The sequence below is a fragment of the Amblyomma maculatum genome, unplaced genomic scaffold (assembly GCF_055883805.1).
Source record: "Amblyomma maculatum isolate TAMU_Amacu unplaced genomic scaffold, ASM5588380v1 scaffold_13, whole genome shotgun sequence".
In the NCBI taxonomy this organism is placed as follows: domain Eukaryota; kingdom Metazoa; phylum Arthropoda; class Arachnida; order Ixodida; family Ixodidae; genus Amblyomma; species Amblyomma maculatum.
In genome coordinates, this window is record NW_028146738.1 from 23,646,327 (window position 1) to 23,707,274 (window position 60,948).

Here is a 60,948-nt window from a genome sequence, read left to right on the forward strand (position 1 = left end):
AGCAGGAACCTGCAGATGAATGAATGGCAGCACTTCAGTCACTTGCTCTCAAATCAGCCTGAAGGGTCATGGCCAGGCTAGGTGGAGATCCCCAAATGTCCTCAATTAGGAGTAGCTGTTATATCACCTCCCCAATCGCAGTCTTTAAACTGGTCCAGCAGCAAGCTGCTGACGGAACTACGCTGGAAAGTGATTCAAAGTGCACAGAAGGTGGCTGAACCAGAATGCGCTGCTTTGCTCCTGCCAAAGCATGAATATATTGGCAACAGTGATAGGGTTTAGGACAACTGCGTCAGCCTCAATGTTTTTGAGAATGTGCTTTATCTGATCCATCTCTGGCTGGAGACTTCTAGATGTGTACACAGGTTCACAATGTCTTCAGTATAACTGGTGAAGGATCCTTGCAGCTGGGTTTAGGCTCACAAGTACTGTTTGGAACACAGCTTTTGTATGCAAGGGCAGCCAAAGATCTAAGAAAAGGCGCGTTTAAAAGCAGACTAGGTGGTGAAGTTTGCTTTGCGGTTTCTGCTCTACAAACTGGCAATGCCTGTCACGTAAAACACCATGTCGTTCAGCTTCACAGCGTCGTCTCCCTGGTTGTGGACGCTTAACCGCTTGTAAGAGGTAAGCCAATCCTATGTATCTTGGTCATTGAACCCAGTGAAAATGGCCAGGTCCCACTATCGACATCAAGGTCCCTACATACCTATCTTAATGTTTAGCCAGCTGTGGCGACCTAATCCTTGAAAACTTTCGCACACTTCATTTTCTGCTGCCCCTTGCTACACGAAAAAGAACACATAAGGCGATTGACTAGCGCTGGTCAATCATTTTATATGTCCTTCTTCGTCCGCTCTTTATTTTTGCGCTAAATTCTTGACTTCATGAATGATCAACTAGCCCGGCAGCAAGCTACACTTGGGAGGGAACGAATAAGGTTTGCCACATGAGGGACGGTGCACGAATTCAGGATCTCTGAACAGAACAGATATTCAGCTTAAGCGAAAGAAGGCGATCTTAGTCTAGAAGCAATGAGCGATAATTTCAGAGCTATTGATAATGAGTGCATGGCAGAGGTAGGCAGTAGGACAATTAGACAGGCTACCAGTAAACTATCTAAGCAGACGAAATATCTGATTATGAAATGGCAAGGCGCGAAAACCTCCATTACAGCGGTCAGGATAGAACTGGCAGAGATGTTAAAGGTACTCAGTGAACGCAATTTGTTCGACGCAAGGGAGTATATTACGGAGAGAATCGAGCATGCTCTAAAATACAATGCTAGCCTGAAAGAGGTGAAGGGGAAATTAAGTAGGTGAAAATCCGATGTATGCATACCAAGGTAGCCGAGGAGTTCTACACTTAACCAGGCTGATAATGAGATTAGCAATAGTGAAGAGCAATCAGACGTTCCGTCAGTGACAAAGGAAGAGGTTAAGAAAGCTTTAGAAGCTATGAAAAAGGGGAAAGCAGCTGGGGAGGCTCAGGTAACTGCAGATTTGTTGAAGGACGGTGGGGATATTGTGCTTGAAAAATGGCCACCCTGCACATGCAATGTCTGGACATCGTCACCGGAGTTTTGGAAGAATGCTGACATTATTTTAATCCTTAAGAAAGGGGATGCTAAGGACTTGAAAAATTAGACCAATCAACATACTACCTGTTGCGTATACGGAATTTACTAAGTCATTGCTACTACAGTTATATACATATATTGAACTCGAAGTGGATCACGGAATAGTTAGATACATAGGCAATTTCATATATAAGGCAAACCAACAGATGAGGCTCTCTATAACCCAGAAGCATGAATATGGTACATGTATGGCAGTGGTGCGTTGCCTGCCGGCAACACACTGCTCACCAAGGGTGCGGCGATGACCTGCAAGGTGTACACATGCACTGAATGTCACCTGCCACCTAGTGTCGAAAAGGAGAGTACATTGGGAACACTTCCAAATGCCACTTCGCAGGCGCCAGAAATCTTGGCAGGCAGCAGCTGCCATGACTGCACAACCCGGCTCTATGCATGAAAAATGATTGCCGGTGAGCTGTTAAAACAATCCTTTGCAGGGCACGACGCGCAATTCGATGGACATGAACAACGCTGCTAAACTTTAATGTGGGATTTTCAGGGGGATATTTTGAGAGTTAGATATAGGAAAATGATATATGTGCATTTGATATATCCGGGATCAAATACAGAATCAGGACAACCTTAGACTTTAATCAACCAAATGATCAGGCAGGTTTTCGGAAAGGGTACTCTACCATCGATCATATTCATCATGCTATCAACGAGGTGATAGAAGGATGTTCGGGATATAACCAGCCTTTATAAATAGCATTCGTTGATTAGAATAAGCATTTGACTCAGTCGAAACGTCAGCAGTCATTGCCTAAGGGTGTATATGAGCCGTATGTGAAAGTATTGGAGGATATCAACAGTGGCCGCATAGCAACTATAGTCCTCCATAAAGAAAGTAATAAAATTCCCATAAGGAAAGGCACTAGGCAAGCAGACACGATCTCCCCAGTACTATTTGCCACTTGCTTAGAGGAAGTATTCAGAAACCTGGAGTGGGAACAATTATGAATAAGGGCTGATTTAATACATTGCCTTGTTAATTAACTCAGTGGACAAATTACAAAGAATGCTTAATGACCTAGGCAAGCAAAGCAAAAACATAGGCCTAAAAATTAATATGTGGAAGCCTACGGTAATGGTCAATAGCCTCGGATAAGAGCAGCAGTTTACAAAAATTCCGAGAGCACTGTGGAATCTACACTGCAGAAATGCGACAGCCTGAGTGTTGTTGATGCACAAGGTGCATCACATTTGCTCTCATTATCATTACCAACTAATTGCATCGTCATTGTTGATTCCATCACTGTCATTATCACTAATTGCAGCATTATTGTTATCGCTACTATCATCCTCACTGTAGACAAGAAGAATTATGATGTGTTTCACAATTCCGGGCATGGCTTCAGTTTGGTAGAACTGAAAAAGTTTTAACCCGCCGTGTCATGCGAAAGTATGCTGGCACGTTTTATTGTTCATCGTCTTGTTTTGAATGTCCAGGTCGGCAATAAAGAAAAAAAAAAAAAAAAAAAAGGGGCATGGCGCAGTAGGTTAAAGCGCTCGGCAGGGGATCCGAGGTATGGAGGTTCGATTCCCGGTGGAGATCGGACTTTCATTTTTCTAGATTTAAGGACAAAGCTTTCAGCGCAAAGGCACGCGGCCAAAGGAAAGAAGAAGAAGGAAGACTATAGGGACGATCACAGCGCAGTGTTTGTCCCTATAGTCTTTTTTTTTTTTTCTTTGGCCACGTGCCTTTGTGCTGAAAACTATGTCCTTAAATATAGAATACCAACTAGCCCAACAACTTACTCTACTGAAGTTCATTTTCCTGATGACGTCATAGGATTGATAGATATGTCTGACCAGACGAACAAACAGCAACAGTATGAGCCATTGAAGGCTTTCGCCTTAATAGGTACAGAGGTGGAAGCAGGCTCGAGCATTTTGGAACAGCTCAGGGAGCAGTGGTAATGCCAGTTTGGAGCACTCAAATTATGCTTTGGAACATGTTTCTAGGGTCAAGCACTTTTAATAATTGCAATTTGTTTCCTGATATACAAAAAAATCCAATTTGATTACTTTTTATTCAAGATTCAATGCTGTACTACCTATGCACGCATATCTCAACATGTAAAGATGTTTAAAGTAACACAGCTGACTAAAAGCTTTTGCCTATTCTGACTTGACAGCTTTAGACATGTCCACGCTCAAGCACCACCACTACCTTGGAATTAAAATAAACAAGCTGCACATCGCCACTTTTTGATTCCGCAGCTGTGCTGATAAATTCCTGGGCACTGCTCAGTAGTACCTTCAGGAAGGATAGATGGCACTGAAGGGTAGCCTTTTCTTCCTTAAGCTTCTTTACTTCATGGTTGTCTCCCAGTGACTCATGTTTTCTTTTAAATAACACTGGGGCTACACGTCAGCAACAGGCTTTCTATTATGCCTTTCCAACACTCTTGAAAGCATTTCTTGCAATGAACACCGTCCTGGCATCACCCCCATAATGCTTCAAGTATGCTTTTGTCTGATGTAGACTGGACAGGTTTGTTGTTAACAACGATTCTATAGTGAAGTACACACTCATTTTCACAGCAGAACTGTTGGAACAACTCGTGTAGTTCTTTGTAACCAGAAAAGTTTCCTCAACAGCTAGTGATAGTCTGTGGCAATTGCTTCGCTCCTTGCCCTCACTTCTCTCACCACCGGCGATTCAAAAGGCTGGGAGAAGTTGCTGTCATGCGCACAAAACATTTTTCTCGCAATTAATTCCTCCCAGTCGTTTGTGACTCGTTTTAGAATAACTTGAGATCAAAATATTTCTTATGCTCGCTTTTCTAGTTTATTAAAATTTTATATGTGTTAGCTAGGCCCAGCCAAGGTGCATTGTACCTCCACCACTAGTGTGCTGCCATCGTTTAAACTATGACGACCCTTATAGACCAGAATACGGAGGGTAAATTGATCGCTGCCATATTGAGGGCGCTATAAGGCTACCTAGAGGTGCTGCAGCGAAATGACTGCTCTGCACTACCAAACAAGGTGGCCATGGCTATTCATAGCGCTTACGCCTTTACGTTTCTTTGAAGTTTTCACAACTTGCTGCTCACAAAATCGTCAAAATTGCATTTCTGCCTCATGGCAAGGCTGTTCTGCACATCTCGCAATGGCAGAGGCAAGCACAGCGTCCACAAGTGGAGCGAGTGGTTCGGTTAAGTGCATGGTACCTTTCTATGCGAAAAATACTACGGTTGCGACATTTCTTACCCTCGCGTGGTGTCTGCAAAAATTTGTTGCAGTCCGCCAGGCACAAACAGGTGGCATGCCACAAGTGCGAGTAAACCTGATGTCTCCGTTTGCATTTCAGCAAGGAAGTGCCTTTTTTTTTTTTTTTAACAGCCATGATAAGCAACGCCAACCAGTCACAAAAATAAGACCTTGATATCTCCTGTTTGGTTGATGTGCTGCTGATTCATTCTTCAACCCTGCTGGAAAGGAAAAAAAACAAAAGAGACACCGGGGAATCATCGCCAATGAGAAGCATTCGCTCGCAGTAGCGGCATGCGGTCTGTTTTGCGGCAGATTTTATGCAGTCACCACGCAAAGGTAAAACATATAGCAGACTGCAAAGGTTTTGCTGGTACATGGGACATTACTTGGGGGTGCAAATCAAATCAGAAAAGTCACAGCCATAGCAAGCCTGCATGCAATGGTACCATGCGCTTATAGGAACCACTCACTTCACTTGTGGACACTGTACTTGCCTCTGCCCTCGCAAGATGTAAAGAATAGTCTTGCTGTGAGGCAGAAATTAACTTTTGACAATTTTATCAGCAACCAGTTGTGAAAACTTCAAAAAGAAACATAAAAGCGCAAGAGCTAGACACCCACGGCTGCCTCGTTTGACAATCCAGAGGCATAGTTTCACTGCGGCAACTACAGATGGTGCTAGAACGCTCTCCAAATGGCAGTGTTCAATTTACCCTCCTTGTTCTGGTCTATAGACCTTTTCGAAAAGTGGTCGTGGGCGCTGCCATATTGAATACTGGGCTGTGCTGCTAGCATAAGAAAAGTTGAGAATTATCTCTCCCAAAGCCGCCCCACAGCCCAGTCAAACCGGTTTCGCCGAGGCTCGTGAAAAGGTCTATAGCACAACATGCCACTGCCCTGCTGCACTTCTCACAGTCACCTAACCAAATTGCATCGAACCGCATTTCTTGTACCTGGCGCAATTAATGGCCCAATACAATTAATGTTAAGCAAAAATCATGTTTCGCTAAATTTTATGGCAAAATACCAAGGCATCAAAACATCATGGCAAAACATCAAGTTTTGGAGTTTTGGAACAATATTGTGTTTTGGGGCAGGATGGCGCAGGCAAAGCAGTTTGGAGGAGAATAAAGCAAACGGAGTGAATGGAGCAGTACTTCCACCCTGCAGGTAACAAAGCTCTGGATGTTGTTGGCAAATGTGTCTGCTTAGGACAGGTAGCAACCGCAGATCCGGACCATGAAAGAGCGATAACTACAGGTTTTCCCCCCGAATTTAATCCTAGTGCTAGTGCAAATAATCTGAGCGCTGACTGATATAATCTGCGTGCCATGTAATTTAATTCGAGTGCCAAGCATTTAATTAAAGCGCCAGCATATCTATTTCGAGCGCGAGCTCAAATAATGCCAGCGCCAACTAATTTAATTTGAGTGCCAAAGCAATTAATACAAGCGCCGGCAAATTTAATCCGTGTGCCAACCAATTTAATCCATATGTGGAAAATGAATGCAATACAGGGCTCCAAAGCACGAAACATGAATTCCAGAAATAAATCAAAATTGAGATCATCTTTCAGACAATGCGCCGAATCAGCAAAGTGTCAACGTATAGGATAGCCTTCATCAGTATTATGACAAACATTGCCTTGATGCAAGTGTTTTAAACCTAATGTCTCCCAGAAAATAAAACTGCATTTTAAAGACGGCCGCTTCTGTGCTTTTACAAGCCTGTAGTTTCCTACGCCGCTACAATTACAGCCCAGGCAAATTAAGCACTGCTGTTTGGGTTAAAAGCTCTGCTGTACATAGTTTCAGCCACTTTGCCATGTCAGAGCCAGACTAAATGCAACGGCACGCGCTCTCTCTTTCCGTGGTAGTGGCCGTGTAAAATTGAGAAAGCGGTAAAATGAGATATGTTTCTCTGGCTCCATGTCTTCGCGCCTGAACCAACTCTGCTTTACACTAATCCTTCTTTTCTGCTAGTAGTGTTGAATCATTATTAGAAACACAAATACATTTCTGCACCGGTTGCCATTTCACAAAAACAGCAGGCTGTTGTGTGAAGGCCGAAATGCCATCAGCATGCAGATTCAGTGCATATGACAACCCATAATAAGCAGTGCTTAACCAGCCAATTAGAAGATGACAGTCATATTTATTCACTTGTCATGCGTCTAAACTAAAAGCTGCAAGAGGCGTGTCATAAACTGCCGTTTTTCAGCTGCGCGTGGTCCTTGGTTTTTGCAAGATACAAGAACAAAGCAAAATAGTGCATGCAGATGTGACGCTTAAGCGTCGCATGGTCTGCAAAGTGATCTCAATTTCGATTTATTTCTGGAATTCATGCTTCGTGCTTTAGAGCCCTCTACCGCATTTATTTTCCACATATGAATTAAATCCGCTGGCGCTTGTAGTAATTGCGTTGGCAGTCTGATTCAATTGTTTGGCGCTGTCATCATTCGAGTTGGTGTTCGGATTAAATACACTGCCGCTTTTATTAAATGCTTGGCACTAAAATTAAATTACACGGTGCGCAGATTGTATCAGTTGGCGCTCACATTATTTCCGCTGGCACTAGGATTAAATTCAGAAGGAAAACCTGTAGAACAAGTCTAGCATGGAGCGCATTTGGCAAGTTCTTGCAGGCCATGACTAGCAGCTTACCGGTATACCTCAAGAAAACGGTAAACAACAGTTGCATCTTACGAGTACTCATCTATGGGGCTCAAATGTGAAGGCTAATTAAAGGGGTTATACTTAAGTTGAAGTAGATGCATAGAGCTGAGGAATGGAAAATGGTAAGTGTAGTCTAGAGATAGGAAGTATGCAGAGTGGGTCCAAGAAATCAACTCTAAATAATGGCATTCTAGTAGAAATCAAGAAGAAATGGTCACAAGCAGGACATGTATTGCAAAGAGAGGATAACCGATGGTCGCTAAGAGCAACAAATTGAATTCCAAGTGAAGGAAAGCGTGGCAGGGGGCGGCAGAAAGTCAGGTGGGTGGACAAGGTTAGTAAGTTTTCAGGGGTCAAGTGGGTGCAGCTAGCACAAGACCGGGTTAACTGAAGGATTACGAGAGAAGCCTTCGTTCTGCAGTGGGTATAGTCCAGCTAACGATGATGATGATGATGAGCTATGGACAAAGAAAAACCGTATGGCAACAAAGGGCTCCTTCATCACATAAAAAACTGAATTAAAAAAAAATCTTCCCACCAGTTGAACCAGACTTGCAATGACCTCATTAAAATGGCCAGTTTGCCGCCACTCTGAAATTAATGGCCGAGCAGCATAACTTTTGGGATCTGCACTCGCAAAATCAATACTGACATATACATTTCACTTGAGAAATCTGTCGCCAACGGTGACACCAGCATTTCATCTCTCCTCTTGAGTATACTCGTAACTCCCTGCCACTAAAAAGAAATATTGCTGACAAGTCGTATTGTCTACGAAGAGGCTTCACAAATTCATAAAACATTTAGCGTAAATATATGTGCGGCTCCAACGCCTCAATTCGTCTTTTAATTAAACTGGACATGCTCTTTTCTCTCTGTCTGAGCACGTGGAGGGGCAGCTGAACTGTGCATGTGCAAAGGTTATCGCGGCACGAGACTTGTGCTTGACGCGGCAGAAAGTGTAGATAAAGGGACAGAATGGAAGAATCGGGGGAGTGTGGCGGGAGCCCTGCTTGGGGAGCGATCACGTTGTTAGCTGTTGGCGAGCAGCCCGAAGCATCCTGATGTAATGGACTGTGGAGCAGAGCAATACCAGGATGAAGACGGAAGCGATGCCTCCTGAGCTGGTTTTTTGCTTGAGTTGCAGCCAGACGAGGAGCAATGTATTTTGTACTGCTCGGAGCCCCTTTTGCCATGTCACATAGGCCATCTTTACACCCCACTATGTTTCGTCTTGCCATGTAAAAGCACTGGCCCCTTACTTTTGTAGCAAAGCATTGTCCTGTCACGAGTCTCAACCACATGCTTCGCATTGCAGCAGCGTGCAGTGTTGTATCTTTGCAAAGTGCTTCTCTGCTGACCCGGAAATAAACTGGCATTTTTATCATCATCATCAGCCAGACTATACCCACTGCAGGGTGAAAGCCTCTCTCATATTTCACCAATTGGTATTTTGGAGCAGAATAGAATTCATGTGAATTTGTGACTAGTAGTCGGGCGAGGCCCTGACTCGCGGACCCATTCTTTAGAAGGCGGGGCCTACAAATAGATTAGGTATTTTTAGACCTGCATCATTATCATCACCACGTCGCTTTGTTGCTTCAGCAGCGAGTCATGGCGAGTCAGTGTGCCAGGTTCATCCATGCTATGAAAATGTTGATGAATTCTGAATCAACAGTTCCTGAATTCCTGACCAAACCAAACCGAATTCTGAATCAGGTGAAAGTAACACAGATGAAAAAAGAACCTGGAAGGAAGTGAGGAGCAGTCACAAAAAAAAAAAAAAAACTTGGCAGTGAAAGGGTTAATAACAGTGCGCTCTTTGTGATTAGGGTCATCGGCTCTACCTCGTCCATCCATCCCAGAGGTCTTTCATCCTGCCATTTTCCATTCACTTCACGACATCTGCCATCTCAGCATCAGAGCCACATAGTGCCTCATTACCCAGCGGTGCGTCTGGCCAAACATTAGACGTTCGCCAGTGGGCCCGCTCGTGTTTTGCTTGCCAGTCCGTCAAAATGACTCACTATACAAAGACTCCTCCCCAGTCTTTCCTGCCATCTGGTTGTTGCTTTGACCACGTTCACCTTGACTTGGTTGGACCACCACCTCCATCTAATGGCTGCCGGCACATTCTGATGATGACTGACCGCTTCACTCGTTAGCTCGAAGCAGTGCCCACTCTGGACATTACTGCGCAAACAGTTGCCAAAGCCTTCGTTTCAGCATGGATTTCCCACTTTGGCTGTTACCACGGATCGTGGCCGCCAGTTTGAATGCATCCTCTTCACTTCCCTTACCAGTCTGCTCGGCACTAAACAATGCCGCACCACAGCATACCATCCTTATGCTAACGGCATGGTTGAGAAGCTCCATCGTCAGCTCAAGACTGCCCTCATTGCTCGCCTAGATCGCGAGCACTGGGCTGGTCACCTTCCTATGGTGTTTCTTGGCCTACGCACCGTTTTTCGTCGCGACCTTGGCTGTTTGGTGGCCGAAGTCATCTCGGAGACTTGTTCGTTCCTTCGGCTTCCTCGTCCCAGCCCCTGCAGTACTTTTAACGCCTTTGGGACTGCATTCAACACCTAAACCCAGTCCCACCTCTATCATCTGACCGTCAGATCTTTGTGCACCCAGATCTTGCGTCCTCGAGGCATGTTTTTCTAAGGCGAGACACTGTAAAGACGCCTCTTAGCCCCCCCTATGATGGCCCGTACCATGTCCTCAACAAGACTACAAAGTCTGCGACTATCCTGCTGGATGGTCGTGAGAGGTAGTCTCCCTGGATCGCCTTAAACCCAAATATATGGAGACACCTCCCCAGGAGCTCCCCTCGGATGTTGCTGGCTTATCTGTCGACATGCCTGCCGCTGAGGCACCCTCATCCCTGCCCCGTTGGCGCGTACATTTCGCCGCTCCGTTTGGTCGGGGGGCCCTGTAGCGCACAGCGCCGCTGTAAAGCGGAGGCGCTAAGATGGCGTTCACAGCCTAGCAAGCACGGCACAGGCTGCTCGGTTCGAGAGGCCTGCCACGCTGGTCCTCTTGTTCTGGTGCTCCGCTGCAACGCCGTAAATTCCTTACATGCTCTTCACTGCAGGACACTTCCTGCCGGCTGCAAATATACACAGAACCAGCACTCCACTGCTTCAATACAATGCTGCTTTAGGCTTGGGCACTGCCAGCTTCGACAATAAAGGAATCTGCTGAAGGCCACGGACACAAAGAAAAATTTAAATGAAGCTGTAGTACAGCAGAAGGATCAGAATTCCCGCAAAGTAATTTGAGATGCGGATCAAAAAGCTGCAAAGAAGACTGTTCTTTGCCCGCAGCTGCGAGGAGGGCTATCAAATGCAGGTGCCATATTCGGTTTGAGGTCGAGCACAGAGACTGGCATTCAACAAAAACAGTATGGAGCTCCTATCGGGATGGAGTCTGATGCCGATTTACGACCTACGGGAAGTCGGCGCAGCCGTGGGCGAGCAGTGCACCACGGGCGTACTGGCGGCCCATGACCGGTAAGCGAGCCATGATAATTCGCCCCCTTGTGTTTCCTCGTGACTGCGGCGACGAGGATTTCAACAGAACGAGTCGGATGTACGGCCTGCATGCGGGGCCCGTTCGGCATAGAGGGTGGCCTGCCTCACTTTGGCAGCGGCACCAGGAGCAGAGCCCAACAACCCAAGTCCCGACCCCTGCCCTGATTCCTGTATTACATGGGCCTGCTGAAGGACCAGCCGTGCGACTCCCAAGGGGAAAACGGCACCCAGGTGGAGGTCATGATTAAGGGAGGAGGGTGTGGGAATTTAAGATTACCCACGCTTGCACGACACGGCTCTGTCTGCCTCACGGGGATACCTCATCTCTCTCCTTCCCCTGAAGCAGTGGCGGAGAGGGCAGGGGCGAGAGACCTGGCGTAGCGTGCCGGGCGGCCCCTCCTTCCCCCTACCCTCTAATATCGATGTACAGCATCTCATCGGGGGGAGGCGACGCCAGAGCCCACGGATGCTGCTATGACCAAGGATAAAAATTGGGCACTCCCAATAAACAGCCCGGCCCGGTGGCTGTGCCTCAGTGTTTCGTTCTTACCTGCCACGGATGTGGTCAGAGCTAGCGGCGGGGCGTTCCGTTCTGAGCACAGAGCCCGAGTCCCGTGAGAACCCCCACAAGGTGTTGTTACATGTCTCCTTGACGTCAGCTCCAGCATCCATTGCAGTGAAGAGCAAGCACAGAGCAACGCCAGGGTTCAAAGCGATCGCTGAATGGAAATGTTTTTTTTTTTTTCATCTAAAGCACAAATTAGATTAAGCTCTAAAAAATCATTGAATGGTACTGTGTCATGCAATATATATATATATATATATATATATATATATATATTACCCCGCACCTCCACCAAGTGTTAAGTGGGGATCCAGGCACTGGTAGCGGGCACTGGTAGCGAGAAGAACCGGAGCGGTGGTGGCTTAACTTTTGAGTCAGGTGGTCCGCAAAAGCACTTCCTCTTCCTCCTTCTCGGCTATCTGTCCGCTTAATCAGAACTTCTTCTTTACAATACACATATATAACTGCAAAAAATTTGCACATTTAAAGCTGACAGTGCCCAGGCCTAAAGCACCATTGCACTCAAGCAGTGGACTGCTTGTTCGCAGCCAGCAGAAAGTGGGCTGCTGCGATGAGCAGGCACAGAGCAACACCGTGGTTGCCTGCAAAGGCTCAACTTGAGAAATTATTTTCTCACTTAAAAGCACCCTGATTAAACTTTCAGTATTAAATGGCAATGAATGGCTCTGTGCAAACTAGTATTTTTCATATCTTTAATAGGGCCACTTCATTACATAACTGACGGAGGAATAAACCTCAAACCTCAATAAGGTAATTTTCTCTGATTTAGAATACTTTTGCAGGTGCACCTTACATTGTTTGATCTCTTTTATAATGTTTTTGCAGGTGCAGCTTAAGTTATTTGATCTCTTTTATAGGCTTTTTGTCTTCTAAAAAAGTTGGAGAAATAGATTGAGTACTATAATAGTAATAATTGGTTTACAGGAAAGGAAAAGTTTTCCCGTGGACACCTGAATCACGCTACAAGGGAAGGAAGATGGGAGCGAAAGCGGAAAGAGAGGCCCCATAGTGGAGGGCTACGGAGTAATTTTGACCACCTGGCCCCTGGGGACCTTTAACATGCATTGACATCGCACAGCACACAGATGCCTCTCCGCTTTGCATCCATCGAAACGCAGCTGCCGGCAGTCAGATTCGAACCCAGGCACTCTAGTCTAGTGCCTAGACCATAAGAATATAAAATTTGACAAACATTTCAAAATTTCAGCTTTTTGTACCATATTTTATGATGTATATTTGAACAAATATAAGGCAGAGTTTGTTTATTTCCTGCACATCAAAAGAACAATGCATTTTATTAATATGAAAATTTTTGTTTATAGTGATGCATCCAAAAGTTAATTTTTTTACAAATTTATCTGTGTGACTAGGTTTTGCTATTACTTGCAAGCTTAAAGGAGTATAGACCACCTTCACTCTGGCTACGTCATGAAGATGCGGTGGCGCTGTCGTAATTACAGACTTTCGCGTGGTAAGAAAAACAATGCTTCAGTTGCTTTCGCCTATTGTGATTGTGCGATGGTTTGCTGCAGCCGAAAAAATAAAAAACAAAGCACCATGCTGACTAGTTGCATCACCGTGGCATGTGCTGGAAGGCAAAGAACGCAAAGTTTAGTAAGCTTGCACAGGTTTCTTATGGGCGAAGGTCGCCGTAAACAGTGGGCCATCGCAGTGTGGCGCGAAGGCTGGATACCGACACCTTTACGCCAGAGCGGTTATGGGCTCAAAGGCCATGAATAACTCGAGTTTGGCCTTCTTTATGACGCGTAATGGTATTTTGTGAGTGCACGTAAAATGTTGACGAGGCAGCCAGTATATTAATGCGTAGACCTGTTTATAATGTAAGCAATTCCTGAAGCAATTTTTTTTTTCACTTTCTAGTTGTATGTATTATGTGCATAGTGAGCTGCTGCGCATGCGATCAGTATTGCACTCCTCCGTGGTTATATTGTATGGCTAACATTAGCTTTGTTCACCTCAAATTATTTTAAATTTTGTGATGAAATGTGCGTGTGCTGACAGCCACTGATTTGCTCAATTGGAGATGAATTTTATTATACCGAGGGGTTTGAGTGGTATTCACTGCAGCTAATTTTGAATGCGAGTTGTGGGGTTGAGCGTCCCGAGTGACATATGGGCCCCTGTTTCAGATTTTGAAGATCTTTACATCAACTACGTACTGCATGGCACACTGTCGCATTCAGAGTTTATCCTACATAGAAACGTGGTCACGGCGGCCAGGACTGAACTGGGTAGCCCTAACTGCGGAACCAGCATGTGGACGCTGCAGCTTGTAATGCAAGCTAAAAGCTTGAATACCCATGAAGAAATTATAAACGCTGACGCCAATAACCTTCCACGAACAGAACAGATAGGCGTGCAGCGTGGTGATTTAAAGGAATAATGCAAGGATAAGCAAACCTGTACGGTGCCAAGGCACAGTGCCCTTGCTACTGTTGCCATGCTTACCAACAACGCTCATTTGATGCTCGGTATGAAGAATCATCCGAGAATGCAATGATGTTTTGAGCGGAATACTTCCTACCTGGTTTGCGTGTGCTGTTTACGAGCGAGAAAAATCACATTCCACTTACCCGACTGAAAGTTGTTGTATGCACCCAAAGCTTTGCAATTCTCGACGCATTCCGCGGCTAATGTGCTGGGCAAATAGCAAATAGATATCAATCAACGCTACTCATTTTCAAGGCAGCAACAACTTCGCTCGTGCGCTTTGAATCCGCTCTTGGTCTGGTACGGTGTGCAGGACAAGGTGATGCATGTTGTGTACGTGAAGTTTTTCCAAGTATTGCTTTTGTACTCACACAGCGCGTGGGTATTTTATCTGCCAAAAAGGTGCCTGCATATCACAATAACACGCTCTTGGCAAGTATGGCCACAGCAGTGGGGTGGCACCACAGTGCCGCTCCCGTGCTTTCCGCCTGCTCTGGGGCCATAGACGACTGCCATGCCACTTTGATTGCTTTGTTTGTTTTAAACATGGCGGAGACCTATAGACACCTAATTTTTGGGTTTGTGTTTAATTAGCTGTAATGATGTGCAAGGTATTACTGTACAGAAAGCACCAGGTGATATCCACCTATGACCGCTAAACAATTTATCATTGAATTTCTTTCCTCATCCGTTTCGGTTTCAAAAGCTGTGTGATGGCTGTGACGCCAAAGTTAAGTCTAGGTCACGTGACGAGTGAAAAAAAATTGTGATATCCTGTGATGTTTAAATTCACTGCAACGCTGAAGCCAGCCTGCCTCAAGAACAGGAATCGCGAAGAGCTGGAGATTATACTGCGGCTTTTTCATGCTGTGCATGGCTTGGACTTGATTGTGATGTCACAGCCATCTCTCAGCTGTTGAAACCGAAATTGGCGAGAAAAGAAAATTGAACTGAAAAGTATTTAGCAGTCGTAGGCAAAAACCACTTGGCGATCCGTATACAGGAATGTCTAACAAAAATGCCACCAAAATTTGGCGTCTGTACTCCTTTAAGATGGTGGTCACGGGCAGAAAATATTTTTTCGCCAAAAACAAGCTGGGATAATATTCTTCATAGCAATACAATTTGCTATGATTTTTTAAAAAGAAATTGAGGATGGTCAAGCCCACAACCTGTATCAGTTGGTGTGGAATGAAACCAGCACCTTTACCTTAGCAGATCATGCTAGCCATAACAGCCTAGCATTATCCTTGATGCATTAGCATGACAGGAAAAAAAAAAAAACAGTGGTAGCATACCATATATACACCATTACAAAATCGAAGAACTTGAAGGTAAGCTGTCTAAAAATTGTAAAAACATTTTTTTTTTTTGTGGAACTGCAGCAGCATCACACTTTGTACCAAAAAAAAATTGCCTTGACAAGCACTGGACCATATATATGCTGGTCTGCAAATATTAAACGCCTTTGCCCACACGTACCAGCCACAGCTATCCGATGGAAACTAAGGCAGAATCAAAAGCACAGAAGAAAGCCCCAGGTTGCCTCCAAAGGATCCCTGTTTCAGCACACGCACCAAAGACAGGGAAGGACCTGGAAATCAGAACAATGCAATAAATGCCCACTCCTGGGAAAGGTAAGATGTGAAGGATTTTGTTACAACACAGAAAGTATAATGAATGAAAGTATGAATTCCGCAATTCATGGCAGTTGGTTGTGTCTACTATCTTTGCAAACATTTGTCGTCACTTCAAGTAAAGGATCCATTTCTCGTTCCTAATTCTGAGGCAGTTGCTGATTTGCTCCAAAATGAGAGCTTGGTATACAGTGCTGGTTTTAGCGTAGATGTGGTTGATTTGTATAATCTCTTCCACACTCTCAACTCATCCAGTATGTTCAGCAATGTATTACGGAGGACAATGATGAATGCTGGTTCCAAAATGAGTGTGGAACCTTAACCAGATCCTTTTTGGAAATGTTATCTTACTACCTGAGTAACACGTTTTTTGAGTGAGATGGTAGACTTTATACGCAAAAATCTGGTGTGTGCATAGGTGCCAAGATAGCTCCCATCCTCAGCGACATTTATCTAAGCAGGGTTGATATGAAAGTTGAGAATGATTTAGCCAGTTGTTGCATGCACATTTTCCGTTTCGTGGAGGATTTTCTGGTGCTAGCTAGCTCTGTGAATCCTGAATTTGTGTCAAATGTTCTTCATGTTTTTGCACGTAATGGGTCGGGACTAAGGCTCACGCATGAAGTCTCCCAAGAAACAGCCTTACAATTTCTCGATTTAAAGTTGTCTTTCCAACCCCACCATGTCTGTTGGCAGTATTCACCTAGGAGTGAAAAGCCCCTTCTGAATTACAGGTCCTTTCATTCAAAGCTCGTAAAAAGTAGTATTGTTACGGGATGCTTAGGCATGGCTGTGAAGAAATCTTGTCATCATAAAATGATGTCCAGTCTCTTAACTCAGGCGGACAAATGCAGGGAAGCTGGTTTCCTGAACTCAGTTCTCGTCTCGAGTGCAGACAAAGTCCTCTGCGCACTAAAATTGTTTTAAGCATGTGAGGGCGGGAAAGGTGTTCGGAGGAAGGAAGAAGAAAGGTATGTAGTAGTCATGCCATATGTACACATGCTGTTGCACCGAATTAAAAGAGTAGGAAGCAAGCATAATGTAAACGTTCTGTTTCCTTCTCCTAACAAACTAGAAAGAGTGGGAGCCGCAGTTCAAAGAATGCACGAGGGGGCAGAAGAAATGTGTGCAACATAAATCATGAAAATAGATATGTTCCTTGTAAGACTGGCATAGTATATCAAATCCCTCTGGCCTTACCTACATAGGCCAGACTGTGCAATGCATTAAAGTGCGGCTCATGGAGCACGCTAATTCGCTGAAAAAGAAAGAAGCTAACCTAGCGAAGCACTGATCCATGTGCGAATGCACGTCATTTTTTGATGACAGTGATGTTTTGTTCGTTCATTCTTACCAGTGCACTAGAGAAGTAGCCAAAGCTTTTCACATCAGAAAAAGTAAAGGGTGCGTGAGTACGCCTTTTGTCACATTATCTCCTCGGGAAATGAATATGCTGCACAGTGGGCGGCAGTTCTGCCGATGCACTCGTGCTTTTAAATGCTTTTTTTTCTTTTTACCAAAACTTGAGGTCGTTGACGTTGCGCATGTGCGCTGTTTCTCTGTGTGCGTATATATGATGTGATTCTTCCCAATAAAAAAAATCAGCTGTAAGTTCAGCGCTATTCGTGTGTCTCGTTTCGTTTATTTCTTGGTATTTTTTTCGCTGTTGGGCCACCATTAATTTCGATACTCCCCCGCTTTTTATTGCTTTGGCTGTGGCGGTGCTGATCGAAATTCATGCCCTGGCCACATCAAAGTCATGCTGTGGACTATCTTCATAAATAAGGTGAGTTTGATTACATATATCAGCACCCTTGTGGAGCAACCGGTTTTTGCCAGCACATATTTTTACAAGCGGGTGCACTCAAGTGCTACTCACCTTTTCATGAGGCACAAGGCATACCATCGGGAGAGGCCATGAGCAGAAGCTGCGACGAAGCCAAGATCTCACAATCGCCGTGCATCAAGATTATTTCGGTACATACTGAAAGGAAACAGAAATGGTTGCTCTTGCTGGGACAGGGCTAGCCGGGGCCAAACGGAGGCGTATTCGAAAATGAACTACAAAAGGAAAGCCCTTTCGTGCGAGCCGCCGGGACTGCTTTTAAGCGCACGAAAAAGGGCTCCTTAGTTCCTCTACACTTCACTTGAAGTCACTGATAAATAGACTCATAGCAAGATTACAAAAAAATAATTGAGATCGCTAAACAATAGAGCGTCGATGCAGAAAAAAAATTCCAAACAATTTGTAACGAGAGGGCAGCGATGCAATGGGTTGGCGAGGCAAGTACGGAATGCAACACGTGCTTTGCGCTGTATTTCGCAGTACTCACGAAAGTTTGGAGAAAGCAGCAGGGATGCGTGCCACCCAATCTAATTTGCAGAATCCATTCCAGTCCGGTCATTCTGAAACGTCGCGGCGCGAACAAGCCTCCCGCTTGCTTGTACCACTGCGCGCCAAAATTGAAAAGGGAGAAAAAAAAAAAAAAGGCGCCTGCGGCTGCGGAGGCGGCGATAAAAAAAAAGCGTCTGGGTTCGAGAGTACACGCAAGCAAAAAACAACAATAGGCAATTTATTACGTCACATCCGCCAGACTACAAACAAATCCTCCTCGCCTACCTTCTTTCTTTTCGCGCATGCGCAGCTTATCAAGATCGCGCGGTGGCGACCGGCAGGTTCCGTGAATAGCTGTCATTGTAGGACCCATGGAATCCGACCGCACTCGATCCAGTCAGCCACCGTCTTCTCCCCTTCCGCTGATGTAGAAGGAGCCAAAACTGCCAAAACTCAGCCCGCACTTACGGACGCGAATTATTTGTCTCTATGACTGCCGGATTCAAATGGTCGCACTGCTGTTGACCGAGAGCTCCCGATCGCAAAGTAGCGATCGAAGTGCGTAGAGCACCTTTGCTTCTGACGGCAGCCCGGCATACCCCTTCGTCCCCACTTGTTGCCGCAAAACCTCCTGAGACATGTAAAAGGCGTTGTCTCGTTTTTCTTTTTTTTTTTCTTTTTACTGCGTCAGTTTACTAAACCCGCAAAGCGCTGCCACCCCCCCTCCCCCCCCCCCCCCAAAAAAAACACACAAAAAAAAAAAAAAAAAGGATACCACGGCCGTACTCAAGCTGCGCGGCGCGCGCCGTCGCTCGACTACGGCCATGAAGCGCCACAGCGAGCGCAGACTCGTCGCGGTTCCTGCGCCGGCCGGCAAAAAGGTTCCTTTTGGAGCGGTGGCCCCACCCCGTGACGTAGGCGAAAAACGCGGAGCCGCCTCCGGAAGTTTTGGGGGTCGCGCCGGACGTGACGCAGCAACCAATTAGGAGCGGCGAAAGGAACCAGTTCCCGAACGGAACCGTCGCGGGATCTGGCCATCTGCCGCTTTTCCCGCGGGAAGGGCAGGACGAAGTTTTTGGCACCTTAGAACAACATGTTCCGTTGTTTCCGCCTCAGTTCCGCACGCCGCGCATAATATATCTACTTCCTGAAATTTTTTCCTTTACGTTTTTGTTCTGAGGGCCCCTGTCCTAGCCTCAAACAGCAATGAGCTCCCTCGTGAGTTGTCGAATAAACTTTCTTTCTTTATATCCTGTTTTCGAGTTCTATACATACCCAATGCTGATTTTCCGTGCATTCTTTCCTCCCACATTTTCCTTTCTGCCTCCTTTACCTGCTTTTCAATGCTGCTGTTTTGCTGCGGTGCATCTCCAAACTCTAGGTACTTAACTTAAATCTGAGCTTTCGGGTTCTGTTAGTCCATTTCGTATTCAGGCTTTTCATGAAGAGGTGCTCCCGCATTCTCCCAATCACCACAGTTGCCCGACGTCTAAAACGCAAGCAATAATAAAAAAAGCATGCCTACGTCGCCTTTTTCGAGCGCCGGGACTGGTTTTTAAATCACGTGGTACGAATCGAGCCTCGCCATTGGCCGCCGCGCGCGCGCATGTGGCGAAGCCCACTTGCTGGCTCCATGCTACGTCGAGGTGTGTTTCCGAGTGACGATAGTTCGGCGACTTTATCTTCGTCATGGATGAAGCACAATTGAAACAGCGTAGTCACCGAGGAGTGAAATACCGTTCTGTTCACAAATATAGAGGACGTTGGCGAAAATCGAAAGAGAAGGCTCGTCCAGTGACAACTCGACCCACTAGGTCGTGACTCGACCTGTGGCAGTTAGGCCTAGTGGAACCGACGCCGATTTCTCCAGTGTTTCAGATGCCTCCGAGGAATTTGAAGCGGCGTTAGATTGTGTGAGTGCCTCGGAAAAAAAGATTGGGCATTTCTAAGGTGAGGAATAGCCTGCGATGAGGCGTCATCTCTAGTTACTGACTTGGCAGCGGTGAACGTTCTTGTGGGCGGCGCGATTTGCCCAAGCCAGCGTTCAGGACTTCCAGCAGTATTCGGGAACCGGCCGCAGAGCGCAGACTCGCTTCGTTTCATGAACTACTCTGCGAGAACTCTGCCTGCCCGCAATGTGTGCTTTCCACAACATACTGATTGCGGCGAGTTATGGCGTGCAGGGATGCGAGCAAGGATGCGAGCAGAGATTGACAGCGGGAGCTCGGATGAAAGCTTCGCCGTCAACGTCAAAGCTGCTGTGGCGGCCTGTTTTATGGGAATTGGATATGAGCAGCTAGTGCGATTTTCCTCAATTATTGGACTCCTCAAGCCAATGCATCATAGCTTGGCACATCCAGAGAAATAACAATGCAGAAACAAATGTCCTTGAAGCTGACTGCGGAAGCGAACGCAAATCGCCGCACACTGAAGAAAAAAAGCGCATGTCGAAGTCCACTCGCAAGGGTCATGAGAGAGCGACATATGCTGCAGGAAGTTTCTAGTGCCAGTGGCTGCTTTATGGACAATTTTCTTCTTTTGTTCCAAAGTTTGATAGAAATTGAAGCCCTCCTTTTTAAATAAACATGCAATTTTAACTTCAAATGCATTTTTCTCAAAATGAAATTTTGGGCAATTTTCAGCGTTTGCCCTTCATGTTTTTGGTACTTCTGATGCTCATATCTGAATGAAATTTTGCACACATTTTCTCTGAGGTGTGAGGAGTGCCGTTATCTCTTTCAAGAATAAATACTGATCAAATATCTACAAAAAAAAAATAATTACCACATGGTGGTGTCTTGACAATGTAGACTTGCCAGGTTCAAATTTTTCACGTCATTAGCATACTTTATATGTACTTTATTATTACTTTTTGGCACTCTACAGTTTATATAGATCAAAATGAGCCATCAACGATGTGTGTTTATGGAAGTTTAGTATGACAAAGAAGGGGGGCAAAAGAGTGTATATTTTACACACTGTCACTAAGCAGAACAAAAACTATGCAACTTGCAATAAAACTAATTGCAGATTTGAAATCAGCATAAAAAACTGAATTATTAACCAGAGTTTCATAGCTCTAAGTCAAATATTAAAGAACAAGTGTCTTCGAGTAGCATCTCCCCTTAAGCAGCAAATCTTAGTGTGTGTTTTCATCTTCCTTAACACTGTATGAGCTAATTCCTATTGGAACTTTGTTATTTTATTGGCTGTGACATGTCCAATGAGTTTATCGTATCTTCCCCTTAACTTGAATAGAAACTGGATGATAATTAGAAACAATCAAAGTGCCTTCTGGGCACACTGGCACAATGCGTGTTGTTATCCAGCCAGAAGGAAGGGTACTTGATGATAAAGAGATATCAAAATATAGCTCGGAATTTAGAGATGGCTTTAGCATAGTGACACAAAAATCTGTATTTTACTTTAGGTTGAACAACACAGTTGCCGCACAAAAAGGCAGTACAATGTCAGGACAGCTGAGCATGCTGAGTTGTGGTAACAGGGTGCAGTTAGTCCCGACTGTATATCAAAGTATCAAAGTGTGCGGTATGGAAGCAGCTGTAATAGCTTGTGGATTCCGGAACATTTCCTTGAATGCTGCAGCTTAGTCTGTCGCCATATTTTGTATTCCTGGCTAGCACTGTTGTCACTGTTTGCCCCGAAGAAACCCATTTCGAGCCTTGTGGTTGGCCAGGTCAACGTCTTGCCAGGCTAGTCAGCTGAACTTTAACCACTTGGCCACACCTCCTATTTTCTGCAGAGGTGACCTTGAGCTTCATTTAGAAGAGCATGTGCAGCACTACTTGTATCGATACATTTAAGGTGAGCAATGATTGCATCCAGCAGGCCAGCATAAACTATACTGTCCTCAGCCAGCTTATGCACACAATATTTACAGGTCACTGTCAGTCGGCCAAGAGAAGTTATGGGATGGGTCATCACAAAGAACCCAAACTTTCACTCCATAGTTTAGCGAAGGAAGACGCAAGTCCGACTCCTTTTCTGTTATTTACGTAAACTTTAAAATGAGCGACTGAGCCTGAGTGAGCTTTCTGCAAACCAGAAGGTATGGGAAACTAGCAATTTTAGACCATGATGCAGGAAACAGCGCACAAAAGGCAACAATCTAACATTTATTCCTCATATACAGTGAAGTAGAAGGCTTTAAAGCACCCCAAGGTTTAAATGCTGGGCCCTGTGAAAAGTATACTATATCTTGTTTTATTTTAATAAAATGTTTTTGTTTCAGTTTATAAAACAAGGAAAATATCTATAAAGATAAATTTAATTTACTTCCTGTCCAGTGATAGTTAACTGACACATCATCATTATCATCATGTAAAGTGCATCACAGTATAATAAGAGGGTCATGGAGACAGCAAAAATTCTCCTTAAGAATCGAAAAAACAAGGTCAAGTGGTGTTGCTGGCGTTGATGCCATGGCAGGACAGACTCAGCATCTCGGTGGCAGCGGTCCATCCGTCACCATGGAAGATTTAACAAGGCCGGTGTATGGACCTTTCCTATCAGCGAACGTCGCGTGCGACTGCGCATGGGCAATGAAGGGACGACAGATACGCACGTCCAATGGAAACAATTCATTGCGAAGGTGGACTGTTCACACTGCACAAGAGGAAATGGGCTGTGGGCAAAGGCACAGTGCATTGCTCTGTGGACAGGAACGTAGCGAGCATGCTTCATGGCGGACATACCGACAAAACTTTGCGGTGCAAACAAAGAAGCACTGTAGTATGTGGTGATAGCAGTGCAAGAGGCAGAATTTAACAATAGCCCAGGATGGATTCACAATTGTCTGCATTTGTTCACTTGGCTTTAGAAGGACGACACATAGACAGACTTGCAGTGACCGTTGGTTGGATATGTCAAGGAAAAACATTACGTTCCTGGCATATCTATTTCCTTGACATCTTTCAGCACTGATCCTTTGTCAAATGTGCTTACAGTACAGTTACCGCCTGATCCAGGGTCTGTATTTTGGGCATTTCACCGTAACTGTTAATAATAGTTTGGTTTGGTCATTTACTAACTGCAGCATGCAGGTGTTTTTATCTATGCAATACCTCTGTAGTATTGTATGTGTTGCAGCCGTGGTGAGCGAAGTGGCGGCAGAGCGACTAAGCAACATAATTATTCGGCATGTTGGGCCGTACAGAACAAGACTAACTTGAGCGATGTGCTCGCTCACCTTTTTAACCAGAGAGCAGCGCCTTCGCGCGACACAGATTCCAGTTGCTCACAGTGCAATCACATGACACTTCATTCTCTTCCCCCTTAACTGTGTTACACAAGCTCTATGGGGTATAACGATTAGGAGACTTCCGAGACCTAGCACTGCCAGGCGTGGTGGTGCCTGCAGCGCGGACCTTGTGGGTGAACTGGAGTTCTGTCCCGGCAACGTAGATGCTTGGTCGGGGTACACAGGCTGTAGTGCTGATGACTCTTGTGCCTCAGACGTAGCCGAGGGAGGGTTCTCAGCAGATGACCCTTCTGGTAAAGAGTCAGACACTGAACTGGGCACAGAGCGATACACACTCAGCCCGGCTTCAACACTTTGAAACGAACACGGATGTAGGTTGTCGGCATGCACGAACCTCTGTTGCTACCAGATTCTAACATTGTAGGTGGATGCTCTGCACCGCTGTTCTACGACGCCCCGTAACCACTTTGCCTCTCCTGGACATATTCCTTGCACGAGCACATGATCGCCTTCCTCAAATGATCTCCATGACCACCATCTCTTGTCAACCTTCTCTTTCGTCTGGTAGAACCTCTCGTCCATATGCTTTTCCAAGTTCGGTTGGAGAAAGGTCAGGCGTGGACGCGGCTTCCATGACAGAAACAATTCCGCGGGTGCCAGACCCATAGTTGCGGTTGTTGCGTTTCGGTATGTGAACAGAAATTTGTCAACCCGATGTTGCAAAGTTCTTTGTTATTCCTGTTCTTCTCTTGTCAAGAACCTGCTGCTAAAGGTGCCACTTAATGGTCTGTACACACCGCTCTGCACTTCCATTTGATGCATGGTGGTACGGTGGCATCCTGGTATGCCACACGCCATTCCTGCGGAGAAAGTCCGCGAAATTCTTGCACAGAACTGAGGACCGTTGTTCGCAGGGCTGGGCAAGGTACTTCCAAAAAGTGTCTTCAATACCGATACTTCATACCTTGAAAAATTGTATTTCCGATACCGATGCAGGATCAAAATCGAGTTTCGATACTGATACTCGGTACTGTATCGTCGATACTTCGATACATCACTGAACTCCTAACATAATACAGGTGGTAATACGATTAGTGGTATTAGGAAATTTTGCCTTGCTTTCTGGAATCTTAGAGCGTTCCTATAGCGTAGTTCTTCTGAAAGGGCTGAACAAATACGCCAGCACGGAGTTATTGTTTAGGCAGCTCTCCTTGTCAGAGCTTCACATTCAATTGAAGCCATGGTAACATCTACGCGATAGCTTCCACAAGCAGCCAAGCGAAATATTTCTTTAAACTAATGCTCTTCATTCGAACCGACTTGTGAGCACTTGGCTATATACATACAAATACAAAGGTGCAACCTGCATGCGTTTGGAGAACTGAGCTGTTATATTGCCATTTAAGCAATAAACTTTTCAAGATATGCATATGGTTAAAAGATAAAAGAAAAAAAAAATGGCTGAACCTTTATCAGTCCGGAAAGAGCACGATTTTAGCGTGCCAAAAGTGACTCAAATAAGAAAAGCCTCCCTATGTACACACGAGCACACTGCAGTGTTGTATTAGATGAAGATGCCTTTTATCAGCGTGTAAGTGTGAATCATAGCCGCATTGACTCAAGCATCCTGGATGATGATGATGATGATGATGAAAGCATTTATGGAAAGCCACATTGGCTTAGATTAAGGGAAGGCTGATCGGGTCCGTCCAGGACACCGTTGGTAAAAGCCACTGGCCATGCTCTTTCGACGAGGGCTCATTGTTCCTTTAGGTCTGAGCTGTACAGGGCTGCCTCCCAGCCTTCCCACGTTGGCTGATTTATTATGTCAATACTGGAATTTTGTTGACAAGCCCATACCATATGGTATAAGTTTGCCTTCTGGCCACAAGGTTCACTAGCATCGCTGGAAAACTACGACTGATTGAAGATAAAAGCTTGAAGTATTTTTTTTTAACATAAACTGACTAATATGGTGTCAATCGGTTCGCATAATTCAAAAATTAAAGTTTTTGTCGTTTAAAATAGAGATATTTTTACAAGTATTATTCATGGGTTGGCCAAATGTTGTTGCAAAAAAATTGCTTGACAACACATAATTTGTTATTCGAACTGTGCTGAAAATTGCATTCATAGCATTCATGTCGTGCATTTCATAAAAATTTGGACGCAATATTTTTTCCAGAAAAAATGTATTGGGGAATCCTGTTCCCTGTGCAGTTACAAAGTATGGATTTGTTTTACGTCAAATGCCGTAACTACAAAAACGTGGTTAGCTGACTGCATTGTGGTGGACTGAGGCCTTAGAAGCTTGTGTTCTTGCTGCCAAGCAGAGCTGGCAAGCGGAGCCTAGGGGTTTTGGGTTGTGCATAAGTTACTGCATCCGACAGCGCACTGAGGGAACTGCTTGACGAGAATCAAACGCCGCAGAGATGGGGGGCAGATGGAAAAGAGCGGGAAGAGCAGGTACAGCAGTGTGTGTGATCCCTACTGCGTGTTCACCTTGCATTACCGCTTTGTTCATATCTCTGCGTGTCTGTTAAAGACTTAACAGCTTTATGGTACGCACTTGGAGCAGAAAAGTAAAGCATCTTGTGAGTACCTACTTACCATTGCCTCCGTCATCTTTAAAGAAAAAGAATTCGGAAATGTGGTTGACGCTGAGGGGCCGGGGCATTTGTAGAGAACTCGGGTGGTACTACAAGTCGAGCTGTCTCAGGGCTTGTACTACCGTCTGAGCTAGCGCCGGGAACCCAAAGTCTCACAACGATTTCAATATTTGAAGTTTTCTTTAGTACCGAGTATCTTCAAAATACACAATACTTTAAAAATGTATTTTCTATACCGATAATCCGATACTTTCATTTTCAGCTCAAAATACCTAATACCGATACACAAAATGTATCTAAAGATAGTATCGAAGATACATGTATCTTTGATACTGCCCATGACTGTTTGTCCGTGTCTACTTCTTCCGGTAGTCCGTAAGACGCAAAGACACTCCGCAGCTTTTCAATGGTCTTCTCGGTAGTGGTGGATGGCATGACGAACACTTCTGTCCATTTTAAATGCGCATCCATTGTGACTAGGAGCCACTGGTTATCCATTAAAGCAAAGTCCAGATGAATTCTTTGCCATCTGCGGGTTGGCCAACCCCATGTTAATAGTGGGATATGTGGCGAAGCATTTTGTGTTAACTGACACGTTCCACAGCTTTTCACAACTTTCTCAATGTCCTTTGTGAGCTGAGGCCACCACACAAAACTATGGGTGAGCATTTTCATGCGCATCATCCCGGGTTGTCCTTCGTGCAATAGATGGAACACCTGATCGCGCAACCCACGAGGTATAATCACATGATTTCCCCGTGTAACACACCTGATCCACAGACAGCTCATGTCGCCGAGTGAAATAAGGCATTAGGTCACCACCTGTGACATGCACCGGCCAATCATTCATCGTGTATCACAACACTTTTGACAATACTCTGTCAGTTCTAGTGCATTTCCGAATTTCAACCGCAGACAATGGCACTTCATCAGAAACTGAAAAGAAATGCGCATAATCCGAGTCTTCGTTACGATTCGCTAGTGGTAACTGTGAAAAACCGTTCGCATTTCGAACATCTCGACTCTTGCGGTAAACCAAACGATAATTGTACGCTACGAGCAGTAAAGCCCAGCGTTGCATGCGAGCTGCTGTCATCACTGGTACGGGTTTACCATGAGCAAGCAAGTCTACCAATGGCTGATGGTCAGAGTAAATCTCAAAGCGATGCCCGAACAGATATTTGTGGAACTTTTTCAGCCCAAAAACAATAGCAAGGGCGTCTTTTTCAATATGAGCATAACCCTGCTTCGTGTTACTTAACGTTTTGGAAGCATATAGGCAATTGGCCTTTCATTGCTTCCGATTTTATGAAAACGAATGGCTTCTACACCGTAAGCCGAAGCGTTGCACACTGGTCCTATCGGCTTTTTTTTTTTTTGTCATAGTATGTCAGCACATTGCTTTGCATTAACCAGCTCTTACTTCCTTGAAATGCTTGCTCAGCTTCCCGGGACCACTGAAATCCCTTTTCTTTGTTCAGAACGTTGTACAGAGGCTTCAGCTTAGCTGAAATGTTCGGCACAAACTTCCCGTAGAAGTTAATCAGACCTAAGTACGCTCGCAACTGTGCAGCATCCTTCGGCCTTGGTGCCTCTTTTATAGCTTTCACCTTTTCATCCTATGGCCGTATGCCCTTATCATCAAGAATGTGGCCTAGGTAAGAGACAGACGTTTGAAAGAATTTGCACCTTTCCTTTTGCAATCGTATGCTTCTCTCCAGAAAACGTGCCAACACCCTTTCCGCTCTCTGAAAACATTCATCAAATGTTGAACCCGCGGTAAGTACATCATCCAAGTAGCAGCTTACCTACTCAAGCCCTTTTAACACATCATCCATGACAGACTGGAAAATAGCAGGTGCACTTGTGATGCCATAGAGGGCAAACGCGTGTACTTGAATAGCCCCATGTGTGTATTGACAACCACCAATAATTGTGCCTCCGGATGCAGTTCAAGTTGCTGGCACGCAGTAGACAAATCAAGTACTGTGAAATACTTGCATCCTGACAACTTTGCAAACAAATCTTCTATCATGGGAAGAGGATAGTGATCAGTTCGCAGGCACGGATTCAATGTAACCTTGAAGTCACCACACACTCTGACTTTGTTGTTCGGTTTAGGCACAACAACTAGGGGCGTCACCCACTCGCTTTTTCTGTACAGGCACTAACACACCCCTATTTACGAGAGACTACAGTTCAAGTGACACGGTCTCCCTCAAAGAAAATGGCACCTGTCGCGCCTTGCAAAATACAGGGTTGCTCCCCTCCTTCAAAGCCGGCCTGACTAGACTGCTTTTAATCAGCCCCAGAGTGGGCTCGAACAATTTCATGTACTTCTCAAGTAGCGCCGCAACTTTGTCTAAACACACACTGTATACGCTTCACCAGTCTAGCTTAAGAGCCTCCAACCAGTCACGATCTAGCAACACTATTGTTGTGGGTTTTAACATCAATGAGCGGAAGTTGCTTGTACTGACCATTATGTTTGACTGGAACCGTAAACTTCCCTGTGACTGTTAATGCCGACCCAACGCATGTCCTCAAGGTTCTTTAGGTAGACTGGGCCAGAGTTAGCGTTTTTGGTACAATGGAAACGGACGCACCCATGTCTATTTGCATGTTAACATTCTTCTTGGCTATCTTAAAGCAGACTTGATAACTCCCTGAGTGTTCCTCACAAGAATGGACATTGTGCAACAACACGGTCACAATCCACCTCCCCTTCATCTAATGCATTTGCTGATTTGATTTATTTATAGGAAGGGAAAGGCGCAGTCGCACAGCAACACACATTAAAGATTAGTCTCTAGACTTGAACGTGCACATTTTTGCCAAGTGTCCGTAACGCTTGCAAGACGCGACAGCGATACTTGCGAAATTTGCAGCTGAATGCTTCGTGTGCTGAGCCACACCGGAAACAGTCTGGTGATTTAGGCACTCGGTCCCTTCCTGCACCGGATGAAGTTCCATGTTGCTGTGGCTGTTTCCCACCTCCTGGCTTATTACGCATGGCGTTGACTGCACTTTTCACCCCGGTTGGTTGAAATTCCAGACTTTCTTTTCGTGCTAGCTCGATGCTTTTCGCGATGTCACAGGCATTCGAAAACATTAACTTGCTTTTTTTCAGCAGCTCAGCTTGCGTTGCGCTGTCGCAGAGGCCCACTACAAAGCGATCTCGAAGAGCTTTGTCTAGAAATTCCCCGAATTCACAGGAAGCTGCCAAACGCCCCAACTCCACTGCATATGCTGCTATACACCCTCCGTCTTGCTGGCACCGCCGATTAAATTTGAATTGTTCTGCAATGACCATAGGCTTCGGTGTGAAGTGACTTTGCAGCACTTCTACCAGTTGTCTTGTCCTCTGGCTTTTGAGGCTCTAACAAAGTCTTCAGTGTCTTTTAAGCCTTCTTGTCTATTGCTGTTATAAACATCGAAACCTTGAGGTCGTCGCTCACCTGGGAGGCCTTCAAAAAGTGCTCGAATCTTTCTACATAGGACGCAAAGTGCTCATCTTCGTTCTTCATGAACTGGTCGAATCTTCCAACCATTGCCATCCCTAAGCCTCGCCGGAGCACCCTCTGCGAACGCTACGGTGCGAATGAAACAGACTGACAGCGTGCCTTCGTGAACGCTGCGATGAGTTTCATGCAGTCGGGCAGAGTCCCGCCCTTTTTGCATAGTCCGGCAGTATCCCATCCTCGTTGCCAATTATGTTGTAGCCGCGGTGAGCAAAGTGGAGGCAGAGCGACTAAGCAAAATGTTTATTCGGCATGTTGGGCCGTACAGAACAAGACTAACTTGAGTGGTGTGCTCGCTCGCCTTTTTAACCAGAGAGCAGTGCCCCCACGCGACACAGATTCCAGTCGCTCACAGTGCAATCACATGACACTTCAGTATGCATGAATCAATAAATTTGAACTTGAGTGCTTCTTTACTGCGCGTAAAAGGTTCCTGGCTTTCGTCTTGCTCAGGCCATGGTGTCATGCTAAAACAACTGATTGTCTGCATGGCTGTGACTCTCACAGATATAGTTTCAATGAAAGGTAGAATTTTCAAGAGCAGAGAGCACTGATTGGTAATGAGTGTTGCTATAAAAAATTCTACTAAAGAAGCAAGAGGCCAGCATTGGTAAGCCTCAGAATCTTAAGAAACAAAACAAAACAAAGCAGTGGTCTGTTGAAGTTCATGCCGGTTATAATAATCACGACATGGTAGTTGGCCATACTGCACAGAAGTATTATAGAAAATCGTACAGAGCCTGGTCCTTCCAAAGTTTGAGCGTCATGCATTCTGTATCCTAAAGAAAGTGGAATTATGACGAAGTTTCTTCCATTATCAGCAATAGCCATATATATCCACTCCCACCACTTTGCAGAAGCATGCCCTCTGCTGTGTCATCCGCAGGGCTGTATATGATAAGGTGCTGACAAATTTTAAATACATGCACTCTCTGAGAAGGTTCTTTTTAGGATATAATTGCCACTTTCTTCTGTGGCTTCTTCGGGAGTGCCAATCAAAACACACTACCAGACCGACTAAGCTAGCAACAAATTTTTCATCCACGCACATTGACGGGACGAGAGTAAAACCAACAACTAGGACTAGAACTTAGCACAAATTGTTAAAAGTCACCAGGTTCTAAGGAGGAGAGAGGAGCCGGTGCAGATCCTCCCGGTCGGGTGGACAGATTCAGCGAGGTATGCAGGGTCGGCAACGTGAGCCTTCAAACATATGGAGTGTTGACTGGTGGGCAGGCTCGCCCAGTTAACTACGGCAGTGGCTATTTTCCTTTCTCGCCGCAGTTTCGCCTTTGATTGGCTACTGAGGGCACTGTCAGAATTGCTCTTTGCACTTTTCACAGCCTCTGGTTTCCCTGCGCAGTGCATATCTCATTGTCAGCAGCTGTCATAACAAGTTCTAGATGGCTCTTGCCAGTTGTTTGCCACGGCATGAACACAGTTCGTCATTTTTTAAGTCAATTGTAAGCTTCGAGAAATTTGGGTTGCTAAGCATAAATGATCAATGCAGCTTGACACTGCTGAAAACAGACGCAGAGAAGAATAGCTTACGCCTGCTTCGACTCAATGACATTGTCATAGATAGAAAATAATAAAAAATAACTGGAATATTAAAACTGCTGAATATGATGTTGAGGGTGAGGGAGGGCAGACGAAATGAGGGTGAGGGGGAATGAGGACCAGCAATTTTTTTAAATGAGGACGAGGGAGGGTCAGGAAATTTTAAAGTGAGGGTGAGGGAGGGCCACTGATTGAAAAATGGGGGTGAGGGAGGAAAGGCCAAAATGAGGGCATTTGCCCATCTCTGCCCATGAGTACCTCGATTTACACAAACTCTGCTCGGAGGCCTCAGCCAGCATTGTTGAAGTCTGGTTTATGGAAAGCCATACAGCATCGCTGACCTTCTCCAGCACGGCGCCAGTGCTTTTCCCCTCCTGGCTGTGCCCCCACAGCAGCGGAGGAGAAGCGCACGGTGCCTCCCAGCTCAAGATCACGTTGGCAGCCTCCTTACCCCTCTCTCTTGTTCATTCCAGTGGCGGCGCGCGCTGGGTGTGGCTATGGCAGTGATAGAGTGGGTTTGTGTGTGTGTGTGCACTGGGCACTGAGTAATCGATGAATTGAGTAGGCGGACGCATCTGTGGACTTGGGTGATTCCCCCCCTGTGAACTCTGCCTGCCTGCTGCATGGTCATGCTGCCGAGGAAAACCAACTTGAGCGCCCTCAAATAAACGGCTATGCCCTTTGGTCCTCAGTGTTCATGTTCATTGGACGCAGTGCGTGAAAAGTGAAGCCATCTTGCAAGGGGCAAGAAGGAAGTATTGCCGAGGGGCCCTTCCATATATAACATCCCATTTGTGTCTTTACGCTACTTGCACTTGTCTGGATATCTTCACGCTCTTTTGGATCGCATGGAATAAAACTTCGGCGAAAAAGTTCTGAAAAATAAATGTATATATTAATGCGCAGCATTATTGGATCCTGCGGCACAGCGCATTTATAGAGTGTGTATAAAGTGCTGTGCTGATTATGTCGGTTATAAGAGCCTCAAGTGTTATGCCGTTGAATAGCTTATGTCGAGTATAATTGCACTAAATTTTAATCAGCTAGTTCTTTGTATTAAATTCAACTTTACGCTAAAGCATCAGGTCACATATCGTTGAATAGCTTGTATCGAGAACGAGATATTGCACTATACTATTTGCAGGTATTAGCTAATGAGCTTTAATTAGGTGATTTCATTAACAATTGAACATTAGGATACAACATCAAGTCATATATTTTTCAAAAGGTCTCTACGAGTAGAATTCAAAATCAAACGCGAAACTACACGAAATGATGTAAAACTGAACTAACGCGGGTCTCACCCGGTTAAATTAAACGCGGGATAGAAACGAAACTGTCTCAATGTTTACCGATTCACAGCATGTAAGGAGTGCTAAGGGCTCCCGGTACTCTTTTTTTTTTTTTTGAACGCTTGAAAGAAACCAACATCTGGTGCTTGGTGCGTCCACTCGGTTAGCTATTGGCAGAAACATCTGAAAGGAGACACAATCATTCGTTTCTTTTCTGCACTTCATAATTTCTTTAGCATCATCATAACACTTTTGCAGCTTGAGACATTTTTAATTAAAAGGCTGACATTTTACTCATTTATGGTGCTACCCAAAAGATGTCGCACTAGTTATAAAAGTCGCAGCGTTAATATAGTTTTCAAATGCTATTAATGCCATTTAAGTAACAGACTTAGTTGCTTCAGCGTTGGTAACGCAGGCAACGAATGCCGCTCATTTGGAGAGAAAATTTTCATGCTATCAGCATAGCGGGCATATTCTCATCCCGGAAGAGTGTTCGTCAGTTGGTGTGCTCTAATTTTGAAACTCAGTTTACGGATGTGTTATGTGCACCCCAGCTCTATATTTAATAGTGCAGGATTGTTTTTTTGTCCAAGAATCAGTGACAAAATCTGGAGAACATTATAATAGCTGGGCCCCGATTACACCCACTCTTATTACAATGTAAGGCATATGAAACAAGAAATTGGCAGTCTAAACAATGAATTTTGATGACAAGATGATTTCATTAAGATTTTCTCAAATGTACATGCGCGCAAGTGCTCGCAAAAGGCGTGCGATGCGCTTGCGCTGGCCGGCGCCGCCTGCTTTTTACTCCTTGAACATGGCTGCCGCTGGCTCAGCTGGCTTCACTCACTCGCATTGGTGTCCATGGGGCACCACCACACAAGAAGTTCTGAATAACCTCGGGGCCACCAGTGTGGTCGGAGCTAGCGGAGTGGCTTTCGTTTCTGAGAGAGGAGCAGCAGCTCGTAGAGAACCCCACAGGTTACTATTCAAGGCACATTTTATGCACTGTTTTAGGCAGTTCAACCCCTTAATAAAAGACTATAAAAAAGTTCAATCCTTGGATAACATGTGAAGTAATTAATTTAACGTACCTAATTAAAATATTGAGGAAATTTAACTATCCCTTGTTCCAGGCTACTGCCAAAAGATTAATTCACTAAACAAGCTGCTAAATAAAAACAAAGTAGCAAAACGAAGTTTTTACAATTAAAGCAATAATTTTATTAAGAACTCACCCCAGAAACTCTGGTACTATATCAAAAACACACAAACATTAAAAATGACGTGAAAGGCATCACTAGAACTCTGCACTTCGCAACAGTGGCACATGGCAAGTTTTGAGTGCTTCCTTATTGATGGCTCTGAAAACTCGTTTCTTTTTTCACGCAGAGCAATTGATGTGGTGCTTACACATTGTTTCTTTTTTTTTTAAATTTTATAGGCTTCTATGATTTCTCTAGTAATCTTAACGCGGCTATCGGTCAATACTTCACAATGGTTGAAAATGGGGAAACACAGTTCTTTCGTTTTCTTTTTTTCTTCTGTGCAGTCCCTGCAATGAATGCTAAGATGACCAGAAACATTGTTTTCTACTTTGTCCATGTTAACTGTTCACTTGAACACCTACCTGTTTGGCCCATCTAGTGCTTGTGACTGGAAAGCGGAAGCCTGTACACAACATTATCAATGCACCCTACTAATCAGTTTCTATGCTTCTTGGCACACCCCCCCTTGCTTGTGTTGCCAAAGTTCACCAAGTGACAAAGCTGGTGCTACAAGCCAAGGAGCCAGAAGCCTCTCACACAATATACCAGTCTGCAATCGAAACTAAGTTTCCGCAATGCCTTGGAGAAATCATGCTGTCATGCAATAGAATACAACTTCCAGAATTAAGTAGAGTGCTTAGAAGTGGCCACTTTGACCTAGCTCAGTCCGCATTGGCGCCATTGAACAGAAAAAAGAACAAAAAGAAAGGTCGCGTTTATCCCTTACTTACACAAGATTTCAAACAATCTCATGAAGGTGGGCTCAGGTACCAATGTGAATGAGGTTTATTCTGTGTCCGATAAGTTAAGCATTGTCACTTGGTCAACTGTGGCAACATATGCAAGAGGGGCTGCATCAGGAAGCATAAGAAGAGATTTGTAGAGTGCACTGATAATGTTGTGTACAGGCTGCCGCTCTCCTGTGGCATGCATTATCTGGGCCAAACAGGTAGACAGGTCTCATGGATGGTTACGAGAACACAAGATAAAAGTAGAAAAAATCTTGGCATTCATTGCAGAGACTGCACAGAAGATAAAAAGAAAAAGAAAGAACCATGTTTCCCCATTTTCCACTAGTGCAAAGTCTTGACTGATAGCCGTGTTAAGATTACTAGAAAAATCTTAGAAGCATATGAAATTGAAAAAATCTAATGCCTAAGAAGAGCATCAGCTGCTCTGTGTGATAAAGAAATGAGCTTTCTAAGCCATTGATAAGGAAGTGCTCACAGCTTGCCATGTGCCACTGTTGGCACGTGCAGAGTTCCGGTCATGCCTTTCATGTCATTTTTAATGTGTGTGTGTTTTCTCCCCTTTTTTGACATTGTCTGCCATTGTATTTAAACAGACGCAGAGCTCTTCAATAAACGTCAGTTGTAAGTTCACCGCTATGTCTGTGTCTCCTCTCATCCTCGGATGCGCTGTGCCGATAATAATAATTCCTTTTTGCGTCTTGTGTAAACAAGGACCCTGTGACAATGCGAACTTGTGAGTGATGTTATCATTTCTTGCACTTTTATTCATTTTACTTTCTTTCTGCTAGATATGCTAACATGCTACTGTGACAACACGACATGCGTTTTTTGTCCTTTGCAAATTCTATGACATAGGTTTCATATCATTCAATACATTTTTTACCCTTCTTTGTGCACTCATATGAGTGCCTTTATGGACTGAATATATGTGCAGACCCTTGAAATCCACTGCTGTAAGAGTCTCTAAGAAGAGATTAACAGTATTTCAAAAATAAAAGCAATATGCTGCCTCATTTTCACCATGGATTAAAGAAAGGGTGTTTTTTTTTTATTATTATTATAGTATAACTCAGATCACAGCTCCTATCCATAGCTTCACAACTGTTTTGAATGAATCCATCCTGATTGATGCTATATTTTTCATTTTAGTAATTTGTTTCACACCCAAGCTGATTCAAAAACTTTATCTAATTTGTCCTTAAGCTTTGTCATTAACTGTCTTAATACCGTCGTTGTCCACTTCTCCTCTTTGCCTCGTCTTTTTGCGCACGTATATTACTGTCCATCATGGTTCACCAACTCGCCCAAACAGCCGTTCTTCTATACCTCACTAACTGGACTGAATTTCTACGGATGATCATTTAATCTAACCACCTTCCAGCAACTTCAAAAGTTCCACAGGGTAGTGTGCTTGAGCCGCTATTGTTTTTAGAGATCATATCCTTGTCAGACACTGCATACATTAAAATTCACATTATTTTGCAGTACTGTTAGAAAATGCATCACTTCTGATGCCTAAGTGCAATGGAGGTTAGAAAGTACACACTGTGCTTGTACACATTTATCCAGAACCCTGATAGAAAAATGAAGTCTGAGCAGCCTCTCAAGCTGCTTGTTCTGCCTAAGCCAAATTTCTGCTCCCAGTGATTCAGTAGCATCTAAATTACTTGTGCTTTACAATGAAATTATATGTAATTTAGATTCATATATGCCTGCTGCTGTGCAAGCATTTAACTAAAGATGTATCAAAAATTGCTTGTTTCTGAAGGCACAAAGGCCCATAGGAGGGAACATGAGGAAAGTTCACATAGAAAGAACTGCTGGACCTACGGCTGAAAAGTATTTTGCATGCATTCTTGGGATTACCTAGGCTGGAAAAATTTATTTCAGTAATGATTGGAATGTTTGCGTGGGTCTGACGAAGCTATACATATTAATGACACTATTGTTGTAACAGCTTAGCAAATTAAGAAGGACTTTTTGTTGGGCTAGTTGGTGCAGCATTTTTTAACAAAAGGACAAAGTGCTAACGACACATTCACAAGAAAGAGGACACGGACAAGCGCTCACTGACAACTGATCTTTTATTGAAGGAAAACACACATTATATAGGCACACCATGGCGGCGCTAATCAGATGCAGCAAACGTCAAAAGGTGAAAGTACCATAAAAGCGATAAAAGACAACAGGCAGAAAAGCGATAAAAACAGTTATGATGGATGGTTCGGAAACAACAAACTGATCTATGACACGTGGTGTATAGGGCCCGATGTAACATGAAGACATTCATAAAAATTGATAAAAAAACTGGCAATCACAAATTTTTTTTTTTTTTTCTGACATACGACTAAAAGGAAAATACTTCAAGCGCTCTAGCATAATAAAGATATTAGTTTATTCAAGTCACCAGGCATGCTCATCTTAATGCGACTCTAAAATACATGCGCGAAAATCAACCGCGCCCTTCTAAAAAAGAGAACTCACTCTGATACAGCACTTTCGACGGTTCGCTAACGCAATCTAGACCTTTCTTTATTATGAAGAAGGCTTCTTTCAGCACACGAGCTACATTGTCTCGACTTTTATCTAGTACAGAAGTCTCTTTTAGTATAGGCATGCATTTGCACTTCTTGCAATGAATCGGCATATTAGATCCAGTGCCTTTCTCAAGCGATCGCTCGTGCTCTCTCAAACGCTCGTTCAAACATCTCCCAGTCTGGCCGATGTATAGGGGAGCGCACCTGAAGTTTGGTCCCACTACACCAGCGCCGCCTCTTCCTCTGGCGGTCATTTCTGAACGACTGGTCGGGGACGTCGCCGGTGGAGCGCATTGAACCACCCACGTCCCGAGTGGTACGCGCGCTGCTCGCGCCGTTGGCACCCTCTCTTTCATTGTATGCACGCGCCATCTCACTCGCAGGTGCACAAAAGAGATGTTGCTGGTCGCTGCGAGTCTGGCTGGCGTTCCACGGCGTTCAGAGAGGGAAAAAAAGTTATTGTGTCCAGGGGTGCGGAATAGCCCCTCTTGGTTCTTTTTATTAAAATCGCACAACAGCACCATGCTTGCAGTGCCACAGAATGCTAGCCGTGCAAGTGCATTTGCCACTGCTTGTAAACTGCTGCTTTGGAGACCATAGCCATGAATGCTAAAAAAATGTTCGCGATGAAACTTCCTTGTCGCGCAGTTTACGAGTACAGAGAAAGAGGAGGCTCGCCCATAATTTTTTGCCATGAACGGCCTCCAACTAGACCAGACTTCTATCCAATTGAAAAAGTATGACATTATTTATTGCAGAAACGTTTATTTACCACACTTTTGTACGGAATCGTAGCATTTAGTTTAGCATTTCTCCATTATTGTTATTTACTTACGAATGTTCACGCGGCCGAATGCAGTTTCGAAAAAGAATTTTGAAGTCAAAACGTTTGTCATCCACATCAGTGAGCATTCGCTTATGATCGATGGCTCTGCAGATAGGTTGTCTTGAGGGTACGCGTGCGCTGTGATAGCATGAAATAAATAAGCAACCGCTTTTCTCTATGGAACTTATTAATCAAGCTTACGACATTTTTCTTTTAACCATAAGCGAGCAGTTGGTAGACATATTCGGTGAATGGTCTCGTCTTTCGCTTCAGCCTCACATATCGCCTTCAGGACTCCTAATTTGCGTTAAAATAACGGTAATGTTCATTACTATTAGCACAAAAAATATCAAAATCCAATCTATTAAGTCAGCGAAGTTCCGTGCACCAAACTGAGCCATCGAATAAAATTTTGCATGACTATGTAAAAAATAGATTTACTTTCCACGTTGTAAACTGTTTTGCCACTTAATTGCTTGCGGCACTAAAAGCGCCGTTAACATAATGGCGTTTTCGTCAATTTGCCTCACGGAGAGGACATGATCCACAAGTTTTTTTTTTTTCGCGTTTGCGCCGAAAGATTTTTCTAATTCTCTGAAGAATGCGTATGCGTAAGCGCTCACGCATCCATAAGCAAGCACGCGACTGCATAAACAGATCTGCAGCAGCCCAGCACGTGCAGAACTGACCCCTTTCAAGAGCCACATGCGCAGCTGTTCAATGGGAGGGGGAACCAGCCTGCCCGGTCAATTATCGGGACGCCGCCGAAGAGGGCGCTTTTCACTGGCGTTTGCAGCGCCCCCTGCGAAGCTGCGGTCCCCTATACCTTACCGCAAGAGAGTGGGATCTGATATACAACGCCTTCCTTGCACCCGACATATGGTTGGGCATGACGTGTTCCACATGTTTCCTTTACTGGTCTCGGGTTATTAATCCGAGGGCACAGGGAGGCCAGCTTGCAAGGGGCAGAAAATACTACTGGGACTTTAAATTTATTTGCGACCTTCTTCAGGTTGTGCGCCGTGCGATGACAATAGGGAACAACTACAGGTTTAACCCTTCTAGAATCCTCTTGAGTGGCCCTACCTCTCGTACCTTTTACTTTTTTGATCAAGGACTCAACTACAGCAGATATAACGGTCTGTGGGAAAGCTGCCTTATGTAGCCTTTCAATCTGAAGTTCAAAGCCACTTTGCATGCAATGTTCACACGACTTCTTTAAAGAAGATTCCAAGACTGATGTGGCTATGGCTCTTTTTACCGTCTTCGATTGGGCCGATTCGTAAGATAAAAGCGATTTTTGTGCTCTGGGGTGGTACATCCAGCAAACTCCTTGTGCAAAGGAGAGTTCTAAATCCAAAAACTGTAGCTTATTGCTTTCTGGAAGTTCAAAGGTGTACTCCAAGCCATGGCTACACTCTCTAAACATTTCTAGAATTTCATTTATAGTGTCTTTGTAAGTCGATGGGTCCTGTCTGTTTAACACTATTAGAAAATCATCTATATACCTAAACACCTTCAGAATTTTCCTTTTGTCAAATTTACTGTCAAGAACTGAGTCAATGACTGACAAAAAAATGTTACTTAAAACAGGAGCAACACAAGAACCTATGCAAATACCTCTTTTTTGTATGTAAACCTGATCTTCAAAGCGGACCAAAGTGGCGCTAAGATAGAATTCTAACAAGGAAAGGAACCGTTCTATTGACATGCCGGCTGCATTCTGGAAGCGCACAACACCTGTCTTTTCAATACAAGCCTGAACAGCTACAAACAGCTCTTTGTGTGGAATAGCAAAAAAAAAATCTTTAACATCTACTGAGAAAAAACTGCCTACAGTTCCACAGGACTGTAAGAGACCTATTACATCAGTTCAGTTTTTAGTAGCAAAAGGATCCTCTACTTCAAGCGAGTTCAAGTGTTTTAAGAGAAATTGGCTTATATGTCGTTGCCAAGACTCGCGCTCACTAACAATGCAACGAAACGAAACTTCTTCTTTATGAGTCTTGGCCATGAAAAAGATGCTTAGCGTATTTTCCTTGCATTTTCTTATAGCATTCGCTATCTTATCCAGTTCAAGGTTTGTACAGATGGAGACTGCCCGTGATTTTACTTTTGCTGGCTTGTTCGGCGCTGTTCGGCCTTCCTATGGCCACGTTAAGCGGGTGTGCAGGATTGTACGATCAGAACTGTGGAGACAAGTGAGGTTCTTCTTTGACTGTTTGCGTGTCGCATGTCACAACCAAGACCCGGAATGGATCGCCGAGAAGAAGTTTCGAGCATACAGGAAGCTTGCAGCTCAGGCTGTGGAGTTCTGGTGGCGTCACATATTGAACAACACACCTAAGACCCCCAAAACGAAGGAACGCAGCGGGGAAGTGAAAGTTCTTGGGCAAGCAAACATCCCTGACGAAGTTAGCAAGGTTCTTCCGAAGGGACCGAAGTTCAGCCTCGAACCTGCGAATGTGGCCCATGAGCTTCTATCTTTGAATAGGAGCGTTGCGGGGAAGGCGTCGCCTGAAGACTGCGAGAGATGCCTGCTGGACGGTGTAGACGCTTTGTCAAGAACAGTTCCGAAGAGAGCCACAGGCAGCCGATCTAAGATGAACACCGTCGTCAGTTTCTTCAAGGAAAGCAGTATGCGGCTAGTGCAAGCCGATAAGGAAGGAGGCTTTGTGGTGGTCCCGCCAGGCATCTACAAAGAAAAGGCCTGCCGTGCTGTTGAAAAGAATTTCGCTCCAACAAGTCTCAAGCCAGCAAAAGTAAAATCACGGGCAGTCTCCATCTGTACAAACCTTGAACTGGATAAGATAGCGAATGCTATAAGCAAATGCAAGGAAAATACGCTAAGCATCTTTTTCACGGCCAAGACTCATAAAGAAGTTCTGTTTCGTTGCATTGTTAGTGAGCGCGAGTCTTGGCAACGACATATAAGCCAATTTCTCTTAAAACACCTGAACTCGCTTGAAGTAGAGGATCCTTTTGCTACTAAAAACTGAACTGATGTGATAGGTCTCTTACAGTCCTGTGGAACTGTAGGCAGTTCTTTCTCAGTAGATGTTAAAGATTTTTTTTTGCTATTCCACACAAAGAGCTGTTTGTAGCTGTTCTTGACAGTAAATTTGACAAAAGGAAAATTCTGAAGGTGTTTAGGTATATAGATGATTTTCTAATAGTGTTAAACAGACAGGACCCATCGACTTACAAAGGCACTATAAATGAAATTCTAGAAATGTTTAGAGAGTGTAGCCATGGCTTGGAGTACACCTTTGAACTTCCAGAAAGCAATAAGCTACAGTTTTTGGATTTAGAACTCTCCTTTGCACAAGGAGTTTGCTGGATGTACCACCCCAGAGCACAAAAATCGCTTTTATCTTACGGATCGGCCATATCGAAGACGGTAAAAAGAGCCATAGCCACATCTGTCTTGGAATCTTCTTTAAAGAAGTCGTGTGAACATTGCATGCAAAGTGGCTTTGAACTTCAGATTGAAAGGCTACATAAGGCAGCTTTCCCACAGACCGTTATATCTGCTGTAGTTGAGTCCTTGATCAAAAAAGTAAAAGGTACGAGAGGTAGGGCCACTCAAGAGGATTCTAGAAGGGTTAAACCTGTAGTTATTCCCTATTGTCATCGCACGGCGCACAACCTGAAGAAGGTCGCAAATAAATTTAAAGTCCCAGTAGTATTTTCTGCCCCTTGCAAGCTGGCCTCCCTGTGCCCTCGGATTAATAACCCGAGACCAGTAAAGGAAACATGTGGAACACGCCATGCCCAACCATATGTCGGGTGCAAGGAAGGCGTTGTATATCGGATCCCACTCACTTGCGGTAAGGTATACATCGGCCAGACTGGGAGATGTTTGAACGAGCGTTTGAGAGAGCACGGGCGATCGCTTGAGAAAGGCACTGGATCTAATATGCCGATTCATTGCAAGAAGTGCAAATGCATGCCTATACTAAAAGAAACTTCTGTACTAGATAAAAGTCAAGACAATGTAGCTCGTGTGCTGAAAGAAGCCTTCTTCATAATAAAGAAAGGTCTAGATTGCGTTAGCAAACCGTCCAAAGTGCTGTATCAGAGTGAGTTCTCTTTTTTAGAAGGGCGCGGTTGATTTTCGCGCATGTATTTTAGAGTCGCATTAAGATGAGCATGCCTGATGACTTGAATAAACTAATATCTTTATTATGCTAGAGCGCTTGAAGTATTTTCCTTTTAGTCGTATGTCAGAAAAAAAAAAAATTGTGATTGTCAGTTTTTTGATCAATTTTTATGAATGTCTTCATGTTACATCAGGCCCTATACACCACGTGTCATAGATCAGTTTGTTGTTTCCGAACCATCCATCATAACTGTTTATTGCTTTTATGCCTGTTGTCTTTTATCGCTTTTATGGTCCTTTCACCTTTTGACGTTTGCTGCATCTGATTAGCGCCGCCATGGTGTGCCTATATAATGTGTGTTTTCCTTCAATAAAAGATCAGTTGTCAGTGAGCGCTTGTCCGTGTCCTCTTTCTTGTGAATGTGTCGTTAGCGCTTTGTCCTTTTGTTAAAAAATAGCAAATTAAAATCAGGCTTTTTGCAGAGGTTTGCATCCGGTTTCATAAGATTAAGTGATTGTGATGAGTTACCCCTGAGCGCAAGTCTCGTAGCAAAAACCCCAGTGGGTAAAAATTTATGGAGTCCTCCGCTACGGCATCTCATAACCCGAGTCACTTTTGGGACGTTAAACTCAACAAACCAAACCAAACCATTCATGTACTAGCGCCCTCAAAATAAAACAGAGCACACTAGCGAATAAAATTTCGTTTCGCAATGCGCCCTGCAAGCGGATGCGCATGTGTATAGCTTGGATATGTGTGGGTCACCCAGATGTTCAGCCTGACACTTTTGTTCGCCTTGTCAGCAGCCCGGACGAAGGAGATCGCTTTTTTTCCCAAACTCTTGCTCCGCTTTATTTTGTGGGCACTAGTATGGGTGGTGTGAGTGGGACATGAAACTGAATACTGATAAAACAGTTTGGTTTTAGTTTGGTTTTGGGGGTTTAACGTCCTAAAGCGACTCAGGCAATGAGAGATGCCATAGTGGAGGACTACGGAAATTTTAACCACCTAGGGACCTTTAACGTACAGTGACATCGCACAGCACACAGGCGCCTTGCCTCTCGCCTCCATCAAAAAGTGGCCGCCGCTTGCACAGTATTGCACAGTAGACAGCGCCCTAACCACTGCACCACCGAAGCAGATTTTTCACGAAAATAACCATTAATTCCAGTACAATCTTCTATTGCAGACCCTTGTAATCAGTGAATATAAACCCTTCAGTGTCATTACTACTAATAAACTTCACTCACGCTGAAGTTAAACTTTTTCCTCTATAACAACAACCAAAATAATTTCCACCGTATGTAACGCTATTAGCATACTCATCAATCCAAAGACCCATGCTTCCACACTTCGGGACCCATACCCGAAAGTTAACATTCTGCCCTTGAAACAATCTAACACAAAGATATACATTTTATTTTCTCTAAGTAGCATTTAATGGGCTTCCTGACTGAACTTATGAAGCTATATCAAATCTAAATGCTTGAAATATGACAGATTAAATAACTGGCTTCAACCTTGCTCTAAAGCATCATGTGCTACAAGCTTACCTCTTACGGCGCTTATGTTGAAACTATAGTCATTTATATTGTCTAGAATGCATTAAACCCCTTTATAAGGGACATGCACTTGGGGGTAATTTTTGTCTCTTATTTGAGAGGTCCCTATAAGCAGGGTACCATGTTCATATTTTCTAACCAGACCTTATATCAGCACAGGCATCCTATGGCTAAAATACGCAAAAAAAAGGGGGGAACATCATGTCACAAAAGCGTTATTGTAGCTTTTATTAACGTATTGTATTTGCTTGGTGGACCACCACACTGACCACACTTTGCAACTTTCTTACATTATTTACTGCTGAAATAGTTGTAAATCTTGGTCTGCTTCATGGCTGCATTGGTGCTGTTCAACACAGCCTCTCCCAGCTTGAAAATCAGGCTAAGAGCCTCATGGCCAATGCGCCAAAGCTGTATATGTTGGCAAACTATGTTTGTACCAACAGCAAAGTGCGATCGTGATGTGACATGGCATTGCAACTAGCCATTTGCAACTAAGCTATGTGTCTGGTAACACTACAAGAATTCTAGTAAAAAAAGCGCCACGAAATCGTAAAAGTAACCAACTTACCACTGAGGTGCTAGAAGCAGCCGAAACTATAAAACATCACCAGCAGAAATATCCACACCGGCTGTGATTAACAAGTCTGTGAATGTCACCACTCAGTCGAAAAGTAAATGAAAAGCAAATGAGACATTTCCGAGTGGAATTGAAACTGGCTGAATAGCAAACAGAGCAGTTTATTTGTCCTTGCCAGAGCAGAACCACTTCTGTTTTTGTCATTTGTTTTGGTCTTGGCTTGGCTGTGTTGTGATCTCCCGGTTATAGGGCTCTTTTCGGGGTGGAGAGCAGGGCCCGTATTCCAAGTTTGCGTCATTATCGAAGTGTCGCTATCTCACGTGACCTCGAGTCATCTGATTGGTGGAAACGCTGGAACTGGGTGTTGCCACTATGGAACCGGATGAGGTGGCAACATCATGTTCCGGCGTTTCCACCAATCAGATGACTGGAGGTCAGGGAGATAGCGACACTTTCGATAACAATGCAAACTCGGAATACGGACCCAGTAATCACACACTAAATAGGGCCAGCAACCAATTTAATCAGAGCTGGATGCCCCCGCTCACTCGACAGTCTTGAGGTTGCGTCTGGACGCCACTGCAATGATCCGATGCTTGAGGTGGGAGGTGATGGCCATAGCTGCAGGCTGTGCTGATGGTGACGGTATACACGGCGAGCTCAATAGGCACACCACCAGGACTAGCGAGCCGTAAACCGCTGCATGTGCAATCTCAACGGCTCCGTGTCAAACCTCGCGATCATAACCTCTTTGAACTTGGAAAATGTTGTCGCCTCCCTGGCCGCTGCATCATGCCACACAAACTCTTTGGCAGCGCCTGCCATCTTACACTTACAGAGACACAGCACATGACTATAGGCACAAGAAGCGATGCTGACAGCTTGCTATACGGTATTCAGAAATTCGCGAACAGGTTCGGTACCATCAAACATAGGGATGAAATGGCTAAATGCTAGTACACTCGACTCATGCACCATGACCGACTGACTCTTCAACTTTCGCATTCATTTCAATGCCAGTCTAGCCAGTCAACCAGATTCCGTGTATCCCTCCTACTCTCCGTGGCAAAGGGATCCGTTTAAGAGCAATGCTAGACCCGAAAATACTGCTGCCACCATTGTGATGTCCCAGTTATGGGGCTCTTTTCGGGGTGGAGAGCAGGAATCACACACGAAATAGGCCCAGTAACAGATTTAACCGGAGCTGGATGCCCCCCCCCCCTAGCAAAAAAATCCGATAGAAAACTAATAGCCTATCAGATTATTGATATTGGTTTTATAGGTCTACCAGAGTATTGGTCTTATGGGTATCCTAGCCGATTGGTTTTACAGGTCTACTGGAGTATTGGTTTTATAGGTCAATTGTTTACTGGTCGTATAGGCTATGGTTTTATCGGTCCTATGGCATCTGATAAACTGATAGGTCTGTAATGCTAGTACACCCATAGCTGTCAATAATCTGATAGACCTACAAAACCAGTAGGCTTCCTATTGGTTTTGTAGGCCCTATGGAATGTTGGTCTCCTCGAGTAGCTGCGGGTGTTTTACCTCTCCGGACACCTGAAAGGAGAAGGCAGCTATGTTCCATTTTCTAGGGATGAGTTACGCAGCAGGTGCATGTATACCCATTTTAATCCACAATGACAGCGGCAACGCATACTGGCACATAATCCAAACATTGACTGCATCCAGGTAGCCCTCGACTCCAAGATTGCGGATTTCGGCCCGATGATGTAGTCTCTCGAATGCTAAGGCACCTGAAAGAAATAAAAAATTGCGTTACAGCTTGAAAAATAAGCGATTTCAAGAACGCGACACCACCATGACTTCAAAAAATCGGTCCACACATATACCGGCAACCGCGATTGCGCGCGTATTCATGCGGAGGCAGTTAGGAGAGGCGCCGCCATTACTGAACGCCGAGGTAGCTGCTGAACCAACATTCCGCCTTGCGCCTCACCACAGGTTCTGCTACTTAAACACAGTGCGCACGATATTCGAAAACAGTTTAACGCTAAAAAGTTTCATCAATACTTTCAAGAAATCGTGCCGACAACTTTAAAACTCGACGCTGCGTTATATCACACCGCGCGATTCAAATTCCTTTGTTGGCGTGCAGGCAACGGCATTCTGCAACGCAAAGCCACATCATACACTGACAAAGTATAAACGTCAGCCCGAAGTTGCAAGTGATGCACACGCACCTGATCAAAAGCTGACCGTGCGCTGGAACGTTGATATCCTCGAGAAGCACCCCGAAAATCGGCGAAAACTTATAAACACAGGGCACCGACCGAACTGCCGCCCGATCAGCGATCGCGCCAGCGCCAATGCCTCTACGGAGCTGCGCATGCGCGCCCAGAGGAGAGGTGGAAAGGAGGATGAGAGAGGCCAGCACGGGAACGCTTGCGCGGGAGTGGGAGTGAGAGAAAGGAAACCTACCTCTCCGCTGCGAAGCGCCGCCGGCATCGCGCTACCGCGTCGGCAGCTCGAGCCGTACTCGTCGCGTGCTCGATGTCGACTCCTCTCGCTTCCGCGGCGGTTGCAGCGTTGCAGTTGCTTGGACGCGCGCCTCTCAATCCATTTCACCGTCCTGCTCTGCACATGTGGGTGATTGTGACTGAGCTGGGCCCCGACAGAACCGTGCTATATCCGCGTGCTTTCCCATCTCCATTCAGTGATCCAGTAGCAACAGCGTCGCGCGTCTTGCGGCTCCAACCGTACGTAGTTTGTTGAGACCGCGCGCAGCGTTGCGGCTCGTTACGGCAACACTCAATAAACGGGATGAATGCGTGAGTTTTGGGGATGTGTCCGAGATGGAAAAGGAAACAAAGACCTAAAATCTCCAACGTACTGATCCTGCATGCAAGACCCATAAACAAAGGCATACTGATGTATCAGACACATGAACCAATATGTAGTAGTCTAGAAGACAAGCATGTATCAGCCTATAAGATGTATGGGCTTCTGCACTGGTCTGATACTTTTCTTATACAACCCACCGATAAACCTATGAAACCAATACTATTGCCTATAGGACAAATATGTACCAGTCTATAAGATTTATGAGTTTCTGAATAAGTCTCATAGAAATGCAGATAAAACACATAGAATACCTACAGAACCAATACCGATTCTTATAAAACCAATAACGCACCCTATTGGTCTTTTTTGCTAGGGCCGCTCACCCGATGGTCTTGAGGTTGCGTCTGGACGCCACTGCGATGATCCGGTGCTTGAGGTGGGAGGTGATGGCCATAGCTGCAGGCAGCACTGATGGTGACGAAGTACACGGCGAGCTCAATAGACGCGTCGCCAGGACTAACGAGCCGTCTTTGTATCTTCAGGCAGTCATCCCTCAGGAGACGAGTCTGGGTTGACCGGCTCTAGAGCGTCTCTCGTTCCTCTCTGCCCCACCGTCCTTCTGTTGCTTTCCTTGTCACCTTGGGTTCTTTCTTCTTGTTCCCAGAACTCTCGCCATCCTCGCAGCAGCGCACGTGTAGCTGTTATTACCGTGTCATCCCCGCATTCCTGTGTGTCGTTCAGTGACCCTTCTCGTATCTGTTTTTCGGTCAAAAGGCGACACAAGCAGGCAAAATTGTGGAGAGGTTGGTGGTTCACGGAACCCTGCTCAACCCCTATCCCAAGTTCCGGCACAGCCAATTTAGCCATCACAGTGTCTCACTTTCTAGGCACAATGACTTGTTTATGTCAGCGGCACCAGCTGAGCACTTTCTTTGCATTTACCAGATAGATTTGTCGTTCATATAGAAATGCAGCATAATAGGCAATTTTTGCTATATTCTTCAGAATAATGGACACAACAGCTTAAGTAATTTGCGATAGGAAGCTCCACTATTTGGAGAGCCCAATGCGAGTTCCCAATATGCGCGCTCAGACGCTCGCATATGCAATCGCGTTTGTGCTCTTTGTGGCAAGCCTGAAGAGCTTCTCTATGTTGCATTCCCACTGTCGTAGCTTCTTTTAGTTATTTCAGAATTGATTACCTGCTCTTTGTTTGCTGAAGTTATAAATAATAATGACTGCACAGGTGTGTCTCACTTTATTGTTTTCACTGTAGCTGCTACTGAACCTGGCGATGGATGGTGCCGCATCTAATATTAAAGTCTGTTACAAGCAAGATGGAGTACCAAACTTTAAGGCTAATTTTTTCTTTATAGCCACTTGTCTTCTACATACAACGTCTGTTAAAAAGAAGGTCCAATTAATGGAAGTCGTAGGGCAGCCAGCCATTTGGGTGAATGGTGTCTCTTATACCTGACTGTTTGTTACATCCATATCTCTTATAACAGGGTTCAGCTGTATATAATTCACATTCTATATAAGACAATTTCATATAAGACATACATATAAGACTTATAAAACATTCCATATAGACAAGCGTCATGTTTGTAAACAAAGGTGGCGCTGCGATCACTAGCGACATGGGGTGTAGGCAAAACACAGCGTGCCTACACTGCGCCAAGTGACACTGCCTTCGAAACCAGTTCGCGCGTGCGAATATTCTGAAGCGTAAGCTTCACTTGTGCATGGAAATGGTTTTGTTTATGCCTGGAGAGTAGTTCAACACTTTACCAGCCAATTAATTCTGGAATTGGCGAAGAGCGCTACATTGGCTTCCTTCTCCATGGCCTCAGCAGCGTGCGCTTACGGTGGGCACCGTAGTGACTGATTAAGTTCAATGAAAAGTAAAAAGCACAATGTATATGAAAAACTAACAGCCAACATTGTTCAACTCCCTTGCGTATTGCTAGCGCATGCAAGGACAACGAATGAATGAGTGGAAGTGTGTTTTTCATATGACAAGCTCCTTTGATCTTTCTGCTGAAGCACCTTCACTCTAAATAACTATTACCAATAACAATAGTGAACTAGAAATCATATTTCTAGCTCAGTGTACCGGCAACGTAAGTCAGAATTTCACCGAATAAGAACTCAATCTTTTACTTTTTTGTAACATATTCGCCTAGTACGCGCTGCTAACTTGTTTTATTCTGCTCGATAAAAAATACATTTGACGTCTGTTTCATCGTACAGACGTAGCCAAGGTCATTCGCAGGTTAATATATACATGAAGGCCAGTAAGAATGCTCTCATTTTTTTCTTTTTGCGATTTAGGAGAGGTGCATGAGCGTAATGAAACATTCTTCACGATCGCTTGCAGTGAAATTTGCACGATCTGCTAAGCTTTTTTAATATACTTGGGAACTTTTCATTCAAAAGCGCATCATCTTATCTGCTTATTTTGCACCCCTCATAGCTGATTCCAGTTTGGGACATTAAACTCTATGTACCACATTATATATATATTTACACACCATGCCCCAGCTGCTTGATCAGACCTACGTTGTAAGTGGATATTTAATTTGTTCGTCAAAATCCTAGTGACCTTCAAAAAGAAAGTTTAATAATCTGAAAAATAATGTCGTGTGACTTAAATTTGCCCGGATCCTAACAATGCATACTCGCTATTTAGGGTGGGTGAAAGTGACATTAGAGAAAAGCTGCTTTATAAGTTTAGACCTGTTTCGACAATATCGTGCTGGAGTGACTGCTCAAAGTAATAGCAGTTACCTTCGCAGGAGCTTTTATGTCCTTTTCTGTACAAACATACGCAGGGCACAGGTGAATGGAACTGACAACGCGCGGCGCTTTTTATTATGACTTGATATAGTGTATACAACAAAGCGTGCACGAGCTGCAGGCGTTTTTTATGCCGCTATTCGTCGTACGGCCAAACAGCAACCATGACAATTAAAAGTTGCAAACTATTCAAGTTTCAATGCAGAAGTGCAACGCACGTTTGCCGCGAAGGCAATCCATCGGCGAAGGGTCTACTTGTCACGCTCAACGTCCCTGCCCATCGTTCTCTTATTTATCCTACCGTAAGAAACGTGGAAACAAGTACCATTTTTTTTTTTGTGTCTCATGGCGCAACCAACCACGCCACAGCTCGCAGCAATATCAGGAATTATGCCCGAAAACCCAGCAAGCACCGCACATCCAATGCAGACGACCCGAGCTTTTGCCTACACCACGAAAGTCACTGCTGACTCCAACGCTGCCGCATCTCCACTGACGTCACGGGCTGACGCTTGTTTGTAAGACAAGACAGAGTGATGTGAGCGTTGCAAACAGGACGCACTCACGCGCGTTCACACTGCGCTGAAGGTAGGAGTGCATATATAGGTGGTTTCAGTGTTTGCAAACAAACCACGCTTGACGCTGATTGGTTGCCCTCTGGAACCTTCCGGTAGGAAGGCTTCCATACTTCCATTTGTGCATTTTCAAGGCGCATGCAACGTGCGACCAGTGCGTCGGTGTTTCTGCGTGCTGCTTTGGGCTGATTCTGAGTCTTGAATGTAATTATGGTTATGTCGAGGGACTACTTCAAGGTGCTCAGCACCAAAGCGAAGGATCGGTATTGCCAGAAGCTTTTATTTAGAGGCGCAGAGCTGCCCGATCCGCTGGACGACGATGTGGTGCGCTTCTCGTTTTCAGCCGGCTCCAAAAACCTTCTGCCATTCACTGCAGCGAACATTTTTGTTTATCTTGCGGAAGGTGGGTGCTTTTACACAAGAGAACAGATTAAGAACTACAAGATCACTGAAGCTTACAATGCAGTTGTCGTAGTGGCAACTGTAGGAGCCCATAGTGCATTGTTAACGAACACGGAACAGTAGTCTGCGCTCAGCTACCTGCATGGCTGGGTAAGTAAACAATAATTGCAAAGGCGTTAACTGCTTGCATGTGTTAATGTTTGTAAACCGCTCGTGCGATTTGCTGCGAAGCTAAATAATTGAACTATTTTAGGACATAACCTCCTGTCCTTTCTTCTTATCGCTCCCACCTTTATTTTCTTCTGTCCTGTTGCTGTCTGCTTTCCGTCAGCCAGAGCTCATGTTTTGCAAGTGCAGATGACAATTACCACAGCTGGCAGCAGTCATTTTTTTGGTATGTGTTGTGAAAAATAACTGCTAGAAGGAGAAAAGGATGTAGCTGCTTTCTGGGTAATGCACTGAACAAACAAGTTGCAGGACTCAGAAAAGGGCAGCAAAGAAACAAACAGCCCGAAGCCACGCATGCATTTTTTTATTGTTGCTTGTGAGGAAACAACTGTCCTTTCTCAAATGTTTGGAAACTGGTAATGAGCTATGAGTAAAGTAGTTGTTGTATTTATTTATTTATAGTTAATTACCAGCTAATAAACACGTGGCATCAATTAGTTTTCCACAACAGGAAAAAAAATCCCCTTTACCATATGGCATCAGATTATTTTTGTTTTTCGCTTTCCAAGAAATTACTTTAAACTCAAGCAAAGGGCATAAGAATAACAGCAATGAAATGTCCATTATTGTATTCTTGGCTCACGAGTCAGCAGCACATCAAGACTTTCAGATCTATGAGTGTGGTTTGTGTGTCATTGGGAAGCAGCCGTACCTAGCTGCATCTCCTGACAGCATTGTATCTTGTGCATGCTGTGGAAAAGCGGTACTAGAGGTGAAGTGTCCTGCCTCTGTGAAAGGACAACCACTGAAACCTGTATTAAAGTAGTTGCCATATTTAAATGAAAGTATGCAGCTAAAAAAGGAGCATGCCTACTAATCTCAAGTACAGGCCCAAATGGCAGCAACGCAGCCTTCTCAAGCATACTTTGTGGTATTTATAAGCTGGGCTCTAACTGTAGGTTATTTCTTTTGATGAGAGCTTCTGGGCTGTTGTGAAATCAAAAGCAGAAACCATTTTTATTAAACATTTTCCCTCGACTGCGTAACATGACCATCCTGAAACAAATGCAACAAGCTATGATGATATGTATCTGCTGAGGTGCCAAATCTGGCCGCATTGTGGACTCCTCTCAGTGCACACTTTCACCTCAAGTGTGCAAAAACGAAACGCACTCCTGCATCCTGGGTTTGCATGAAATGCCAAACCAACAGTCAGTCTGCTAGCAACTGAGCTGAAGTGCCTATCCAGTTACAAGTACACAATCTGACACCATTGAAAGTAAAACATGTTAATGTTAATAAGGGGAAAGAACTGATATCACTTGTTTAGAATCTAGTAATTAGCTGTAAACAAACTTGGCTACATACAAAACTTTGTTTATATCCAGTTCAGTTCAGCCCAGTTACGTGTTTCTAAATGCATGACATGAATTATTCACTCTCTTAACGACGAGAAAATTCTCTTGGCTTACTGTGTTTTCAGACTGCTTCTTTGCTTGGTTGCATCTGTTCTTTGTTACGATGTAAAAGAAATGCATCGTTATGCACTATCCTTCTACAGAAGCTAATTTTTTTTTCTTGTGCTGTCTTTGTTTGAACAACCACAGTCTTTGACGACAGTGGTCGGCATAAATCATGTGAAGTAAGGCGGAGCTACATTATACTAGCCAATTCTTAATAGCCATCATTCTGGCTCTTGAGAAAGCTTTCTTTTGTGTTGATAAAATTAAGCGAAGCATCAGTACCAACACTGACTCTTGATGTTAGTCTCTGTATGACTGTTCAAACTGAATTAAGTGATGATTTATCTGTAGTAGACAAATATCTTATGATGCATGTGTACCTTTACATACATTAAAATAGGCAGCCAAAAATCTCGTGTTTGCAGACATTGAAAAAAGTGCACTACAGATCTAACCAAAGACAAAGGCTGATAAAACTTTTATTTACATGGCAGTGTGGTCTCATTCCATACAACAAATGGCATCACTTTACATTAAACTGTGCAGTGGTGCTTATGCATGCAGAAAAGAGCCATCTTTCTAACACATAGTAACACAGTTACTCAAGCTGGCTTTTAATTATAGGTGTTTGGAGGTTGACAAGTGCACTACACACAATGAGAATTTTGTCAATGGTTGCTTGATCGCCATCTCCAGGGCCCGTATTCTGAGTTTGCGTCGTTATCGAAAGTGTCGCTATCTCCCCGACCTCGAGTAATCTGATTGGTGGAAACCCCGGAATATGATGTGGCCACCTCTTCCGGTTCCGTATTGGCAACACCCAATTCCGGCGTTTCGACCAATCAGATGACTCGAGGTCACGTGAGATAGCGACACTTCGATAACGACGCGAACTCTGAATTTGGGCCCAGCTCTCTTCACAAAGCTTACTGGAAGTACTGTCTTGAAAACCCTGAAGACTTTCAGGCGCTATATGGCCTGTTGTACGTGTATTCGTGCACTGGAAAGCTTTCTCGATGCAGTCACTTCAGCCCCTGGTAGCTGCGTCCTTCGCTTAGTCAGGGAAGGCATCTAAATTGCGGCACCACGTGCAGCAAACGTTTCTTCACAGCGAAATTTCCTGTCGACCAAAAACAAGTCTCCTTCTCAAACCTTGTTAATAAGTCCACGTTTCAAGGCCAACTCTTTATCAGAAACTCTATCTCCCCATGCTTTGGAAACAAGATATGGCTCCTGAAGGTGTGATAGAGACAAGCACTTTCACAGTGTTGTGCTTATGATTTGACTAAATCTTGCTTTGAGCATCCATGAATAAACACAGGTGATTAAATAATTTGTCTTTCAATGCTTTAGGCCGGTGTGATTCAAGTGCATGTCGAGATGGCAAAATGATAAATTTCTGCGTGTTTGCTGCCAGCACGTTGTTCCGTGAGTGAAAATGACACGCTGCTGACAGAGATGCCAAATCGAGATGCTAGGTCCTCAGTCAGGAGGCCGAGTCGTAGATGCATCAGCACAAGAATGAGCTGCTGTCCGGCATCAAGTGAAGTTCTGTGGGTTGGCGTCCAGATGGGTAGTACCATCTGAAGCAGTACTTTCAACATCTGTACTGAAACAAGGCCTATATGAAATTTAATATTCTTGTCTGATTGTATGACTACATCTCGTCATATTTGAGAGGTTTGGCTGTCCGTGCCTTTCCAGTTTGAAAATTTTTTTATTGCCTGCTGCAACTTCCAGCTCTAAAGAAGCTACCTGTCCCTTGAGGGACCTGTTTTCTTCGACGAGATCTGCAATGTTCTGTCTGCATGGAGAGTGCTGTCTCAGTTTTGGTGTTGCACGTTCTGTGAGCAGTGTCCTCATCCATCACAGCTTCACTTGCACCCATGGAGAGGCCAGGATCTGCTGCTGCAGTCGCAGTTGGCTTTAAATCTTGTTTCTTTTGAGCCCGCTCGTATCTTGAAACACCAGCTATGGAAACACCTTCCGAATGTAGTCCGGATGATTCTCGTCAGACGATGGCTTGACTAAAAAAAAAAAAATACAAAAGGCCATTAGATAACGAAACATACCCAAGCATAATGCACACTCAAAACACAGAAATGCGGACAAGGGGTGGTTACAGTCTCATTGATATTCCATACACATCAGTCCTTGTTTTAAAAAACACACTGCGCACAATGTAGACACTGCTCGAGGTTCCTTTGGGCTACAGCTGAAACTTGCAGAAGGTATGTCGCAGCATTCGTAGTCCTTCACAAGGTACCGAGCTCCTTGGCGTGGAAGCGAAATCGCAAACAAGATTCGCACTGCATTAGTACAGAAATTATTCACAATATGCTACTTTCAATTAACTGGCGAGTGCTGCACGTTTTTGCAGGAGGTTGCGTATGTGTGTAGGCCCAACCTAATCATGCACTCAGCTGCATTGCCGTGGCTGTTGCATGCGCAGAAAAAGTCACTCGAACGCTGCATACACTTGACAGTCTCGCTCAGGCAGCGAAAATTTTAGTATTATGCTTTACAATAGCATCATAGTTCAAAAAAGATACTTGCCTTGAACGAAGTGTGGCGAACAAACCTGTGAGCTTTTTGTAAGCTGCCATTTGTTCCGCCTGACCGCAGCGATCCACGCCTTTCTACGTTCGTCTTCGACAGGGAACCTGTATATTCGTATTTCTGAAAGATTTGTTCCAGACTGTAGAGTACAGCCTGGCACAGTACAGCAGCTTCCACATCGTGTCCGTTTCACGGGCGATAATTTGTTGGCAGAAAACATTGCACAGCGAAGAACAAACAGCACGCATGGAAGCACTCAAAACACGGAGAGACCAAGAGACTGGAAGTTTTCTGGGGGAGCATCTAGTTTGAGGCACGCTGGTACACTCTGGCAGCATGGCACCGTCAAAACCGTCTATAAATCTATTATTGCAAGAATTGTATCGGTGGCATATGCATGCATTGTAACCTCATTTCTAGGGTCAACGTGCAAATGCATTCTGAAATAACACACCAGCCATGCAGTGCGGTCTGTCCACTGCTAGTGGTTTATTTGAAAGCCTTTCTAGGCTCATGGAACAAAATCCCGTCCGCGAGATCTGTCATATTCTGTGAGATTCCACGAGATGCGTTCTTGTGTAGTGTTTCTGTCGTCTGCAGTCCCCCACTTGATTGTGCGCCAAGGAACGCGACGCGACAGGAGCGATGGTGTACCGTCCAAACTCACACTTGCCAGAGAAAATATGACAGATACAGCGCCTTTCCTTTCCTGTAAATCAATTATAATTATATGTAGCACAGCAAGACCGCAAATAAGAGGCAAACGATAAGAGGCAAATGATAGAAGAGGAAGGGTAGGCTTTCGCCATTCTCCTCTTAAGAGACATATATGAGACCCTCTCATTTTTTTTTTACTCCTGTGTAGGGCAGTAGCAACACCTGCAAGATAAATGCTGTAATTACTTTGTAAAGTTTTCATTTGCTTACAGGCCTCTATGGGAGCCGCATGGGCATTAAAATAGAAAACAATCCAGGAACAGCACTATGAAAATGAAATGGTGCAGCAGGGAAGCGAGTTGCGGCTGTACAATACATCAGAGTTCATAACAGTTGCATATAACTCGCAGTTCATCATCCATTTAAACTTAGGTTGTGTATTGGAATGTAATAAGGACTGCAGTGCGCTAACATAAAATGAGCAGAAAAATGCATTGACAACGAAATGGGATTCTGTGGGTGCCAAGGCGCCGGCACTAAAGCTCAAAAGCTCTTTTATGTGTGGAGAGTATCTGGTGCCATTTTGTTTAACCCAGCTAATCAGTTGTCATCAAGATCGCACTAACATTTGTGCTGGCAGCAATTTTCAGTGTTTGTTTGATTATTTCAATTTGGACATTTTTTTGCGTAACAGACAGTTTCTAAACACGAAAACAAAATTACACCGAAAAATACGTCACAACGGCTAGTGAACCGGTCGCTCGGCGAGGTGCGTGTCTACCATGCGTCTACGGTGCTGCTCTTGAAACAGAGCACTGCACAGGCTCTATTTTCAGGCCCGGGGGCCGGGTCTGAAAATTGCTGATTTGCCGGGCCTGGACCCGGCACAGGCTTGAAGTAGCGGGCCCAGGCCGGGCTGGGGCTAGCATATGTGTACGGCTACTCTCGGAAATGAAGAAATCCCGGCGCAAAAATCATCAAAGTGATTTTAAATAATACCACTAATAGTACATTTCTTAATGACGAATGAGAGAAAGCTCAATTGTAGACCGAGTTTAATCAGCTGCACTCCGTTTGTTCAAGTAACTTTGGATGCGCATGCCTCTCGGCATTTAACAACACAAGCGAAAAAGTTAAAAAGACAATGCGCAAAACCGTGCAGCGTGTTCTAATACATTCCAGATCTTATGAAGTGCTGCAACGCATGACACACTGCTTGTTTGCATGAGCACGCACTTGTTATGTAAAGTAGACAACACCGCTAGCTTGGGATTTTTCAGCCCACTCCGTCGGATCCAGCAGAAGGCACTCTTGTATCATTTGTGATTCTTGTTACCCCAGCAACTGGACTTTTGATGCCTCATAAGAGCAACTGGAGAAGGACCTTTAATCGACTGCTCGGTGGGCAGCCGTCTTCACCTCGCCCCCGCCCCCCCTCCTCTCCTTAAGACATGTCTATGCTACAAAAAACGCCATTGAATAAGAGCAAATTGCATTAGAAATCTCAGAGTATTTAAACACATAATGATGCACAATAAACAGCCGTTTTTTCTTTTTCCATCTTCATAACAATGCGGAGAGCGGCCATGAGTTCTTTAATAGAATGTTGTTGCACAAGAATCTGTAGATTTTTTTCTTTTCCCGCCCTTGATCACACAGGTTCTTATGGCCTACTTGCCGGGGGAGCCTCTGTGTGTGATTAAGCAAATAACTTGCTTCAAGAGCTAATTGATAATAAGGAGCTATGTTTAAAATCCATGTAATCCATAAATTTTAAGCATGCATGAGCACAATAGCTTTAACTAAAAAGACATACAGGAAATTTCTTCACCAAGCATTGCTTCTGCCGGTACTTTAAGAGTGCCCTCCTCAGCTCGGAAGAATATTTTGTCACATTTTTCTCCCGTCCTGATTTGTTATTATATACCATTTAAGCAATATTATTTATATAATTTTACAATACTATCAGTCCGCATCATAGCCGCAGATGCTTTTGCACCATGTTAAACCCCATATAACTATCAGTCCTATTTGAGGCTAAGGTAGGAGTGGTGTTGCTTATATCAAAAGCACACTCATAGTAGTAAACTAAGGCATTACACATGAAATACAGTCATGACCAAAGGAAAATAAATGTGAAGAGCATACCTACCATCGCGGATCCAGCAAATGAGACAACAGAGAGAATTACTCACGGCTCTTAGCATACAGAATATTATTGGTGAGTTTATTACAACCTCGGTTCGGACATAGTGGCTAGCATATATGTGGAAGGTGCATACAGAATGTAGATAGACAGTTCCTCGTGCGATAGCCACTACATCCGACTAGCAACCAACAAGCCCAAATAAGAGCCTTGGTAGATCAGTCTCGTGCTCCTTCGATAAAAAAGGAATACTTCATGTAGTGTTTTGAAAATCCTTTTGCTGCCATGTGTTTAGAATATTTGTTCCACATTATTCGGGATGTGGACTCTGTTATATGCCGTTGGGATGGAAATCAAGACTAGATTATTTGTGATGAAAAAAAGAGTTAAGCGTTTTTTTTTTTTTTTTTTTTTTTTTTTTTTTTTTTTTTTTTTTGCTGCCGGGACGAGTTTTTGTAGCGCGTGCCCGGTACGAGCCTGCTTCATGTCAGTGTAGGCTCAGGCTGGGCTTGGGCTTCAAACGATGGGCCCGGGCCGAGCACGGGCCACAAAATCAGGCCCATGCAGTGCTCTAGCTTGAAACGCGATGCAGTCAAGCTTGCATTCAACTTTTCATTCTTGTTTTGAGCTCTAATAAAGTCGTAAAAAAAGGTCAGCATGATCTGCATACATTTTATTCCCCACATTCAACACTGTCTGCCTGAAAAAAAAGTGAAACTGCGTAAGTGCGACCGTGTAAATGGACACTGCAGCACGTTTTGCAAAAATCGGGCTTTCAGCAGAAACCTAGTTTTTCATGCTGCGAACTCGAATATCAGATTGAAATTGGGCAGAAAAAAAGGAGCAGTAGCCTTTTTTTCCGTAGAAATACGCAGCCTGCGTGACGGGGCTCATCGCGGGTTGCACTGCCGTCTGTGATTGCCCAAGACGTCGCGTAACAACATTTTGAGGACCGGGGAAACTGCCGATGCGGTTCCTTCACTGCGCTGCTAGCTGATCGCAGCTCTTTGCGGCTTTGTGAATGTCATTATGCCACACCATTTCCACTCGAATGACCATTGGGATTTTCATCGCATGTGTCCGTACCAGATGCGCCCACAAACGATGCAGCACTTCCCTTGTGGGGAGCGTAGGTGTTACATGAAATCTTGCTTTGGTTAGAGTAAGGCATTTTGAAAAGCAGTGTGTCATTATTAGCATAAACCACATGGCCCTCAGCGAAACCTTGGCACGCATATTGTTGGGAAGGAAGGACAGCAAGCAATTCACTACCGACTACCTCAGTCTCAGTCCTCCCGCCCCTCTTGAAAAGTCATTGTTGTGAAAAAAGGGCCGCGCGGTGTACCAAATCCTGCTTTGAGTGCCAGATGTCGTACCTTGTAGAAACAGAGAATTTTATGGAAAGAGTGAAGTAGCCTTGTACATGCGATGCCGCTCTTTAGTCTTTGATTTCAGTTTAGTCGTAATATTTAATTCGCAGCCGAGTTGTTGCATAACCACGGATGCGACTTTTTTTTTTTTTTTTTTTTTTTTTTTTTCCGTGAGCGAAGTTTTGCGCGCATGTCCCTGAGCCGATGTAGAAACGAAGCTGCTTTTTATACCCTGTTATCCTGCTGAAGCTACCGCCGTGCCGTATTGTAATGAAGACTTCTGAGGATTTTGTGCAAACAATTGCGCTTGCATGGAGGACTATACTAGACGCACATTCTAGGCTCCAAGGACCATGTGTGCGAGCAACAGAGCGCTGTCGCCGGCGTTTTCATTCACGCTATAGTTTCATCTTAACTTCTTCGGACGTTTAGCTAAGTTATAACACGTATGTAGAACTAGAAACTTTCGGATGCATGCACAATTAAAGCACGCAAGATGGGAATCCGAGCCCTTCAAATTGCACCGCGCTTCAGGCAAACTGCTGATAGGCATTCTTTGGTACTTAGGAAGCCTAGTAGCCACTCATCAGAATATGCCATCACTTTTGTTGACTTGCGTTTCGCAACCTCTAAAACATATTTTAACAGCCAGCTGTTAGTTGAGAGGAAGGGCACTAACACTTCTTTCAAACTCTGTCCTTGAAGGTGTTCATTTTCATTTCACCTAGAGCTTTTACCAGCTTTGCCACCTTGTCCTTCGTACGTCAAACTGCTCGAGACATAGAAGTCTGTTTCTTAATTTTTTCTTCTTCTTGACAGGGTGTTCTGAGTTAACTTTCGCAAGTATTTGCAGGCTATATGCATGTTGCATCAGAAATAATGGTACAGTTCGTCGCAAATTAAGTCCATTGTAGGTGGGAAAGGTCTTGGTAATAGGCTTCAATCCGCTGCCAGGACACAAGCTGAGTTTTGCAATGTCCTGAATAAGATTAATTACCTCTTCTGTCGACTTTACAGCTATCTCCTTGACTTTGTTTCCTCGAATGCACACAGCAGCATTCATGGCAGCTTCACCACTGCGATGGAACAGAACTCGTCGATGGCGATTGCCTCCGGAGATTCGTCCTCGCTTGAGTGGCACTATGCGAATGTTCATTGCTCAACATCAGAAAGATCGACATTTGTCCCCAGTGGCGGTGGCATGCAGCTTTCTGCATTCCTGGAGCAGGCTCACGTCACACGATCCACCACCGCTGTATTCTTCAACTGACTCCACTGATGCTTTAGGATCAGTGCAATGTTTTTCTTTCTCTGCAGGTCTCCCTGCTGGCTGTTTTTGCTCGTACAAGTTGCGCTCCTTTCTCTTGAGAGGCAGGGGTTTCAACAAGTATTTTGGAGTGTCAGGAAACAGCGTTGAGATGGCATCCTTCGTGAGTTGCGTAACATCCCGTGGAATCTCAATTACCTTTACCTGTCTTAAAACTTCGCTCAATAAAGCAGGGTTTGAAGTGTCGCTCACAAACGTCGACACTAGCTTATTCGTGTTACAGTAATGTGAGGGCAACCCCGATCCGGATCATCCGATATTTATATATACCGATATTTATATCAACGTTCAGGATTTCCTGTCTGCAACTCACAAAATAATGAGGAAGATATTCACCACTTAATTGTGGGTTTGCCCGCCACTGAAGCCGACAATATCGGCACCTGACGGCAGTGGGCCTTTCGCCGAGCAACCCATCTTCGTACATTGCTTGCACGCAAGGGCCTTATCATCGTTCTCTCTTGAATTTTATTAGAACACAGCCAACCTATTTGCTTTCATTTATTACGCCTTTTAATTTTTGTTTTACATATTCCTTTATGCCCTAGTTGAGACAATAAATAATGTTATTGCCTTTGCCGCCGCGCTTGATGTTGCGCTCCCACTCTTGCCTCTTCCCTGCGTCTTTCGGTGTCCTGAAGAGTGAGCCACATTTCACCTTGCACGAGCGCTACCCGGCCTTGCACCCGGGCAAGAAACACGTGCTATTGCTATTACGCTTACCCCGTTTTCTGGACATGACGCGATCACATATCCATAAAA

General features: G+C 44.5%; 3 long non-coding RNA genes across 4 annotated transcripts in view; all 3 read right to left on the reverse strand.

Moving 5' to 3' along the window:
• Positions 1–18,234, reverse strand: part of LOC146172367 (uncharacterized) — an 18,972-nt gene extending 738 nt beyond the window's left edge. Inside the window, exons 1-4 of one of the 2 annotated variants that reach the window (XR_014702527.1) lie at positions 18,077–18,234; positions 17,623–17,727; positions 15,589–15,700; positions 13,002–13,243 (exon numbers count right to left, since the gene is read on the reverse strand). This is a non-coding gene — a long non-coding RNA (uncharacterized LOC146172367). Of the gene's footprint in view, positions 1–13,001; positions 13,244–15,588; positions 15,701–17,622; positions 17,728–18,076 lie in introns of those variants that run through there. The other variant, XR_014702526.1, reaches the window with a different exon arrangement.
• Positions 18,235–31,402: 13,168 nt separating this feature from the next.
• On the reverse strand, positions 31,403–44,276 carry LOC146172368 (uncharacterized). The gene is made up of 3 exons (XR_014702495.1): positions 43,907–44,276; positions 32,342–32,464; positions 31,403–31,864 (listed from the first exon to the last, which is right to left on the reverse strand). It is a non-coding gene; the product is annotated as an uncharacterized LOC146172368 (long non-coding RNA).
• A 1,253-nt stretch (positions 44,277–45,529) lies between these two features.
• Positions 45,530–46,408, reverse strand: LOC146172369 (uncharacterized). The gene is made up of 2 exons (XR_014702509.1): positions 46,120–46,408; positions 45,530–45,672 (listed from the first exon to the last, which is right to left on the reverse strand). It is a non-coding gene; the product is annotated as an uncharacterized LOC146172369 (long non-coding RNA).
• Positions 46,409–60,948: the final 14,540 nt, after the last annotated feature.